At 40.9% G+C, this 72,089-nt stretch overlaps 1 protein-coding gene across 5 annotated transcripts; it reads left to right on the top strand.

The window, feature by feature from the left end:
• The first annotated feature begins 33,339 nt into the window (after positions 1-33,339).
• TANK (TRAF family member associated NFKB activator) lies at positions 33,340-69,892 on the top strand. Of its 5 annotated transcripts, none has more exons than XM_030580375.1 (9): positions 33,369-33,453; positions 42,281-42,430; positions 45,762-45,870; positions 47,028-47,158; positions 55,955-56,134; positions 57,246-57,322; positions 60,370-60,488; positions 62,726-63,312; positions 68,256-69,892. In XM_030580375.1, exons 2-9 carry the CDS (start codon positions 42,329-42,331, stop codon positions 68,418-68,420), a joined length of 1,470 nt encoding a protein of 489 aa, XP_030436235.1. In that variant the 5' UTR covers positions 33,369-33,453; positions 42,281-42,328; the 3' UTR covers positions 68,421-69,892. The 5 variants fall into 5 exon arrangements, with proteins under 5 accessions (XP_030436236.1, XP_030436235.1, XP_030436233.1 ...); XM_030580373.1 differs by having other exon boundaries at positions 33,369-33,457; XM_030580374.1 differs by lacking the exon at positions 33,369-33,453 and adding an exon at positions 33,495-33,826.
• Positions 69,893-72,089: the final 2,197 nt, after the last annotated feature.

Genomic DNA, 72,089 nt, shown 5'->3' with positions numbered 1-72,089 from the left:
GAGCTTAGTACAGAGGCCTTTGGTAGCCTTTGGCACAGTGGTAAATTTTACCCTGTAAATGAGTTCCACTGAGGTTAAACTACAGATATGGGACCTGATTCTCATTTAATACGCAGTTGTATTCAGGACAGTGGGGAATTAAGCCACCTGCATGTTTCCCAGATCTGCTCAAACTTACACTTGGCTTTCCATGGACTACTGCACACTAGCCACCACTCTGAAATGCCCCCTTCCCGCCCAGACCCTAAACTGGAGGCTGGCATCAGGGCCAGCATAGAGCCAGGCTGTTCACTGACCCCAGAGGCCTGCTACACAGGTGACTTATCAGGGGGCTGTCTATGCCCACTTTGAAGACCTTTTATGCTGTCAAAACAGTGTAAAGTGGCCTTAGCATAACTGAGAACCAGGCCTTCTGTGAATGCAAGGTGTAATCCAATTCTCATTTTGAAACTTGCAGAGGAAATTCAGGTTACGGGCATGTCACACAGAATTTGTTAAAATATCAGTGCTTTCAGAATTGCCATTGTATTTCCACAAGCATGTGTGGATGAAATTACAACTTAGTTCAGAACTCCAGCAACATTGAAAGGGTGTTTCAGGGTATGTTTATAAGTAAGCATGCCAAATGCTATACTAAAGAAAAACATGCTAATTACTGAGTAAAGATACAGAACTGCTTCAGATCCATTGAACAAATGAGCTGTCTACTTTCTGTGCTATGGGAATAATTCTTCTTAGTCCAGAAACTAAAATCTCTTCAGATGCTTAAGCTCTGAACTCAGAAACAAACAAAGCAACAAATTAGGGTTTAAATAACTAACAATAAGGACAAGATCAGTAGATGTTCGTGATATCTGAGTTCTATAGTTCTACAGCGTCCTATATTTTTTTAATTTGCTATTTATTAAGGCCAAAAAATGTGCTTTGTGCTGTACACAACACAAAATAAAATAGTTCCTGCTCCCCAAAGAGTTTATAATCTAATCAAGATAGACAACAAATAATGTCCTACTAACTGGAATAGTAGGACGTTCAGAGGCAGAACAAGATCATGCTAAGTATCAGGGATCTAATCCTGAAGTCCTCAGTTAGGCAAAACTCAACTTGAGATCAGTGGGAGTTTTACTTATGTAAGGATTATAGATTCAGGGCCTTAGTCTTGTCGTTATGATTGATTACTATTATTTCTATTGTGGGAGCATACAGATGCCCCCATTGGTTCCAGGGCTCATTGTGCCACATGCTGTATAAACACACAGGAAAACATGGTCTCTGCAATTTAACTTGAAATTTGCAATGAGAGCAGAGAAGGACAAGGATGTGTTTATATAGGTTAGCTGTTGTACAACTTCATGGTTCAAAAGTTCCTGAATATTTTTTAAAGCAAATTATATAGATCACCTGTCCCCAGCTGATGCTCAGCCTTGCACTTATTGGTTGGTTGCTGGCTTGTAACCAACACAAAAGTGGGTTTTGAGCAAAGAATTTTAGGAGGAAGGAAAAGCTTTAATGGATTAGTTTTCTCCTCTCTTCAGATAGCTGTTCGCCCAATATTTTCCCCCCTCAATTCCTATCTGATGCTTCCCTTTGGTAATTTATACGACTCAGTCTCTGGTTGGAGAAGATATTCAGTCTTTCACTATCTTACATTTCCTAAACACCTAGGGAAACCCTGACTCATTGCGGATTTCGTATTCAAGCATGTAGGTTACACATACCATAGTGGGATTTCTGTGCTTGTGTGTATAAGGGCTGCAGAATCAGGTGTCTGTTTTGGGGTGGTCATAACCTCCCTTGAAAATATATTTCTGTTTCTGGCATTGTCTGTACAACTGACTTCTTGGGAAGGAAATATATAGAATTAGTTGATTGATGTTTTGTGTAATTTTTTTTTGCTTCAACTGTTATGTCTTAAGTATTATAATGATTTATGTAGTAGTTATGATTGTTCTCTGGGTACTGCATCTTTCCATTTCTAAATGTCTGTGGTGGAGTGCCAGGACAGTGAGAGAAAGTTAATGCAGCATGTTACAAAGGAGACGTGTGCTGGGGCTCTCTGAGGGTTACTTTTGTTCTGTGTTTTACTTTAGATTCGTTATTTCTCTGGAAGAGATTCAGGCTGAAAGTTTATGGTTGCTGCCAGAAGTGTTTATTTCCATTGATCATCATAGTAGTTCCCTTAACTGTTTATTACACAATCAGTTTAATAATCAGACTGTTCCACTTCTGCCACCAAAGTTTTTTGGCCTTCAGTTTTTTACCTTCCCCATTCCCCCATCCACTCTAGAAAATCTGCTTTAAAATGTTATACTGATAATATTTCCTTTAACACCTCTCATACTGGCTCCAAAAGCACTTTAGAAGCTATGTGCATACAGTACCTCTGCAAAGCAACTACTTCCAATAAGCAGGACAGTAACCTACTGCAGTACAGCATGAGAGCCATGGGAGCAGAAATCCTACCCTTACAAAAAAGGTAGAAACAGCATTTAAAAGAACAGTTCATCTACCTTTTTGCCACTGTCCTAAGTCCTGTTGATTTTATGCTGGAAGCCCATTGATGACATCACAACAAATCTCTCACCGCTGATAGACACCAATCTACAGTGACTCTGTATTGGATTCTCTTGCTAGATAACATAGGGCCACGCCATCCCGTGCCCAGGTTATTTCCATGTAGGAAATTCCATCTGCACTGGTGGAATTTCTGATGCAGTCTTTCATTGAAGTTCAGGGGCTTCCCCTTCTCCCTGGGGAAGTGGCCAGAGGTTTCTCTCCTGCAAACCAACAGATTCTGGACGATTCATGAGGCTAAAACCATCTGTATTGGTTACTCATCCCTCTGTGGCCCTTTGTAGTCAGTGGCTTCTCTCCTGGCTGCCAAAGAAAGTTTTACAGTAAAGAGGAGGGACAGAGATTATGGTAGAATAAGCATTAACTTCCTCACAAAAGTCTTGTAGGCTTGGAAGTGGGGGTGGAGGCAATACTGTTGAGAGTAACTGTTCCCTGTGGCTCTGTCCCAGCCCCTACAGCTGCAGAGCCTGAACCCCACTGAGCACTCATGGATGGGCTCCATGAAGTCATAGATACAATGCTATAGAGATAGCACTCCCATCCCCATACATGGCCACTCCTCACTCTTCTGGACAGATTCACCTGTTTTAGCCCTTCTGCCTGCAGAGACAATACATACCCGACTGTTGGAGCTGTCATTTTTATTCCCTGATTCAATTTCCATGACCCACAGAAGATTTGATGTGAGGCTGATAATTCCCTGCAAATTCTGTTACTGCAGTACTGTGCAGGACATATCCATAAGAAATGTATGAGTTGTGGGAGTGGGTTTTAGCAGAAGAAAAATATTTCCATTTGTTTTGAAGAGGTAAAGGAAAAGAAAACATTTTGATGTAAGTTTTGTAAATGTGTTAAATGATAAATTGCTAATTGAGGTCATGAGATTATTAAAAAACATTTTGAAATGCATGAATATAGAAAAGTGTGTGGGGGGAGGAATTAGTTGCTACTGCCATCTGGCAAGTAAAATAAAGAGGTCAAGGACATCTATGGACTGTAAAGATGTAAATGAACAAATCAGATAAGCAGATACTGCTCTTTCAAATGCTATTGTATTTCACAGACAAGTTACAGAAACGTGTTACTGATTGTTGTATTATTGATCATTTCTTATAATTGTAAGCAAGACTGAACAGGGAACATTCTGAAATTTAGCAGTTTCTAAACAGGGAATATAATTAAGGATTTGAAATCTGATATTTAGTACCATGAAGTTAACATGTAATATCACAGAGGTGAGCAGCTTCATGTCTGTAATAAATTCTATCCAGACTTCTACAGTCTTGGGAGAATATGAATACTTTGAGAGAACGAATATTGTTCATTCTGCAAGATACATATGTTCTGGAAAGAATAACAGGCTTCTAAACTACTTGGATGATCATCAGTGGAAAGAGTCACAGAGAGGAACTACATTAACAAGAACTAACAGAAAACCTACAGAAGGTGACTGGAACTTTAAATCTATGTTGATTAACGGCCATCGGAGCCCTTGTGTAAATAATTACTATTAACTCTCACTCCCCTATTCCTGCCACTCTCCATGGGCAGCCAGCTTTCCTAGCCATCTACTGGCCACAATCACTATTGGGGGGCATTTCTTTGAGAGTTGCCTCAGATGAGTGCTATGGGACAGGTATTGTGTTCTCAGCTGCCTCTCACAAGAGGTCAGAACAGAAGGCTGTCTTCTCCTCTTCAGGGATGCACTGAAGTGACTTTACTTCAAAACAATCTAAGACTCAGATGGTCTCAAAACAATATTTGTTAAGGAGAGAGAGAAAAACTTGGATTAAAAAGAAAGGGATATTCATAGGATGCCTAGTATGAAACTCTGCAAAAGCTATTCTAGACAGGTCCCCTTCATGTCATTACAGGAGAACAAGCAGTATGTTACAGCCCAGTAGACCATGTATTCTTTATTTCCTACCAGTCTTTGTCAGGCAGCATCTCTCCCACAGGCACACACACCAGTCTCTTCTGGTATCTTGGATCATCTTCCACTCTTAAGAGTCTTGGTCCCCCTTCCACCACAGTTACAGACGATGATCCTTTTAATGCTCAAGATGTTAGCCTGTATTCCTAGTCATAGCATGTGAGCAAAAGTATTTATATACATGCCCTTTCTGAGGGAATAGGACAGTTTCTTATGAAAATCCACTATATATTTTGAAGTTACTCCCTATTTTTATTAATCAATCTTTGGGTAAAGATGTTTGGGTTCCTGTTTTTCTTTCTGTTGCACTTATTTCTCCAAATGTTCCTTTGAAGGTGTATCCACAAAGTCACTGACTCTCAGCACCCAGTTGTATTCATCTACCTTCCACATAATTGGTGCTGAAAAAAAGGTCCTTTTGAGATTCTCATTAAACATCCATTCAGAGGTTTACTGGCACTGACCAAAGGTTTTAATCTTGATGATAACTCATGGTCTGCCTGATATTTGATTTGATGTTTTATATCTTTCCTTACCTGTATTTCTACTCTGTATCGGACATGAATTATTGACAAATAAAGTCAGTCTGTCTTTTACTAAATTCAGATCTGCAACCACTGCCTCTAAAAACCCCCAGTGCTTTCAGTCTTATGACCAATAAAAATAAATCGCCCATTAACCATTTATATCACAGTTTCCCAAACTGTGATCTGTCGCGAGCAGGTTGGTCACATGGTGTTGCTTCTGTTTATTTCCAGCTGTCAAAGTCACATGAGAAGCTAACTAAAATACATTCATCTCTCCTCTAATATTTCTTTTTCATGTGAAAGACTGTACATCCCGGCAGTAATGACAGCAATCAGAAACAGGAGGAGATTTACATGAGCTGAACAATTGCTAATGAGAGTAGTGGTCTGTACTAAGATGTGGTCTAAACTAATCCCCCTCCCTGATTCAGATCATGCAAATGTGATTGTAAATCATCTCCTGCTGACACTATAATATATGGGATGCCCCCAAAAGTTCAATTCACTGAAACTGAGGAAAAAAAATATACGAAATTTAGAAAGTTATAAGCAGAATATGGCAAATGCCAGATGAGGTGTGAGAGAATGAATGCCATATGTTATATGTTCCACATGCTTTTCTATGCTAACTTTTTATTATAGGACTATACATTTATGTATTGTTCACAGCTTTTTAAATGTTATATCTTTTCTCCTATAGGACTCTCACATGAGTATGAATGACTCACCTGAGTAAGGGTCACAGGATACAGCCCTTTAGTACATCTGGCCCTCTTCCTATCTTCATTAATGCCACCACCCATGTCTTTTTTCAATTACTGGTCTCTCTAAAAGAGTACATAGCAGCAACAGCCGAGGTGATATAATGAATAATCATTAAGCAGCCCTTCTTATGATCTGTTTGGAAAGATATTCTCCAGTACTGAAGAAAGTAAGAAAAAATGTCTCTCAAACATCTAAATCAAATTTTATATGCCCCACATTCCTGTTATGCCTGCTATCCAAGGATTTCAAATTGTTTCTCAAACATAAATGTTTGCAATAACTTTGAGGTAAGTATTACTATTCTCATTTAACACAGGAGGAGTCTGAGGGTGGGCAGGGACACTGGAACAATTTTTATAGTGAGGGTGGAGAAAGCCACTGAAAAACTGTAAATCCTGTCTATGATGGAAGCCATACATTCAGTTGCTGTTAGTAGTCCAAGCTGAGGATGCTGATGCACTTCCAGCAACCCTACTTCCAGCAACCCTGAAGGTGAGGGAAAACAAGGGTTGCAGTTGCCTAAATGATTAACCCAGATCACTAAGAGGTTGACTGCATTAGGGATCCCCCTTCCCCCAGAAACTCCCAACCTTGCTATCAGCTGTCCTGGTGTGAAGACACACCTCTTTTGACTTTGGCAGCTGTTTTCACCACCCTGCCAATTAGACTTGTTCTCACCAAGTTTCACTGACACAAAGCTGAAAATAGCTGCCAGAGCCAGGCTGCACTCGTCCTCCCAATATTGCTAACATTGATGCAGCTCAACTGGTGAGAGCAATGGTGGGAGTTTGTGGTAAAAACTCCCTAGTTTAGACAAGTCTGGACGGCAATAGCAAAGCTGGGAATAAAAGTGAAATTTCCTGAGTTCCTGTTTTGAGGCTGAACAGTAGAAACTCCTTCCTCTCTCCCAACTCTACCCAGACAATATTTAAAACAATGGTTTATTAAATGCATCACATGGAATATTTGGCCGCAGCAAGAAAAGCAAAGCAAAGCGCACACTGAGATACATAGCAGGATATAGTACAAAGTGGAGATTATTAAGACCCTATCTGAAGAGAGAAACCAGAAGGATTGTAACTGCGCACAGTTTGGCCTTGCATTACAAAAATACTAAGAATAGGAAAAGGTACAGAGGGGAAGAAAAAGGGATGAGACAGTATTGTGTTAATTATGGAAAGAGGTGAGGAAAAGTAAGTTTTAAAGCACTACAAAAGATCAGGATATTGTTATATTGGAAAGTGTTAGTGGATACCATCAGGAGTGTATTTGATCTATGGGAAATCACAAAGCTTATCAGAGCAGATGGGCATGCTACCCACCCTTCATTCAGGCTAAAGGGAAGAAGCAATTAAGTATGGAGTAAAATAGCTGGAGAGAAAGGAAGCCACCACCCAAGGTACTAGACTGTATGCAGAGCCAAGAGCTTTCCCTGGTGCATTTCTCAAATGTAGCCACCATGGCTCATGTGGCCACCAAGGCTTTTCTTGCAGCCACAGCCTCTTGGGTGGTGATTGGGGGGCAAAGCAGTGAACCCTCTCCCAGGACTCCCACCAGGAGTTGTGCCCTACCCTCCTCTGGAGACACAAACGCTGATGAGTAGGCAGTCACTGAATTCCCCACCTTCCCAGAGGCAGTGGGATCAGACTTCAGCCCTGAGATGGCGGGCAGCAGTCTCCAGCAGCAGGTCTCCAGCCTCCAGCTGCAGGGCACTGGGCTCCATCCCCCAGGCTTACCTCCCTCCATCATCCCTGGCCCCTGCTGCCTCACCACCACCTCCCTATCCAAGGCTTAATTTGTCCCCAGGCTTACCAGGGCTAAGTAAATCTGCTGTGAAAAGTGATATCTGTATGTTAATGTCACTTTTCACAGCAGACTTAGTAGCTAGCTGGCATGCTGTGAAAAGTGATATCAACATACAAGTATCACTTATCACAGCAGCAGACTTACTAGCCAGCAAATCTAAAAAAAAAAAAAAAAAAAAAGCACAAAAGCAGCAAAAGAAACAACAACAACAAAGACAAGATCGTGCAAAGCACCTTTATCTCTGTTCTATTCTGTTTAGGTCCAGTAAAGAATAGAGACAACTGTACATTATTTTTATTACTGAGTCAGAAAAAACTCTACATAAATAAATTACAGTGATTTGGACATGCGTATGTTCATATTTATTTGTTTTTCCTAAAGTATTTTAGGAAAATTGTTAGAGCGGCCACCAGCAAGAGTTGGTGGCCACACTCTGAGGTCACCAAAACAGACCTCCTGAGGTCCCTTCCAACCCTAATAGTCTATGATTCTATTTGTTGTAAGAACCCCTGGGCTAGGGCATTGGCTGATTGGAACTGTGTGTATCAGAGGCAGAAAGACAGAACATAAAAAACATAAGAACGGTCATACTGGGTCCAACCAATGGTCAGTCTAGCCCAGTAACCTGTCTTCTGACAGGGGCCAATCCGGCTGCCTCAGAGAGAATGAACAGATAATCAAGTGATCCATTTTCTGTCGCCCATTCCCAGCTTCTGGCAATCAGAAACTAGGGACGCCACCTCTGCCCATCCTGGCTAATAGCCATTGATGCAGTCAGGGAAGCAGTCATAAGTGGGGCCCTGTGAGGGAGCAGAGACAGAGCTCTGTGGGTTAGTCACCAGATGTCCCGATTTTATAGGGACAGTCCCGATTTTTGGGTCTTTTTCTTATATAGACTCCTATTACCCCCCACCCCCATCCCGATTTTTCACATTTGCTGTCTGGTCACCCTATCTGTGAGGCACAGGACTGACTAGAAACCCAGCTTGGAAATTCTGAGTAAGGAAACTGCCTGCTGTTGTTTGTTCCTACTGTGTTCAGGGAAACAGAAGTTTGTGCACATTCTTTGTAAATAAACAGAATTGCACAACAAAATACCTGACTCAGATCAATTTCTCCTCCTAACAGTACAACCAGGCAAGGCTTCAACAAGCAACAATATTACTGATGTGTCAAAGTGTTCTGTGGCACTTTATAGACTAACAAACGTATTGGAGCATGAGCTTTCGGATCCGACAATGTGGGTATTCACCCACGAAAGATCATGCTCCAATACGTCTGTTAGTCTATAAGGTGCCACAGAACTCTTTGCCGCTTTTACAGATCCAGACTAACATGGCTACCCCTCTGATAATTGATATGTGTGTCATTCTGAGGGCTATCGGGAAGGTAGAAATCACAAATGTGCTTGAGAGGCAATCAGGTAAAAATAAAAAGATGCATGGGTTCACTGAGAAGTACAACTCCAACCTCAGCTGCCCCCAGGCAACTGTGGGGCTGTAGAAGGACCCCACAAAGAATTGCCATAAAAAGAACCAAACTGAAGCTCCTGCTTCTATTTCACTTACTGTCTGTGACTGACTAGCTGAGGGGAAGAAGAACCCAGGAAAAGGGGATAGGGAATCAGAGTGCCATTGCTACATGGCAGGGAAGAAACTAGTTGTCAGTTCCTTTGAACTCTACTATCCGAACATACATAAGAATGGCCATACTGGGTCAGACCAAAGGTCCATACAGCCCAGTATCCTGTCTACCAACCGTGACCAATGCCAATCCTCTAGCCCCTTCACTCCTGCTTCCACTGTGGCCCATTTTGGAGCCAGCTATGGAAGCAACACACCTGAGAACACACATGCTCTCTCTCCACAGTTAAGCAGATATGGGGCAGGGCCATTCACCTAGGCCAGAGGTCGGCAACCTTTCAGAAGTGGTGTGCCGAGTCTTCATTTATTCACTCTAATTTAAGATTTCGTGTGCCAGTCACACATTTTAACATTTTTAGAAGGTCTTTCTATAAGTCTATAATATATAACTAAACTATTGTTGTATGTAAAGTAAATATGTTTTTTTAAATATTTAAGAAGCTTCATTTAAAATTAAATTAAAATCACAGAGTCCCCTTGATCGGTGGCCAGGACCTGGGCAGTGTGAGTGCCACTGAAAATCAGCTCGCGTGCCGCCTTCGGCACATGTACCATAGGTTGCCTACCCCTGACCTAGGCATACTCATCAGCTCCACTAAGCCACCATTAGAACAGTTAAGTGTAGCTTTCAAAGGGAACAGCCACTAAAGGAAGGAGACAAGAGTGTCGGTGAAGGAGATGGAAGCCAATGGAAAAAAGGGAGACAGGATAGTGGCAGATGTAGCAGGAAGCAGCTACCAAGGGATGGGTTGAGTTTTGGTGGTGGTAATAGCGGAGGAGGCGGATGAAGAGGTAGCCATCAGGGAAAAGGGGCAATGTTTGTGGTTTTTGTGGGGGTGGGGAGATAAGCATGAGAAATGACTCATGAAAGCTTTTTAGGGGAAAACCACTTTGAATTTGTGCCTGTGGCTTATTTACATTTGCTCTGTCCTGGGGCAGGCCAAACTGTCTAGGGCAAATACAACATACCTGAGACCAAGCAGTAAAGGGATTTTTGTGAACCTCTGTGACCAAAAGATGAAGGTTGTTTGGACCTAGAGAGAGAGCTATGGCTTATGGAAGGATCCAATCAAGGGATGAAGGAGTGATTTTGGTTCTGTTGGACTTTCCTTATCACAGAGGGAAAGGACTTTTTTGGAGAGAGGCTAAAAATCTCTGAAAGCCATAAGGAGGCTACCAACTGGAGGGGACAATGAGGCAAAGCTATGCTGTGAGCATGAGGAGTAAGTGGTGTCTTTGTCAGAGTGCTCAAATTTGTAAATTTTTATCAGAACTTTTCAAGTCATATGCAAATAATGTGCATGCATTAAACTCCATGACTTTTTATCTACCTTGACAAAACACTGAGTAAACTGTATCAATACACTTTTAATTTAAAAACCTCAAGTTTCAGGTTGTGAGAATAACTTTTTTGTTCAGTTGGTTGAGAGGCTGAACAAAGAAAGAAAGAAAGAAAGAAAGAGAACAGGGGAGGGGAGGAGGAAATTGAATATGACCTGAACTGAGAGTTCCATTTAGTTTTCAGGATATTTTTAAGCTTTTTTTTTTTTTTTTTGAAGAATCAATAAAATTCAAATGAAAGCTTGTTTAAGATCAAAACCTTTCATTTTGAAAATGTTGACATGAAACATTTCAATTGTTTCAGACTCATTTTCCCTTTTTTTTTTAATTCGCACAATTTGACAAAATTGACCGAAATCTGCTGATTGTTTTGGTTGACCCAAATCTTCATTATTCAGTTAAAAAAAAAGTGTTTCACAAAAGATTTTGATTGGCTCTATACTCTACTCAAGTTATTTCAAACCTGATGCTTAAGCTGTGGTCATGGGCAATGAGTGATTTGTAGAGAAGACTTGGCTGGTCAGATGGGGCTAACTCTTTTCCTTGTTTCCAGATGCTAAATCACTTTTTTTAAAAAAATGAATATACATGAAATATTTTCCCAATATTAAAAATGCACGGAAGCAAATGTAGTTGCCACAGGGATGTTAAGTGATTGTGCCTGGTAAGGGTAGTACTTTACATGAGTGTGAATGGAGGGGGAGACATCTGTGAAACAATTGCTGTATTAAGATGTGATCTAAGCTATGAAAGCTAAAAATGCTTGCACCTAGCTTTGCGTATATCACATATATGGCTTAACAAATTGGCCTTAAAATAATCCTGAGTTTCTTCTGCTCACCTGTAAAGTCCAAATGTGATCAAAACTCAGTTATACAGTCCTGCATTCCATCAAGCTACTTTGGTGAATTATCAGGGAACTATAGCCTAAACCTGAAATTTTATGAGCAATCAGGGAACACCATCTGTAATGTTCTGCTCAAAGTGTACCATTAAAAAAATGCTGAGAAGGAAGTTCTCCATTCTGATTTCCAGTATTCAAAAATATACAGTAAACGCAGATGCCAAAATATGTATTTAATGAATCATGCAATTTTATTGCCCACATATAAAAAGGAATATGAAATTGAAGGATATGAGAAGCCAGAATTTTGAACAGATGTCCCAAAATACCTTTTGTATTTGACAGCACTTCAAATCTTCCCAGTGCTTTTTTTACTCTCCAGTAACTTATTTTTCTTCTTTGTATTATTGAAGCTATTACCATCTGAGATATGCTACCTAGCAAATATATACATTCTCATCTTCTCAAGGGTTAACAAATAGAAAAGAAAAAAATTAATAATGGGGAGGAGGTTGGTATGTGCAGGATGGATGGTCTTGAAAAGCTAAAGTAAGAATCTCATTTAATTAAAAAAAATGTTCAAGTCAGTTCTTGTTTTCTCGGAAGCAGTTCCCTCATCTTCAGCCAAGTTATCTTCATTTTGCCTAATGCCAAACTCACACAAATGCCAAAAAGGAGCAGAGGGGAAAGAGAAAAAAAAAGTGTCTGAGGAAAGAAACAAGTCCACTAATGTGTGTGTATATATGGTCTCCACTCTGCCAACCTGGTGTTTTGAGGATGTTTTTGTATCACAAGCATGGAGTTAGAAAAATGTTAGTTTTTAATTCAGTTGCCTTTGAAAAGACGTGAGTTTAAACAACAAGAACAACAAGCCCCATTTAATACATTCTCTGATGGCTGGGTGGATTCATAAATAAGGGTCCAATGGGCAAATTAACTGAAGGCCCCCAATGTGAGATTTGGGGAGGGGATGAGCTGGAGTGGTTAAATAGGCAGGTGGGAATATAGAATCCTGAAGTTGCTCAAGAGATAAGTAGGACTAGCACAGATTAGAACCACTGCTGTCCTTCCTTTCACTTCTCCCATCTGTCATAGAGATTGCTTCACCAGCCTTCCCCCTTCACTTTCCAAGGACCAGTGTCTTCAGTTATGTTTCTCACACACTAAGAGAAAACCTGTATTTTCAGCCTGAATTAATTTAAAATTTAAAAGTAAGGAAAACAAGAAAGAACAAAAATAAAGTCTGCACAAGCAGCAGCTGACACGAACTACCTCAAAGCAAATCCCTCCCCCACATTGAACCAGGGCCCAGCAAAACTCCTTCCATTTAAAGCTGTACTACACAGAAAATTAGATTCAGCCTGTCACAGTTTCAGGGTATCGGCACTTACATTCCCTCTCCATGGTTCAAGGGCACACTGTTAAAGATTTCTGGTTCCCAGCCAGCACATCTTTTAGGTAAACATCCGCATCTCACTCACTTCTGACCAGGGGATTTAAGGCTGCAAAGCTCCCTACTGTGATATACCCAGCAAACCAGACTGCCTAAACAGTCCAGTGCTTGTGCTATTTTCTCTCTCTGAAGGCTATGACCAGCGTATTGCCTAGTTACAAGTCACCACACAACTCCTCCTAAGCAAGCACATTTATTCTTCAGCTAAAAGCATTACAGAAAACAAAAAAGTTCCTATACACATTCTAAAAGCTTACCAGGGATCACCATAAATCTCTGTATGGCCCTCGTAGGTCAAACCTTTCCAAATTGCAGCCAGGATTGGGGCCTCCCCTTGGACAGAAGGTCCTGTCCATTTGCTGGATCAGAAAGAAGGGCCTGAGTCAGTTTAAACTCAGGCTATTTAACCAATCCTTTCTTTGTCTGGCCTCTGGAGAATCAGGTTTATGTGAGCTTCCCCAGGAAGTGGTACCTCTTGTGAGTGAGGTGGGTTACAACCTGGCTGATTTGCCTTCATCACCACCCACTGTTTTTAGTTCAGTGAGGAGCAGTGGTAACCCTTCTCCATGGAGTAGAACACAATCTTCCATAAACCATTCATTTAAAACAATGGATCCAAGGTCCATATCTGTTGCACATCCATCTACTTAAGTCTTACAGTGATGTAACCACATGCATCACGTTTCAGAATGATCTCATTGTGCACCTGTGCTTCTCTCTCCTCAGGAATGTCTCCCACTCCCTATGCCTCAATCTATTGTCCTCCGTTCTGGACACCTCCTTAACTGCATAAATCCCCATCTCTATGCCTCTGACCATAAGCAGTGGGTAGAAGAAGAAGCCAGGATATAGCAGCACCTCAATCTGGAGGCATGCTGGCTCACTGCCTTTGGGGTGCCGCCACCAAAAGGACACCTGAGCCATAGCCCCACCTGCACTCCATCCCAAAGCCTTGCTCCCACTCATCCTTTTGCCTCATGGCCCCACCCACATTGGTCCTCTTCCTGTCGCCACTCCACCTATTCCCCCTGAGGTCCTGTCCTTGCTCCACCTCTTCCCTCCCCAGGATCCCTCCGCTTGCCATTCATGCCTCTCTGCCCCGTCCCCTGAGAACCCTCACCATCTGCCAATGAGCGGCAGATGGGGGGGCCTCAGGGGAAGCAGTGAAGAGGCATGAATGTAGGTAGGGGAGGGGGCCAAGTAGGGGGCAGGTTCTTGGGTGGAGAAGGGGGTGGGGCTGCAGTCCAGGCACTGGTGGTCCCTCCCACTTCTAGGGAGCTTCTGGCGCTCATGCCTAGCCTCTCCAGTGCAGGACTCACACGCCACCCAGGCCTGTGACTGCCTCACATTTCACTACTGAAATGTTGGTGCAAGGAAAAGAGAAATCTTCCCCCTTCTCACCTGAAGCATTGTGGGAGGTTTTGCTATACTGCCAGCCTCTTGTGCATGGTGCTGATGAGGTGTTTATAAAGTACACATCCAACTGGGATACATATCTTACACCTTACACAAGGCAGCATGAGGAGACAGGTTTGCTGGGGAGGGAGAGACTAGGGATGGGAGGTGTTGGGGAGCAGAGACTGGTGGTGGGACTTGAAGGTGGGGAGCTCTGGTGAGAGGGAGGCAAAGACTGAGGAAGAACAGATGAGTGGGAAGGAGATGATAGGTCTGGGAAAAGGCAGCTGAGACTGAGGATTTTGGGGAATCTTGCAGATACAAAGACAGAGAGAACTGGAGAGACCGTAGAGGATTCTGGGAGAAGCAGCACAAACAGGAAGGACAATTTAACCTGAAAGACAGAAACAGAATGTCTGGGTGAAAGAAGGGAAGATTTGCTTCTAGGAGCCTCATGAAGTGACCCTCAACTTTCTGGGCAAAAAATTACTCAACTGCATATCATTATGCCTGAGAAATTTCATGTACTACAGTTAGTTTGGCAAAGATAGGGGGAGGGGTCAAAACTGGACTTACTTCATCCATAACAGTGGTGGTATCTTGGCTCTCTCCATAAGTAACCTTTTTTATTGTACTGACCACCACTCAATATTTTGTTAACCATTGTTTTCTTTTCTGCAACTCTGAAGATGGTGCTCTCATTTCTTTTATATTAAAGGGGCCATGTGATTTATTATCACTGTTTATGCTCATTATTCCTATGAGTCACTGAGATACTGCCTAAGGCAATTTACTGTATGTCTGTTACAGCCTGCAAATAGGGATTTGATACACGCTCCTGTTTAGACGTTGAGTAAACCCAGCGGAGTTGTGCTTAATAAGTCTTATGTTGTTCTGTCAAAAGAAGTTACTTATTACTAATGAGATGTGCCGTGTTATTCAAAATGCCCAAATAAGAGTATATTTTCCAGGCATGCATGCCCTGGGCCACCAGTCTGATAAACGTTTGAGGAGGCAACATGCTGTCCAAAGAGACAGTGATGAACAGAGACTAGCCACATGCATCAATCTGTTCATACTATTGCTCCCATGTACTAAAATATTGGTCATGCTGTACTCATGTATCAGGAATGGATCTGGCTCTAAGTCCAAAAGAAGAGTCACAATGTTATGTAAGCTAGATTGCTGCAAGACACTGCTGAATGAAGCCCCACAGGTCTCAGCCTTTGGATTTAAGTGCTTGCCTCTCTGTAAGGCCACAGGGCTAGAAGCAGAGTTTTGCTCTTTTACCACAATGCTACAGCTCCCCCAGTGGCACCTGAAACTTCTGACTCCTCCAGTGGGAGTTAAAATGAAGAAGGTGAGTTAATGCTGAACCTGTCATGACAGTGTGCATGTAGATTGTCTGTTCCCTAGTTCCAACTCCTTTTCTGATGGGCTATGTCCTTGAATTCACACAGAATTCTGTTCACACATTATTGACACAGAGGACTCCCCAGAAGCTCCATAGCAAGGAAGGGAGCATAGTGGCCTTTGCTCTCTACATGTCTCCCAATGCCATAGCCTAAATCTGTCTGTCAAAGAGAGTGAGTGGTATCCAATTCAGGCAGTTGGTCTCAGGGCTTCAATGAGACTGGCAGGGAGTAAAGTAACACTCCTTACAAATAAGTGTGGCAGAATCAGCCTTTTTGTGATTAACAGAAATTTGCTTCCTTCTTCTCCACACAACTTGTTTACTTCAGTGTGCTTATTTTGATATTAGGATATTTACATACTATCTTAAGACAATGTAGCACTATACCTGTATATATTTATACACTTAATGTTTCATTATATTGTATTTTATTTTAAAGTACTTCCTTATAAAAGTCATATAGAATTTAGTAGAACTACATCTCTGCTAGGACAGCTAAAAAAAATTCTTGACAAACAGAAATTCTCTCTATTCATTTCTATAAAACTCTAGATTAATTTTGCATTGAAACAATCCTTATTTATTAAATGTGACTTTCTCACACAAGTCTGTAGTTTAAGTTTTCCCTTCCTTCCTTCCTCTGTTTTCTGACTGCTTACAAACCAGTGGAATATGTCTCCATATGATTGCTATATTATGATTATATTATAAAATTAATAAAGAATTAATTTTACATTTAAAAAGACATCATTCCGGTAGTATGTGACTGTCTTAAGTTTTCTTTCTTCACCATATCAATAAATAAAGTTAAGCCATTCAGTAATCAGAAATGGTTGGCATCTCACTTGGTGTAATTGTTAGATAGAAACAAAATAATGATACATTCAACAAAAGGCTTACAATTTAATAGCCAATATTTTGTCTTTAAGTGGCTTTATAATGGAACAAACATGTTTAAGGCTCAAGAAAGAGAAATATAATGATGTTGTAACTACCTTGGTATTCCCCAGACACAAGAAGGAGCTCTTTTTGGAATGCAAGCAGAAAAAGCAGTCTGGTGTTGCTGGGCAGAAGATAAATACTAGTGAGAAAAGGAGCAAGGAACAGGTTGTGCCTGTTTGTTGCTTCTTTTCTTGTTCCCAAATAAATGAATGTTAATTGAAAAGGAGTGTGGCTACATATTTTATGATACTTTGGGTACATGCTCTGAAATCTCAGGAGGACTGTTTTAAATTCAAGCTAATGCTAAACTATACTTAATTAGTGTTGCTGTAGTTGATTTCACTTTTTCCTGTTAAAGAAGAATGTTACAGTTTTGCTGTTTTAAAATGTTAAAATATATGATGGAGGTAAAGAAATGATTTGGTAGCCGAATGACTTCCCGGCGGGAGAGAATCTAACAGGATGGCATTTTACTAATTAAGAAGAGTGATGGACTAGCCAAATGGGAAGAATACATACTGGAATTAAAAAAACAAATAACAAAACAATGTAGAAAAATCCTATCAAGGATGGTGAAGAGTATGTAGCCACTTGAGACACACTGGTAAAAAAGGCAATTTGTTAGAATAAAAGAAACCTATGGATGCTGGATTATAACCAAATAAAAGTGCTGATGTGACATGGTAAATAAGAGAAACCACAGACCATTGGTGTAAGCATAGAATTGAGAGCTAGAAACTCCTGTGCTCCAATGCCAGCTCTCCCAAGACTTGCAGTGTGGCCTTTGGCAAACTACTTAGCCTCTCGGTGCTTCAATTTCTTATTTGTAAAGTTGGAATACTTAGCTTGGTCAGGTATTCTGAGAATTAACTAATGTCTGTGAAGTGCTTTATAAGTGCTACAAAGTATTATTAATCAGTACTTAGATGATAGTGCCTCTTTTAAGACTGACTGTAGCAGACTAGTGTTGGTAGCAGGCAACAATCAATCAAATGGTTTCCTCTCCTGAAAAGTTTCCAGTCATTGATTGTAGCTAACCATTGATCTGTTCCTGATATGCTACAGAAGCTTTGTCAGTGTGGCTACATGCACATGCAAGGTGCACATGTGGAATGGGAGCAGTACCAGACACCCAGAATTTCCATGCAGATAACCCCACCTTCCCACTGATCCTGCAGGATGTGTGTACGTTCATGGGGATTTACCAGATCTTGCAAGCAGGGCCCACAGCCATGTGTGTAAATCCCTGGCCTCCAATGGAAAGAATGAGAATTTCTCAATGAGAGCAACCAACTGGTAGTTTCCTCCTCTTTAGTCTCCTCTTTGAATTTTCCTACAGTAGGGTATGATCAGGCACAAACTCATGACTTGCTACTCTTCTCTCATCCTATCCCATTGCACTTTTCACCTCATAGTCATCCTATGTTTTCTGTTAGGCATCATCACTACTTCCTTACTACTATTCTCTTGTCTTTCCTGCCATTATCCCTACTCTGATACATCGCTTTCATCTAGGCTCCTTTGACCTGCTCTTCCACCTGCAACACAGGCTGCAGTTCAGTAAGTCTGTGTTGCTGGGCTCTACCTCTAAGCTCTCCCTGCCCTTCTCAGACCAGGAGATGTGGTGGACATGTAGTTTATAACTGCAGAGGGCTATTGGGAAGTGTGCAGCAATATTGGCCAAACCAGGATAAACTGGACTGTATTTTCTAATGGTCTCAGCATGGTATCAGGAGAATAAATGTGAGAGCATGCCAGTTAGCACATATACTACTACTCACACATTGAATGAGCTATAGCTGTGGACACAACTAAAGGGAATCAGCAGTTAATATGGCTACAGCCCCATTAAATAGCTCTATCATGACAGCTCTCTGATGCAAGTCAAAATGCTCTAACATTTCATGCTTACAGAGAGCCAACAATAAACGGGTACAATACTGAAGGAACAGGTGTGTTTTCACTTGGAGAAAGCAGCAAGGGATATGAAAATGACTTAGCAGCTGGTGAATAAGAAGACTGAAGTTGTGCCAGACGAAGCGTGTGCATGTTTTTTGTGCTTGTTTCCCCCACCCCAACTAAATATGCAAAATCTCTAATTCCATTGATCGTATTGTTCTCTTCCTTCTTCATCTAAAGAATAAATACAAGTTGTGTGACAACTTTCAGGAAGTTAAAATTATTACCAATGACTTGTGTGAATAAGAGCTGGGAAACCAGTCTGATGAATTATTTTGCCATTCTTTTTAACACTTGCAAGTACAGCTATGGAAAGACAGTGGCTTTGGTTTGCAAGGTGTTAGTCTGTATTGTTTCATCTAGCTTAGTTCTTACAGAGGTTTGGATTCAAATGAAAACAAAATGTCAAAGCAAAATCACCAACTAGCATATAGCTTAAAACACAACTGATAATCCTCTATACCTCAGGGGAGGAAGGAGATCAGCCCTAAATCCATCCCATGATTGTTCAAAATTAAGCTTCTTTCTCCTGAAACTTCTTTTGAAAGTACATGGACCTCAGCAAACATTAAGGCAAACCTGGGGAGAGGTACAGGCTTTTGCTGAAAACAAGTGAATTTCATCTGGCTCTGAGCTTTGTTACAGAAGTTTCATAAAGCTCTCATGCAGGGCCCTACCTAGTTCTCTGAGTAATTTAGAGCAGCCTCAGGACTGCTGTAATTCACTCTGCTTTCATAGTCCTGGGAAGCAGAGAATAGCCATTCTGCAGTCTACTCTAGCAACACCCTATATCCATTGTCTATGCCAATGATGACAAGAGGGTTGATATACAGCTCTAATAATTAGTTTTACAGAGGGGGCTATTTCCATCCACTTTACCCTGTCAGAATAGAATAAAAGGGCCTTAATATAATTCATGAACTGGCTCATTGACTTGTTTGGTAACATTGAATTGAAAGTGTTTCAAATAAATGCTAAAATAAGAATATAAAGGCTTTATAGCAGCTACAGCCAAGACAGAACATGTTTTTCCTTTTTGAATTTGGGATACAAATGAATCTGTCCATACAATTAGCATTTTGTCAGTTATAGAGTTTTCCCTGTATTAATTAAAATGTAGCCAAAGTGTCTGTCACACATGTAACTCCACTAGCAGTTGCATGTATTCAATATACAGACCAAATTCTGATCTTACTACAGACAGTGTCTATAGATACTGGGGTAAATTCTGCTCACCTGCCTGGGGCTGAGGGATGGCTGGATGCAGTTGATACACGTATGATTTCCCTGCATAGGGGCTGGGGGGCAAGATTTCTGGAACCCATCATTTCTCTGGGATCCATGAGGTGTTTTCTATTGGGCCTTCCTATGCCCTAATGAGAAGGGAGGAGAAGCTACAATTAGCAGGCTGAGGTCAGGAGGAACTATGCAGATTATTGCAATCAATGGGGAGAATTTCTTCCCTTGCAGACCCTACAGCTACTGCAGCTGACTGATCTAGCAGCCAAATATTCAGTAAGGGTATGCTACACTACGAAATTAGGTCAATTTTATAGAAGTCGATTTTTTAGAAATTGATTTTATACAGTCCATTGCATGTGTCCCCACTAAGCGCATTAAGTTGGAGTGCATCCACATTACCGAGGCTAGCGTTGACTTTCAGAGCATTGCACTGTGAGTAGCTCCCACAGTTTCTGCAGTCTCTGCTGCCCATTGGAATTCTGGGTTGAGCTCCCAATGCCTGATGGGGCAAAAATATTGTTGTGGGTGGTTTTGGATACATGTCATCAGGCCCCCCTTCCCTCCATGAAAGGAATGGCAGACAATTGTTTCTTGCCTTTTTATCTAGGTTACCCATGCAGACGACATACTACGACAAGCACAGAGCCCACTCAACTCACCGTATGTCTCCTGGGTGCTGCTGGCAGACGTGGTACTGCATTGCTACACAGCAGCAGCTCCTTGCCTTCGTGGCAGCAGATGGTGCAGTATGACTGCTAGCTGTCATCTCCTGGGTGCTCCTGGCCAACCTCAGTGAGGTCAGTCAGGGGCACCTGGACATAAATGGGAGTGACTCTAGGTCATTCTCTTCTTTAAGTTTTGTCTCATGGAGATTCAGTCCTGCCTGGAATATCATGCGAGCTGGAGGCTTCTGCCTCAGGCTGCTCTCCCAGCCTACTGCACCGCATGGGTGCACCTACCCCAGCCTGCCCCTTGCTCCCATGGCTCAAGGAGCCTGGACAGTAGTAAGGAGCAGTTCAATTATAGGCTGAGCAAGTGCAGAATGGTGGTAGAATGTGCATTTGGCTGTTTAAAAGCTCACTGGTGCAGTTTACTGACTGTTAGACCTCAGTGAAACCAATATTCCCATTGTTATTACTGCTTGCTGTGTGCTCCACAATATCTGTGAGAGTAAGGGGGAAGACATTTAGGATGGCATGGGAGGTTAAGGCAAATCGCCTGGCCGCTGATTACGTGCAGTCAGATACCAGGGTGGTTAGAAGTGCACAGCAGGGTACACTGTGCATCAGAGAAGCTTTGAAAACCAGTTTAAAGACTGGCCAGGCTACAGTGTGAAAGTTCTGTCTGTTTCTCCTTGATGAAAACCCACTCCCTTGGTTCACTCTACTTCTCTGTAAACCAACCACCGTCCCCGCCCGCCTTCAATCACCACTTACAGAGGCAATAGAGTCATTGTTTCAAATTCATGCATTCTTTATTAATTTGTCACACAAATGGGAGGATAACTGCCAAGGTAGCCTGGGAGGGCTGCAGGAGGAGGGACACACCGGGTGGAGTAGGGAAGGACAAGGCCACACTGCACTTCAAAAAACTTATTGAATGCCAGCTTTCTGTTGCTTTGGCAGTCCTCAGGGGTGGAGTGGAGTTCTGATAGCACAGGTTCCTCTCCTCATACAGAGATCAGATCCACTACCTCCCATTCTGTCCATGCTGGAGTTCTTTTGCAATTCTGGGACTACATGATCACCTCTGCTGATGAGATCTGCACTGTCACCTTTGAGCTTGCCATGCTGGCCAAACAGGAAATGAAATTCAAAAGTTCGTGGGACTTTTCCTGTCTACCTGGCTGGTGCATTTGAGTTGAGAGTGCTGTCCAGAGTGGTCATAATGGAGCATTCTGGGATAGCTCCCAGAGGCCAATACTGTCGAATTGCATCCACACTACCCCAAATTCGACCCAGCAAGGTAGATTTCAGTGCTAATCCTCTCTTTGTGGAGGAGTACAGAAATAGCTTTTAAGAGCCCTTTAAGTCGACAAAAATGGCTTTGTTGTGTGGACGGGAGCGGGGTTAAAATTGATCTAATGCTGCTATATTCAATCTAAACTCATTGTGTAGACCAGGGCTAAGAGGGAGCCATTGCTTCTCCTGCCTACAGAGGGAGGCTGTGTGAGAGCCACTCCCCAAAATCAGCTAGAGTCAGAGGAAGTCCATAGCATTAAAAAGCCTAGTACTGTATCACAATACTCAGAAAGTTCTAGTGCCCTTAAGATGGGACAACTGAGTGTAATTAAAAGAAAATCAGAAAAGTGGCAAAAGTACTTTGTAGGGGAACTCCCCCTCTCATTAGACTCCTTAGAGAAGATAATAAGAACTAAAGGTAAACACTTGAGTCTTACAAAAGGTTGTATAAGAGACCAACCATATACAGCGGCTGATTGCTTTTATAAATACTATCAGCAGCTAAGGAGCCATGAAAGTTATTTCACCATTTTCACCAATACAAGCCTTAAAGAGGACAATTGAGGATGGAAATCACCAGTCCTTCAAGAACAATCCTGAAAAGCCCTGTGCTGTGACTCAGGTTTCCTGACCCCAGCATTTTCAAAGTAATACAGATTTCTTTTTGACCATCTGCCAACATAAACAATTGCCAGTAAGCTTGATGTCTTGGTTGCAGTCAAATAGAGAACAAGAAGCAGTAAGCACTCAGATTCTAAGGAAATAGATTTTTCATGTTAAGATAGTTTTTAAAAGGACTGAGGAAATGAATGATTCAGAAGAGATACTAATACTCATATGTAGAGAAGTAGCATTATCTGACTTTCAGATACACCTCTACCACGATATAACACAGATTCGGATATAACACGATAAAGCAGTGCTTGGAGCGGGGCGGGGGGTTGTGCACTCCAGTGGATCAACGCCAGTTCAATATAACATGGTTTCACCTATAACACGGTAAGGTTTTTTGGCTCTTGAGGACAGCGTTGTATCGAGGTACAGGTGTATCACTATAAATGTTTAGTCTAATAACCCCCAGGAAAGTATATCCAAACCAATGAAATCAGGAAGAGTATGTATTAGGGCTGTCAATCAATAAAAAAAATCATGATTAATTACACTGTTAAACAATAGAATACCATTTATTTAAATATTTGTGAATGTTTTCTATATTTTTAAATATATTGATTTCAATTACAACACAGAATAAAAAGTATACACTGCTCACTTTATTAAAAATATTTGTACTGTAAAAAAGAAATAGTATTTTCAATTCACTCATACAAGTCCTGTAGTGCAATCTCTTGATCATTAAAAGTTGAACGTACAAATGTTGACTTATGTAAAAAAATAACTGAAAACTTTAGCACCTACAAGTCCACTCAGTCCTACTTCAGCCAATTGCTCAAACAAACAAGTTTGTTTATATTTGCAGGAGATAATGCTGCCTGCTTCTTGTTTAAAATGTCACCTGAAAGTGAGAACAGGTGTTGGCATGGCACTGTTGTAACTGGCATCGCAAGATATTTAGGTGCCAGATGTACTAAAGATTTATACGTCCCTTCATGTGTCAACCACCATTCCAGAGGATATGCATCCATACTGATAGGCTCTGCTCAATAACGATCCAAAACAGCAGATCGATGCATGTTCATTTTCATCATCTGAGTCCATGGGCACCAACTTCTCCTGGCGCTGGTGGGTGCTCGACCCCCGTCACCCCGACTCCACCCCCATTCCAACCCCTTCCCCAAATCCCCACCCCGGTCCTGCCTCTTTCCCACCTCCTGCCCTGAGCGTGCCGTGTTCCTGCTCCTCCCTACTCCCTCCCAGAGTGTGTAGCGCCATGAAACAGCTGGTTTTTGGCAGAAAGCGCTGGGAGGAGAAGCAGGGATGTGGCACACTCAGGGGAGGAGGCAAGTGGAGGTGAGCTGGGGCAGGCAGGTGGGTCAGGGAGATAATTTAGCACCCATGGAGTTAGCCCCTATGTCTGAGTCAGATGCCACAAGCAGAAGGTTGATTTTCTTTTTTGGTGGTTCGGGGTCTGTAGTTTCTGCTCTTTTAAGACTTCTGAAAGCATGCTTCATACCTCGTCCCTCTCAGATTTTGGATAGCACTATAGATTCTTAAGCATTGGATTGAGTGTTCTAGCTATTTTTAGGAATCTCACATTGGTACCTTCTTTGCATTTTGTCAGATCTACGGTGTTCGTAAATCAAACATGTGCTGGGTCATCATCCGAGACGGCTATAACATGAACTATATGGCAGAATGCAGGTAAAACAGAGCAGGGAACATACAATTCTCTCCCAAGGAGTTCAGTCACAAATTTAATTAATGCACTTTAAAAAAAAAAAACATCATCAGCATGGAAGGATGTCCTCAGGAATGGTGGCAGAAGTATGAAGGGGCATATGAAGGTTTAGCATATCTGGGACGTGAATACCTTGCAATGCAGTTTACAAAAGTGCCATGCAAACACCTGTTCTCACTTTCAGGTGACATTGTAAATAAGAAGCAGACAGCAGTATCTCCTACAAATGTAAACAAACTTGTTTGTCTTAGCGATTGGCTGAACAAGAAGTAGGACTGAGTGGACTTGTAGGCTCCAAAGTTGTACATGGTTTTGTTTTTGAGTGCAGTTACGTAACAAAAAAAAAATCTACATTTGTAAGTTCCATTTTCACAATAGAGATTGCACTACAGTACTTGTATGCAGTGAATTGAAAGATACTATTTCTTCAATCATTTTTACAGTGCAAATATTTGTAATAAATACAGTAATAAAGTGAGCACTGTACACTTTATTCTGTGTTGTAATAGAAATTAATATATTTGAAAGTGGAGAAAAACATCCAAAAATATTGAATAAATTTCAATTGGTATTCTATTGTTTAACAGTGCAATTAATCTTTTCAATGGCAGTTAATTTTTTTGAGTTAATCGTGTGAGTTAACTGTGTTTAATCGACAGTATGTACAAATATTTTCAGCTGATGTTTCCTCTTGGGTTGCTTTAAAGAAAAATGTTTAGAGAAGGGGGGACAGTACTTTTTTCTTTTTAAATTCTCCTCTGAATCAAATGGCTGAAGGGTTTTTGTTTATTTGTTTGTTTTTTTAAAGTTTTTCCAAATAGTTTACCTTTGGGAAGAAGCCAACCCCGAAAAACGACAGCATTTTTCATACAGTCAGAAGCATATGAAAAAAAAACATGGGTGACAATGGAAAATGGGTTGGATTCCTAACTGAAGCAATTTAAAGTGCTACCAGGATGACATTCAATTCCTAGCAGCAGGCCACTCCAAAGCCTTTGCAGGTAAATCCCATTTAATCTGCTGTGTGGTTTTATCAGTCAAGGAATGGAAATAAAGCTCCAGCCCCCTCACTATTGTAAGGCCTTTTCCTCAAGGCTTGATTATTATCCACCAAACAATCACAAATACAAATCAAATAAAAAACACAAGGCAATAATTTCCCCAAAGACCTCCCTCTTCCCCTTTGATTCACCGTAGTGGCCAGGTATCCAGCTGGGACTTTGTAGTCTTTACAGACTGCAGCATCTTTACCTTCTCACACCTGATTGTGAAGTTTTAAATGGCACATAAGCCTTGTGCAGGCCCTTTGCATGGGGTGAAATTCACCACACACAATTGATTTATTGTCACCCACTTTAAGCCTTGTCTACACTACGGAATGTACCTGTTGTTGACAATGTTTGTCATGCTTTGGCACCCATGAAAAGTCATCCTTCAAGCAGAAATTAGAGAACTTCCTGACTCAGAAGTTCCTACATATATTAAAAACTCTATGCTGCTAGCATGTATGTCACATTGCTGTTTCTTTATAGTTCCTTGCATTGTCACTTTTGCTAGCAAGAGATCTGAGCCTAACTGAAGTTATGCTGATAAATTGGTGGCTCCTGTTGGCATAAGAGGAGACAAAAGGTACAGCTGAGTCAGTGCTGACTATAGTGTAATTGCAAGAGTAACAAAGGACAAACTGTTCAACATCATTTCAGAAACCATGGTTACAAACTTCTAATTTCCTTCCATTAATTGGGCAGAAAGTTTGCTTTTCTAAACTCATGGATATCCTAAGGAGTTGAAGACTGCATTGCTACCTGCCCCTACTCCTCCTCCATCATACGGCTTCTACAGGAGGTTATCATATGTAGGGAAATTCTTGGAAGTCTGCATCAATATGACATCATTAAGAGTACCCTGCATCAGAAGGATGTGATAAGAGAATATGCCTCTGCTCCTCCAGGAGGGAAGCAGGGGAGTTTTTCCCAGACAGATGCTCTCCTCCATATTCTAATATCAAAACTCAGTTTATAAATTTCACTACACATTTTTTGGGGCGGGAGAGAAGAATTTTCACTAGAGATAAAATTCACCCAAGCCCAAAGTCTGCACCACTTAAGTCTCTTTAGAACAGTGGTTCCCAAATTTTAACAACCTGTGAACCCCTTTCACTAAAATGTCAAGTCTCGCAAACCCCCTCCTAAAAATGAATATTTCCAGGGATTTTCTTGTTTACCTGAGTATAAATTATAAAAGCAGTGATCTTGGAAATATAAAATTTGTTTCTATGACATACTTATTACATATTATTAATTACTATAATATTTTATTACATTATGAAAACAGCAACACTCTGCCAAAAATCTCACTTTTGTAGCACGTATCATTTTGAATAAGCCTGTTATAAGACAAGGCTCCTATGTTTCATCAAGGAGTATCAGATGTGAAACAGCATGAAGGTATTTAAGAAGCCAATTCAAAGAGTTCCTCCTACACAAGCATTCAGGTCTTGAGCAGTCCAGGCAAACAACACATGTTACAAAGTTTAAACTTGTTCTTCATAATAATTTTAAAAACAATACTAGCTGCCTATTTAATTTTAAAAACAGCATTTTTCCATTTCTTAGAAGGAGTCTTGAAGTTTAAATCTTTTCACTGTGAGATATGCTTGCTTTGATCTGCTTAGCCCTTGGAAGTCCAAGGGCTCCGGGCTGCTGGCCCTGTGCTGCCTGGGGTTCCTAGGGACAGCTCTGTTCACCATTAGGGACTTCTCCCCTCCCCTCTCCCCCCGTAACATTTCACAAACCCCAGCTTGGGAAACCACTGCTTTAGAGCTTAAATGAGATGTAAGTGGTGCCTAGGTTTTGCTCAGGCTATCTGCAGAGTGATGAATTACACCCTGTATTTACGTACCATATTTCTCTAATCTCTATACATTTTATCTAGGTATATACAATGTTGTTGCTATTTACTATCGGCATTGTCAGTGACACAGACTTACTGTGAATTTTGGCACCAAGGTTTAGCAAAATATTAATTTATTTTCTCCTATCAAGATGTAAAAAACTAGTTGCAAATGGAATAGTTACATTAGCTCTGAAGAAGCAGCTGTTTAAATGAATAGGGCCTGATTCTGTTACCCTTACTCACAGAGTAGCATTTACTCATGCAAGTGGTACCATTAAAATAATTGGAACTACTCAGACTAAGGACTGCAGGATCAGGCGCATAGCTGGTTTACAGATTGTCTTCTGCTAAAAGTCTCTGTTGCTGATATTGTGTCTTAATGATTGGTTGCTTGCAGCTGCATACAGTACAAGGAAGTTCTCAAGTTGGGGATTTCCCAGTGGAAGTTCCCAGCTATCGTCAGTCATAACCAATATAGGAGACTGAGCTGCATTTCAAAATCCTGTTGATAAAGCTTCCAGACTACATAAAAATTGCCTATCTTGTTACTGAAGAAAGTGACTGAAGAAAAATATTCTTAAAGAGATTACTTACAAGGTAATCAAATACTTTAGCTGCTATAGCTTCTAGGCAAAAGATTGCATGCAGTCAAACTGAAATAATTAAAACAATGTCAGATTATGATTCTCCTATCTTTATCATCTTACTGTATTGCTATAGTAAAGTTGCAAGAGGAGATATAAATACTGTAATTGTATTTACATTTGCCTTAACATTATTATAGATTACATCAATTTTTTTCTAAAACCGCATTTAAAGATAATTGTTTAGCTAGTCTCTGGAACTCAAGCTTTCTGTGCATTTCTGTCTGCTATGAAAATATTCCATGCAAAAAACAAACCAAATTTATGTTACATATAGCTAAAGTTTACAGATTACTACTTTCTCAGAAAAAAAGTTAGTCTCCTGTACAGATTCATTTACATTGCTCCACAAATCTCTCTCCTTCTCCAACCCAGAGGTGATACTCTTCATCTGCATCAACATACTGTAGATCCTTTCTTTAATTCTGACATGTTAATTCTGTGACCAAACTTTAGATTCAGTCTCCTCTCTTAGTCTGATAATTACCTTTCTGTGAATATCCCAAGTGACACCAACTTCTCAATTCATAATGCCAAAAGCTGTGTCTGTGCCTCACAACCTACTGTGCTTTCCCTGTAAAAGTTAATGATTCTGGGGAAAAAATTAAACATCTGATGTGGGCCACCTAGTGTTTGAAAATGTGGATACATAAAGAAGCTTGGAGAAACATTTTAACCTTTCAGCTTCTGAAAGCTGATTTGTAGAGGCCAATTCATATATGAGCAATAACACATCATGAAGGATCATCCTTAAACTAATACTTAAATGTAGTCTTCCTGAAGCTATATTGCATTGCAAATAGTAAGTTCTACCCCACACTTTGTTGCTACTTGATTTATAATGGCAGTAGTCTGACTGATGTTATCTACAATATGTTTTGTACATTGACACCAGCGTGAAGGATTTGTATCTTTTGTTAAACTGTCCTTTATGGCAGAGGTGTCAAACACCCAGGCTGAGGCTAGCTGCCTCCCACTTGAAGTAGTTATGTGGCCTGTCTGACCTATTCAGTTTGTGCAGAATGTGAGCCACAAAGAACAACTTCCAAACATAGACCAAGTATAACCAATAAGTGTGCAGGCAGCCTGGAACACCACTTCAGAAATGTGAACTCCTCCACCCCCACTAATCTCATTATGATGATAATACAAAAATGATGCCACTTGAATATCATTAATGTGAGCGTCAAATACTGATGTGGGAGTGAAACCCATAGTTAGTGGGAGTTGCTGCAGGGAAGGATGTACAGAGGGAAGAGAAGAGGAGACACAAATACAGTGAAGAAGAGAAAAAGGAAGTGAGATGGGGAAAAGAAACAAAGGGCAGAAATGTCAGTGATCCTACAAGGGAATATATTCTTCCACTGAGTGATGCTAAATCTGAGATAAGGTTGTAGTGGGTCTACTTCCTCCAATGTAGGTTGTAGGTCACAGTACAGGCAGCCTGCCTCAGTATTCCATCTTAGACTGTTCAAGAAACTCAATCCATTCCCATCCCTTCTCAGGTTGTTTAACTTTATTAAGTTAACAAACATTCAAACTAAAGTTTTCAAGCCCATCCAAAAGTCCACACAAATATTTCTCTTTTCTGTCCCAGCCCTTCCTGTTTTGGCAGGCTACATCCAGGCCCTACCTCCCTGGTGCCTCAATCTTAACTCCTAAAAGGCCAAGTTCTACTTTTATATCCCAGCCTATGGGCCATAATGAAAAATAGAACTTGGCCTTCTCCACCAAAATATTTTCACACCCCTGGTTTCCAGTAATCCTGTTAAGGTATGGCTACACTTGCAACTGTACAGCGCTGGGAGTTAAACCTGTCTTCGTACAGCTGAGTAGGGAAAGCGCAGCAGTCTGTCCACACTGACAGCTACCAGCGCACTGTCGTGGTCACATTTGCAGCATCTGCAGCAGCATTGGGAACAGTGCATTATGGGCAGCTATCCTAGCGTTCAAGTGGCTGCAATGTGCTTTTCAAAAGAGGGGGGTGGGGTGGAGTGTGACCAGGGCCAGCGCTTCCATTTAGGCGACCTAGGCGGTCACCTAGGACACCAGGATTTGGGAGGGTGGCATTTTGCCGCCCTCAGCGGCAATTCGGCAGCAGGAGGGGGGGTGTCACTCGCTCCGGGATCTGCCGCCGAAGTGCCCCGAAGACCAGGAGCATGGAAGGACCCCCCCTGCAGCAGAATTGCCGCCAATGACCGGGAGCACGGAAAGATCCCCGCCTAGAGCGCCAAAAACCCTGGCACCGCTTCTGAATGTGACAGGGAGTGTGAGAGAGAGAGTGAGTGGATTTGAGGAGCCGACACTGTGTCAGCTCCCTGCCTTGCAAATTCTGACCCCCTCCCTCACCCCTCTCTCAGTCACTGAAAGCAAAAAGCAGCTGTTTATTCTTTTCTCTCACAGACCAGATAAGCAGCCTCCCCTAAATGGACTCCCTCCAATCCCGAGCGCCGTGCTGCTTCTCTCCTCAAGCAAACACCATCTGTGGGCGTTCCAAAGGGAGCCCCCTGCCTGCCTCTGCTCATTCACAGCAAACAGTAGCTGTGTTTGGTTTTCTGATAAGCAGCTTTGGGAGCCCAGAGTTCACAACAAAATAAGGAGAGGCATCACAACAAAACAAAGAGAGTAATCTTTACTTAAAAGGATTATGGGAAGCCTCTGGTGGTAAGTCACAGCGTACTAAGATTATTCCCTGTTTACACTGGCACCCCAGTGCTGCAGCAGCAGCGCTATATTCTTTATTCCTTTCATGGAGGTGGAGTACAAGCAGTGCTGTAGCCAGGGAGATACAGCGCTGTACATGCCTTGCCAGTGTGGACAGGGAGTGAGTTACAGCACTATAAAGCCACCAACCGCGCTGTAACTCTCAAGTGCAACCAAGGCCTTAGAGTGTATAGATTTTACACTGTGATTTTAGAGAGAGAGAGAGAGAGAGTTACTTTTCTTTTTAGAAAGGCTATAGAACTAGATTTTTGCGTAAGAAGTTGAAGATTTCTGAGGAAAATTAGGATAGGCCTTTGTACAGCATGTATCACCTTATATATCAAATCGTACTTTGGGAAAGAGAAAAATAATGCTAAATATTGATCAGGAAGGAAAGACTAGCTTTCCTCATGCCGTATCACAAAATATTACTGACAAGGTGCTAAACAGAAGAATAATGTACATATATTTGGTGTCCCAAGTCTCTGTTTGCCAGAAACTGGGAATGGGCAACAGGGGATGGATCACTTGATGATTACCTGTTCAGTTCATTCCCTCTGGGGCACCTGGCATTGACCACTGTCAGAGGACAGGATACTGGGCTAGATAGACCTTTGGTCTGACCCAGTATGGCCGTTCTTATGAATTGAAAAAAATTCTAAATGGCTGTCATTAAAGCTGCCAGACCAAAAAATAAGTTAACATGGAACTTGTACTGAGTGTATTAGAGTTTGATCAGAGAACTTCTGTTTCTTGTAAAACCATCAGCACATACCCTGAGGAAGCTGTTCATCTGGTATAAACTGTCATAGCTCCACTGACATCTATAGCACTATGACAATTTATACCAGCTGAATACATACCAGATTATCTTCACTGTTGTCAGATAACATTATTTGATTTATGACACGCTTAGCCTGTTTTTAATGTGGCTTAAATTGTACTAAATTTAGCATAACTTGAATTGAATATAGCAGCTCAGGAGTTCTGTTATTTCAGCTACTTATTGGGGTCATCCACATGAGCAGACAAATTGGAGTTGAAGAGCAGAATGCTGAAGTACAGATGTAGATGGCAGGAATGGATCAGTACAAAAGAAATCTTGTAAAGTAGAAAAAAACCCATAAAAAGCTTTATCTGCCAAAAAAAAATTAATTGCATGAGAATTTGAGCCTTCTGTGTCTGCTGATGGTTAAAGCCCCAGTGGAGGAAATGGAGGGCCTAGTTCCCCCTTTCTTAAAGATGTCCAGGGGGCTGTAACAGGAGAACACCTTTAGCAGGCTGTGACAGTTCACACCCCTAGGGTCAGGGCAGCATGGCCCATCAGTCACAGTCTATAGGGCCATCCTTTGATGCAGGGCAGCGGGGCCTAACAGCCAGAGTCTATAGCATTGGGGCACCCCTTATGGAGTGTGGCAGCCCCAGGCCCACTCAACTCCACAAGGCCCCAACCCAGGGCCCTAACTGTGGCACAGCAACTTGCCACTGACTCAGGGGTGGGGGGGATGTCCTACCAAAACACACTGAGTTTCCGGGAGGGGGGTACACTCCATCACCCTCTCTGGGTCATTTTCTACTAGGGTCAGTGTTGGGTTTTTAGGGGCGGGCGGGCGGGTGGGCTGACTGAAACTCCCACACCCTCTTTCTCTTTTCCCAGGCAGGTCCTTCCCCTGCTGCCTCCAGCCCAGAATGAGCTGGGCTCCCTCCCTTTATACTACTAGAGCACTTGGCACATGCCCAGTCTTGCCAGGGAGGCAGGACTTCTGCTGTCAATAACATGGGGTTAACCCTGTCTGGGCTAGTTTGGGGTAAGCGGACCCCATCACAGAGGGTCATGAGGGCCTCACCTGAGGAGGACTGAAAGACTACTTAGGTTCCTTGTGGCTGTCTTCACAACCATAGTAGACTACTCAGCACTAAATGGTCCAAAACAGAGTTGTCAGCCTCTTATCAGTAAAAATCATTTTATCAGGGACTAACTAACCTTGTGGGAAACTGAGGGTTGGCCTCAATGAGCCTCCCAAGGCTCAGAGGGGCAGCGGATGGTGTGGGTCAGAGTGGCCCTTAATACACCTCAGCGGGTAGCTATCCCATGATAAGCCTTAGCTTCCCAGGAAGAAAATGTATGGGACCCAAAGATCTTCCTGAGGCTTACCAGGGGGTATCCTCCCCTCCTGGTGACATCGGGAGGGCCAGAGGAAGGAGAATGGGGGATGACCCTGATCTAGTCTCCTCCCACCTCCCCCCCCCCGTCCTAAAAGAGATCTGCATGAGCTGGAGAGAGCAGTGTATGGAGCAGAGACAACACAAGGTTATAATGAGAACTTAGTTGCAACCTTAGCTCTGGAGTGATTACTGTTCACCCATAATAAACATATATATGAAATGATTGATTAGCTTATTTTCTAATGTTATTTTCAAAAAGAGAGTGCAGTGCAGCTAAGAGAAACAGAATTATTTGCCCAAATTAAGCATGTAGCCAAGTTTAGTATCACTCTAAACCAATATACAGGATCAAAAGATACTTTCAAATACTTGGATGAAAGGCACTCTCTGGAATTGCAATGTACTATAATCTCATACATTTATCACACATATGCAACTTTACAAAAGACATGAACAGAGGAATCACTTCATCCGGCATGAAAGTGCAGCCACTTTGGTGGGGAGAAGGGTGGGGGAAAACAAACAGGCAGAAAATTGGCACATAATGTCACACAAACGTGAATAGAGGAGATGGCCAAAGGCGCTGAAACAATCTTTCTCCTGTTCTTAAGGAAAGTGCTACTGGGGATCTTTTAACGTCCACGTTGCAATGCAAAATGTGTGTTTACTACAGTTATTAACATTTAGTCATGTCTTGTTTAACCATCCAGCAGCTGGTAACCCCTAACCCTGGGGGAAAGGGCAGAGCTACACACTGTCACATGGGCTGGGGCGGATGTGGGACACAACAGGAAGTAAATGCTGGTTCTTGGGTTAAAGAGAGTGAGGCTGGGGAAGAGCAATCAGCTCCTGCATAGCTCCAGGGAGAGGCGCTGTCTGAGCCCTGAAGAGTTAGTAAGTTTAACTCACTTGTAAACGGTTGTCTTTCCCTTGCTGGGCAGAGCGGCCTTAATATCGCAGCTGAAGTTATGGCTCAGACCTTAGCGGACTAGCCACACGCCCCTTGAACCCATTCAGCGAGTTGCTCCTCGGTCGGTCGCTTCTCTTGGTTTTATTCGTGCATTTACAGTCAGCTTGCTTCTCCTTCACCCCCCCTTCCCAGGATTTGGGGCAACTCATCCCCCCCTGCTCAGTAGCTCGTTCACACGTAACCAGGGCAGGAGACTCGCAGGCTGCACAGGGTGAGCTCTGCAGTCACCATGCAGATCCTGCCAGAAAGGCGGAAGTGAAGCGCCTGCCTGGGGATGGGGACTCGGGGTGCTGGTGAGTCACGCCAGGGCCCGGTTTTGAGTTTGCAAGGGGCCCGGAGAACGAAGGGCGGGCTGCTTGGCTTGTTTGGGGCAGCAGAGGGAGGCGTTGTTCTGGGGGGGCTGACAGGTGAGGGCTGTGTTTAGAGGCAGCTGCAGAGGTCCCAGGGCAGGGAGGGTTTGGTCACTGCTCGGTGAGCCAGTGTGTGTCAGTCATGTGGGAAAATGATCCCCCTCTCCGGTGGCTTCCGAAGAAGGTTTTATTCTGCAGGGGCTGAGCATAGGTGGCTGGGACAGGATGAAGGAATGGGAGACTTTTCAGATCATGAGGGGAAAATTCTATTGAAAGAAATATGGGGGAGGGATTTTCTTCACACGACTGTTTTCTGGACCTGAACTGGGGGCCTTCCTTGTGATTTCTTTGCTCAATTAATTTTTTTTTGAAAGAACCTATCATAAAATTAATCGACAGTAACAATCTGTATTTATATGACCTAAGAACAGAAGTCCTCACCCTTGCTCACAAGGCAGAGTCATGGCACTAGAGGCTTTGGATGTGATTCTGCTCTCACTAGCGGTGGTGTAAAATCAGACATTGTTGGGTACTTTTGGAGAAAAGAGCCCAACTACAGTGACAACCCTTCAACTATTTATGAATGGTTACTTCAGCTGTTTCACCAGTTCTCAGTGGTAGTCTGGTTGTGGCAAAGAAGTTTTTAAAAAATATGCCCATATGAAGAAAACTGCATAGAAAAGCAGATGAAATGTAGAGAATGCTTGCTGCTGGAACAGCACCAATATTCTGATGTGAACCTTTTAGCATTAAGGGGGTGTGTATATATACACACACACTCAATTTGATACATTTTGTTTTTAAACATTTAAGAAGGCTTTTGAGGAGTTGCTGGCAAGGACACTCATGGTGTACATTTTCATTATCAGTATGGTGGAGTATGAAGTAAAATATATATATATAGTGACAAACTAAGTTGTTACTTCTGCTTCTTTACAATATGCTGAATGGTTGTCTGTGTAATGGTACTATTAATGGAACAGCATAGCACAGCATTAAGCAACATGCTGCTTTCAACAACTGAAATCAGTCGGCGTCTCATATGTGCAGATGGCCATAGGCTCTTGTATCTTTTGTTTCCTCTCTCATGTATAATGTCTGGCTCTGTGCCTATCATATTGGTATGTGATCACCGTCCAATGTTTTGTTAAAACTATAACTTACTAGTCCTGATATCTTATTGTAATACATCTTGCATGATATTGTACCATCCTGTAGCAGAGCAGTGTCAGCAGACCTACATAAACATGGCTGTGTATTTCAACAGGAAATACTTACTAAGGCCCAGTTGGGACTCCATGTAGGTGCAGCAGTTTACCTGCAAAGATTGGACTGTGTGGATGTCACGTAGACCTTAACTCCACACACATACCCCTTCTGCATATGCATTTCAATAAATATTTAATTACACAATCACAGCATTTGTACAGGGATATAAAAATGCTACTTAACACTGTTAGATGATACTGTTTGGCAAATGCAATATAACAGTAGATGTATATGGTTTATGTAGCATTTTGTATTGCTCCCTCTGTGCTGTGATTATATTGTAATTAGGGAGGGGGTACAAACTCAAAGTTTGGAGGGTCAGACAAGTATCCAGAACTGTGCGTGCTTGTTCTAAATCTTTGAGGGCCCTGTTCATGACTTGTTCTCCTTGTGTCATTGCCTCTGACACCTCCTGCTAACACTATCTGGGGGAAGGGTTGATAGTAAAGTTGGTCTGGGATATATATATATATATATATTTTTACAATTTTTTTTGTTGGAAAAAATGCCAGTTTGTTGAAACTGACCAGTCTCCTGACTCAAGCTTTTTGAAATGCATCAACGTTGTCAAAATGTTTTGTTTTGACATTTTCAGAATGAACGTTTCCAGTTCAAAACTGCTTTTTATTTAGAACTTTAAGTCAATTACACTAAAATATGCTTGTTTTTTGTTTTTTTTTAAAGGAAAATTTGAGTTTGACTCAGATTCAGGATGAGAAATCTTCTCTCAAAAATATGGATGGAACATAAACTGTGTCCTGCCTAGCTCTACTTGGCAGCCTTTCCCTTCATGCTTTGAGACTAGAATGAGTCTTCAAGGGAGATTTCTCAGTCCTCCCCCAGCAGCAGGTGTCTGTGTTGGTAAAGTGATGCCTCAGAATGCCTGGATTTCTGAGGTGATGGGCTTTTTCTAGGGTTCATTAAGTGCTGTCTCGTCCTCTGACCTGAGTGATTAGTTAAATATTAAACAGTACATAAGGAGCCTGACTTCAGCTGGTGTAAATCACTGTAGGTCTCTTGACTTCAGTGGTGTTAGTTTGATTTACATCAGTGGCTGATCTGGCCGCCTACCTTCAGTACTTTGTCCTGAATGGTAGGTCTCAGTACTTAACATCTCTAGCCATTATGTGACTGCCTCAGAGAATCAGAGGAACTACACTGCCCCAGTGCAAGAGACTAGCCTAAAGGTATTTTTGAAACAATCTAAAGGTCTTCATTTTTGTACAGAATGTGGGTCATCTAAAGCTACAAACCATATCTTCCTGTACTTAGAATTGTGAACAGAAGAAATCTTTCAAACTCCACTACATCCAGTTGTCAACTATTTTTGTTAGTACAAGACATAACTCACAACAGTTTGCCTGTCAACCTGTTAGGTGACTTGAGGGAATTTACAAAAAGGTATAAAAACAGTTTCATTGTCCTGTGCCAGCCTTTCGGGAACATAAGAGCACACTTTCAGTAATTCTGATTTTTAACAATGCTTTTCCTTTTTCACTTCCTATAAGTTATGTAGCTAATTGCCTGCCTATCTATAGACTATAGTGAGGAATATTCCGTTTAGAGGAAGACCGCCAATCTTTGGGAAGAGGAAGAAATAATGTACATTACACAAGATGCCTTGAGGCAGTATGCATTGCCCTTATGTTGCATTGGTGAAGGAAAATGATGCCCATCGTAGCCCACAATCACACCTAGCTACTTATATTGTAATAATCTTACATCCACGTGGTGCCTTTTAATCTTAAATATCCTCCAGTACTTCAGAACCTAGTATATAGAAATAGCTTCACCTGCTACAAAAGTGCAGTCACTTCTGGGCTGAAATTCATTCAGTTCAATAGCACTCAGAAGTACTCCACAACAGTGAGAGAAGAGTTGCATTATTCAACTGCATGTACAGTGGGAAATTTAGGTAGGCAGAATGTAATTACACACAGAGACATGTGGCACAGTCACTGGTGCTGTCACCCTTCATTCTTGTGAAAAATACTTTTGAGATTTAATGATCGGATAGTGTTGTTGTGTTTCTCCCAATACCTTTATAGACACAAACTGTGTTTTTATATCTAGAAAACAAGAATAATAGTGAGGTCCCAGCAGGAGAGCATCCAGTGAGTCTCTCCTCTTTGGTGTGCTGCATTTGATCACAAAATAGCTACAGCCTCTACAGCAGAGAAGAGATCTTCTCTCCATTTAAAAGAACAGTTGAAATAAAACAAATTATAACAGATACAAGATAAGGCTTCTGGTTTACAATTCAGCTGAAAGATGACCCTTGAAGCAGTTTGAGGTCTTGTCCACACACCCACCCGCCCACCCCCTGGTGTGAACACAACTATATCAGTGTAAAATTATTTTATTCTCCATATGGGAAGGAGAAAAAGCTATATTAGTATAAGACACTTTATACTTGCATACCTATGTCAACAGGAGGGATTACACTGAGAACTGTTTCAGTAAAAGACCACACCCCTGAATTAAGTAATTATATCAATACAAAAATTGTGTAACATCTGACTACCACACTGGGGGAATGGTTAATTTACTGACTCAGGAGCAGTAGTGCCACCTTCTGAATCACCAACACTATTTCCTGCAGCACCTGGGTTTTTCCTGTCTTTTATGTAAGTACTGACCTACCTTGACCTTATAGTAGCTGAAGCAACCACAACCATAGGTGATACTGTAATGTGAAGAGAGAGCTATCATAAATGTTATGTAATGTGTATCAGAAAAAGGAAATACCAACACATACATTGTCTTTTGTACCTGTTAGCATATTTGTAATGAAATGTTATTTACATACATTGTTAGAGTAACTCTCAGAGCCGATAGGACATAAATACGACTGTCTTAAAAACACTGAGCCAAGTTCTTTGGCTGGTGTAAATCACTGTGTGGTTCTTCTTAAGTTAATGGAGCTCTGCCAATTTACACCAACTGAGGACTTAGCTTATATGGCCAGAATTTTTATAAGGGCTCAACACCCACAATTGTGCCAGTCTTAAAGCATTCAAAACCCAGCATGTCTTATTAAGAACAAGGAGACCGGATGATTGCTTTTGAAAGTTTGGCCACTTTACTTAGTTATCTAATGGGGAGCTGAGCTTTTTTTTGAAAATCTGGTCCACTTGTATGTGCTCAGCCCTTTTGGAAAATTTGGTCCCATTAAGTACATCTCCTTGTACTTAATTTCTTTCTTGGTAAGTCTACTAGCATTCCCCCATAAAGGACTGCAGCACTAATTAAATGTCCACTTTGTTGCTGATAGCTCACCAAGGAATACCCACAATTCTGTGATTATCTCCTTATCACAGTCACATTCATGTTGGACTGTCCCTTTTCTGCTTCCCTGTTCAGGTCTTGTATATAAACACAAGAATATAGATGGGGAAAGCATATGTCTCCTTTTCAGCCTGCTAACGTGTACAGTTTTAAACTAGTGTGACGTTCCATTTATTTAAATATATTGTTTTCTTTGCCCGGTAGCATAGCTTTAAATATGGACCTGAAGTCATACGTCACTAAAAATTCCCATACTGACACCTTCCTCTTATCTGTAAAGGCAGACTTTTCTATTCTTTTATTAAGAAGATAAGGAACTTGATTATTTTTTCCTAATAAAAGCCTTATATAAAGCATAAATTGTGTTTGAAACATTTCTAGTATGAAAGATTACCTTGTGTATTCTGCCTTATCTCCCCATGAATCTCCTTGCTTTGAAGCTTACCAGGAGCATAATTGCTTTGATGTAGCAGGGATTGTGATCAACGATAATATTTTTGCTTCTGCGTTACTGAAGTTTCATTTAAGGTTTGCCTAAGCTCACTCTTCAGTACTCTTCTAACATTCTTTTTAGATGTTATAGTGGCAAAAACACTGTTAAATCGTGGTCATGCTGAATGTGGCCTACTGTGCTGCTCAGATAGTCTTATGCAAACCACTGCCTCTAAAACCACCACCCCCTAATAAGGTCCTACTGCATGGAGGGCATATCACAGGAGAAACCCCAAAAAAACACTAACGCCACTTCAAGGTGCAGTTTTTGGTGGATTCCCACCAAAGGTCCAGCGGTGGGAAGATGCACATCCCTGTTCCCCTTTTCCTGGTTCACCCTCTCTAGGACTACATCCAGATTCCTCCACAGGCTGCAGGAGCATAAGTTTTCCTTTGATGGTAGTGTTTAAGCAGAAGACTTATCGCATTTTGTTTCATTCTGTTTGAAATAGAAGTCTGTCATAGTTGTATCCTGGGGACTGTTGTGTTTGGGGGAGGAGGGGGGTCACTGATTTCCAGCTCTAAGAATTGGAACCGGACATGTTCATTACATACAATACATAGGCATCCTGTAACAAAATTGGGTGCCTCCAGAGTACCCCTTTATGGCCAGAGGTCACTCTGTAGTACCCTGCCTCTGTTGTCCCCTCTTCATGGTCCATTACATACACTTCTATGGTCAAAATGTTCCTCCTGGGAGTGTGGGTTAGGATTAGCTACCAAACATACATTTCTGTTACTCCTCCCAGGCCTTTTCTGATTTGGTAGGCCACTATGAAGCCCTACCTGGAGTCCTAGTCCCAATCTGCTGTTTGCACCTGCTCACTCCTAGCAGTCTCTCATCCCTGAACAAACTGCAGCCTCCAGCTACTGTTTGTAGAGGAAATCACTTGATTCCTCTCAGGTGGGCCTCTTTAAAGTGATCAGAGTTGTCTAACCCCCAACCCTTTGGCCCGTACTGTTAACACATCCCAATATATGGAGAAAGGTCTGTTGTGGCAATTGGTCTATCTTTTGCCTGTTTAGGAATTTACCATGGAAAGTAGATGGTTATTTTCAATAAAGAATGATTAAAAACAGGTGCAAGAAGACTGACAGGGAAAACTAGATTAGATTAGTGCAAACAACAAAGCTTAATAATAAAGTCAGACTGTTAAACAAGTCAGATTTAGTAAGCAAGGAAATACAAGTCTGGACATTAATAAGCTAAAACTGCTGTGTCATATTAGACCTAAGTGGTAGACATATGAGGAGATGGGCTATTCCACCCATCACATCCTTTTTAAGCCCTTAAATAAAATGGGGCAGGGAAGGCAAATGGAGGCTACTGGAACAAGTTTCCCCATCCTGGTAGCAGTTACTACTCCCTTCCCTTCTCCCCACCCCCCATCACCTGGGATCTCAGACCTCCTTTATCTTAATCTGAGGGATGTCATGACCAGCTCCAGCTGAACCCCAAACACCACCTGAAATGAAACAGGATTGGATTTTAGCAGTCACAGCTCCAGCTTATGCCAACTAACTTCCCTTTTACCCAAAGAGACAATTAATACAATCTTTAATACCTTCTAAAAGACTGTGAAACAAGGGACTCTTTTCTTCTAACACTCTCTCCAGCTAAAGAGAACACAAATGTTGTTAAAATGGAAGCCTTAATATTTTACACTTCAAATGCTTTAACTGTCTTTACTTTTCTGTATCTTTTAATAAATGGTTTTAAAAAAGGTCAATATTTTTGTCATGGCATTAAGCAGACTGAGATCTCTGTACACCAAACCCCAGCCCTCATTTAACACTGTTGAATGTTATCACCTCTGACCCACTTATTCTATCTAAATTAATACAGCAGGTCCTAGGTTTTTGCTAGTTTTCACTGGTTGGTATTGTAAACCTGTAGATAAAAGGTGTTCTGAAATTCATGGTAGTGTTTCTTATATTGGCATTCTTAGATATGACAGGAAAGAGATGTGTCCATGTGATATTGTTTACTTGGTGATCTTTATTTATTTAATTTTTTTGTTCCATAATAGAAAACTTGAATAATCATTAAACTCAACACTTGTGTGTTCAAATTAGAAAGCTGATGATATACAAACAATCAGACTCAGTCTTGCAAACACTTTAAACATGCATAACACGGTGGAACTGTGCATGTATAGCTTGAACCAAAGCCAAACTGACTTCATTAAGCTTTGATTCAGGCCCTAAACATTTGCATGGGCAGGACCATAGTACATAACACTAGGTGATTTTGATAATTTGCCCCATTTACTTGATTGTTTTAAGTGTCTGATATTGATGCAAGTTATGTGACATGATAAAATTACAAATTTACCTTTGTATGAAGTGTTGGTTGTAGCAGTATTGGTCCCAGGATATTACAGTGATAAGGTGAGTGGGGTAATAACTTTTATTGCATTAACTTCTGTGGATGAGAGAGACCAGCTTTCAAGCTACACAGAGCTCTTCTTCAGGTCTGGGAAAGGTACTATGGGTGTCAGTTTAATAATACAAGGTGGAACAAATTGATTAGCATAAGTAGTTGGACCACTCTCCACCTTGAATATGTGCTGTTAACACCTGTGCAGTGATGGGACAACAGGGGAAAGGGGGCTAGTCTAATAAACCATAAATTCAGTGTCTTTGTTAGTACCTAGCAGAGTTAGTAATTTAAGCTCCTAGGCTTGTCTTTTGAACATGTTGTGCAGGTTTCCTTTGGGATGAGGACTGATAGGTCAGATACAGAGTGATGGCTTTGTGAAAAGTGTTCACCCACAGGTGATACCATTTTTTTTCATTTTTCTGTTAGTTCATTTGAGAGCGTAGTGATTGTCACACAGGAAAATAAGACACAAACACCCCATCACCTGTGGGTGAACACTTTTCACAAAGAAGTCAGATATAAAGTGATCTATGAGTCTTCATCCTCAAACCTGCACAACACTTTTAAAAGATGAGCCTGGGAGTTTAAATTCATAACTCTGCTAGGCACTAAAAATCATGGACTGAACAGAGACACTGGATTTATGGTTTATTACACCAATCTGTAACCCTGTAGCCACACCTCCTTTTTTTGTCTATCACTGCAGAGGTGTTAACGGGCCACTCCACCTTGCATGGTACCTTATTGGAATATGTGCTAACTACCTATGTTAAACAATCTGTTCCACCTTGTCTTTAGCTGTGACAGTACCTTTTCTAGGCCTGAAAAACAGCTCTGTGTAGCTCGACAGCTTGTCTCTTTCACCAACAGAAGTTGATCCAATAAAAGATATTACCCTCACCCATCTTGTCTCTCAAATTTACCTTTGTTCATTAACTATCCTTTTCTTTCTGATCACTTTTCAGGTCTGTTAATTTGTCCATCTTTTCAGTGATGAGACAGCGCTGGGAAGTATGGATAAAAATAATATTGGAGAGCAGCTTAATAAAGCTTATGAAGCCTTTCGACAGGCATGCATGGATAGAGACCATGCTGTGAAAGAACTGCAGCAAAAAGTATGTGTTGGTTTTTGTTTTTTGAAGCTATCCCTTCTGTTGAGAATCACAGTAAATGTGGACACTTCAGTTTTGTTTTACTTCAGCAACTGAAGTTTCAGTGCATCTTCTTAAAGATAGAAATTGCAGTTTAAAAAAACGAACTACTCAAAGAATAGCACATTATGGTTTGTGTGAGGGGGGGCTCCCAATATGCATGTGTATCATCTGGCAGTCTTTAATCTTTTATTCATTTGTAATTTGAGGTGGTTTTAGGTGTGGGAAAGGTGTTGTCTATGGAGGATAATCAGGGAGCTCTTTAAAAAGTAAATGTATCTTTGCTGTCTACGACATACCCATCTTTCATGGAAAACATTAAATCTAATTTATCTTGCTTATTTTACAGCAAATTGATAGGGAAATCTGAAGGTCTTTCAGACAGTTATTTATATTGTTACTTACCTGACCCAAAGATGTGTCTTATAAGTTATTAATAATTAGTTATATTGGGGTTTTTGAGCACTGTGCTAGATGCTGTACAAGCACATAGAAACTGCATCTTTCTGTCATAAGTTATTTTAATTAACTTATCTAAATTTCAAGCTGTTTCAGTATTAACACTTATTTAAAAATACAGGAGTCAAACTGTATACTTGTGTCATTCTATCCAACGATGAAGCAGTGAAGAGAGCGGTTCAAGGAAGATTCTAAACAGTTTGGAGAACTTTGGGTTTTTGAGGTTTTTGGAATGATGCAAACAAGCATTTACAAGGATAGATTGCGACCGTCATGTTGGACATAACAACATTTCCATGAATTGTCTGGAGCTGCTAGTCGCACATACAGTCCAATACTCTGCAAAAACAGCAGTTTGTGGCTTTGTGATACTGCCTAACACACAGTGGTCACTAGAGCATTTCAAATCCTGCTCTTCAGTGGAGTCTCTCATTCTTCATCAGTTCACACACAGTTCAGTGGAGGTGGCTATGGTGGGGTCTGTCTGGAGGAACATGGGTCCTAAACTGTTTTACGGTTCAGAGAGAGGAAGTAATGGAGTTGGGGGTAAGGGAATGTCTGCCAGAGCGCACACTTTATTCTGAAATCCAGGAACCCTGTGCCCCCCAAAAAGACCCACCGCAGAATAGCCTGGTGCTCAAGGCACTTACTTTGAACTGGAGGTCTCCCACATCCAGTGCACTCTCAGCCTAAGTCAAAGTCCAGACGCTTAACCCTGGGTCACCTATATCCTAGCTGAGTGCCTTACCCACAAGCTATTTGCTATTTTGGCTTGGGGCTCTGTCTCTCAACACAACTGAGACACTCCTAAACTCTAACTCTATGTTCTTTGAAATTAATGGCTAAATTATAAACTTAATTTTGTTCTCTTTGGATACATATGCTACACTCAAAACAAGAAAATAAATACATGCTTATGGAACAGCCTTTCTAAAGCTCAGTGGAAAATTAGAGCATAAGGAACAAATGGGTGAGAATGTGAGTATTCTGCAGTGATGGAAACAAACTTATATGGGATTGTGTTTGTGCATTTTTCTTTGCTTTAGAGACAAGCAATACACAGATCTTCCAAAAGTGTTCATAATAGCTTGTCTTTGCCCTACTCAACCTTCAGCAATCAGATTCTCTGACTGCAGAAAAGAACCATTAAAGGTAAAAGTATTTCCTAAGGGAAGTCAACCTATAGAAACTGTGGGGTTTTTACCAAACATGAGATTTTTATGGATGACCTACATATGTTGCTTGCTGTAATGTTTCCTTCCTCTTCCTCTATTCACTCAATGGCCTTAGCACTTTGTTGGCTTGTCCAGCATTCTGTTGTTAACAGTTTACTAAAGTTACTGGTAGGCCACTTGTTTTGCCAGTCTCTAGAGTTGGGAGCCATGTCAAAGACACAGAAGCCAGAGTCATCTTGGCCAGATGGTGTTTGATACAGATGGATAGTTGGTTGTCAGGCAGATCGTCTAGTTGGTAACTTGTTGCTGCCATCTGACTCAAAGAATAATTTGTGCACACTGGCTGTCAAAAGCATCTTCTCTTCTGTCTGTTTTAGCTGTCATGTCTGTGCTCTGTACAGAAGTGTTGACAAGACATTGCTGTTGTACATTTTCAATTTGGTTTTCAGTGATTCTTCTGCTTTCTGAGGTCTTGTATAGCTGCTGGAGTGTACTGCTCTGTGATCACTTTTTTAAAAATTTTTTTAAATGTGCTCATAGTGCAACAATTACTCAGCCTTTAGTCAGATTGTAGGTTTATTCTTACATGTTGTTGTATGGACAAGTGCATCTTTTCAATACTAAGTATTTTTAACTTAGTGAGGCTTACAATACAGATACAACACCAGTGAAGTAACTCATTTAAACACACTAATCTTGCCCCCACTCTTTCTATGCGGTAATGTAATGTGTATCATTTCAGAAAAAAATCAAATAATCCTCCTAAAATTTTCTTGTTGGAATTTCACAAGTTTTCTCCCATAACTTCAGCACTATTAGTGTTGTACCATCAGGAATGGGCTAGTGGAATCGTGTATATTTTAATATTCCTGTTATCAGCTACCTGAATGGTAGCTGATTGTTGTTCAGTTAACTGGCTGACTAATATTCATCTGCCTTGGAGTAGCTCAGTGCTCTTCTAGGTTCTAACAGGGCGGGTCAAGCTAGGGGAGGAGATCAGGCAAAGTTTAGACGAAGGAATAACACTGATCAGCTATTCTTTTCTTTGCTAGTTGGGCCTTCTCTCCATCCCTCTTCCAGGAGTCTTGGAAGGCAAATGTAGCAAAGACATGCAGTGTGATGTATTAAATATAGACATGTATATTTATTCCTTTTTTTAGTTAAACAGCAAACAGGTATGGGGAATGGAACTATAATGTTTCAAATTAAATTTGAAAAAATTAATATCTTTACTTAGACCTTTTGGATTTATTTCCTGAAAAGTTAAATTGATAGTGACCTTTGTGTAGATTATAACTGGGGTAACTAACCGACTGTGAAAAAATAAACAAATAACCAAATCCCAATTTTAAAACACAAATAATGTAATTTTGTGGTTACGACTGAAAATTGCCTCTTGTATAAATGTTATCCTGACATTTACTACCATGACTATTAACCAAGACTTACACTAATCTTCTTTTATCTAGTAGTTTACCTTTTTCCAATCAGTACAGATGTAAAATTAGACCTGTCACAGGTGACAACTGTCGAGTTTCTATGCACAAATTGTAGCCTCGGGCATCCCAAAAAGAGAGCTGATAAACTGTATCTGCTAAAACTGAAGCCCTTAATCAAAACAAAATAATACTAATGTTAATTAAATTAAATTGTATTTTCAGACAGAAAGCTATACTCAGCAAATATGTGAACAGCAGGAACAGATAGAGTTTCAGAAAAGTATGATTGCACAACTTAAATCACAGTTGGCTCCTGTGAATGCCAACAGAGGTACGTACTCTAATTTGTGTGCTTTATATATCTTTCCTTTTATCATGTATTATACTGCAAAATAGTTTCGACTTCATTATTGCTTCAGATTCTACAGTGTGTATCCACAAAAGGACGGAGGTAATGCTGTACACCTCTACCTCAATATAATGCTGTCCTCTGGAGCCAAAAAATCTTACTCCGTTGTAGGTGAAACCACGTTATATCGAACTTGCTTTGATCTGCTGGCACGCACAGCCCCATCCCCCCCAGAGCACTGCTTTACCACGTTATATCTAAATTCGTGTTATATCAGGTCGCGTTATATCAGGATAGAGGTGTATTTAATGGAAATAAGACTACTACTTGGAACAGAAAGTTAACATTTTTACATTTTTGAATTTTGTTTATAAAATGAAAAATCTTGGAAACCTTTGTTTTTTCTTAGAGAAGAAACAGTAAGAATTTTAAAAAAATATACAGCTTGCTCACATTGAAGTCAATGGACTTCAGGTTAGTAGAGTTGTTAATTGTAGTAACAAATTATCTGCAAACGAGATGATTTATTTTTATGAATATTGATCACAACTGTTTGACTAATTTGTGTGAACAAGTTTTAGCCTATAGTTTGGTTGAGAACTGGGGAAGTAGGTGTTTACTTTTTATGTTGTGTGACTGGTCAGCTAAGTTACATGGCACTCTTCTGTTAACTTATTGTGTTACTTAAGCTTTATAAACAGGAGTTTCTCTTTCTGTTCAAATTGTCAGAGAATATTCTTAATTAACTGAATTGATTCTACACATGATAGAAATGAACTTTTCAAAATAGCCATTAAAACTCTTTCAGTAAAAGAACTCTTGTGAATATTTATTTATTCACACTAGTCTAACGCTTTTCCTTTTCACAAATGCCAGCAAAGCTGATGGCTTTATTTTCAAGAATGTGTTTATTGCTGGATTTGCCCATCTGTCTGAGTATTAGAGGGCAGAATAGGGCCTCTGTTGGATTAGTACTAGGTCCAATAAAGGAAACTAAAAAAACTTTATGTATTTATAGTGATACTTGGCCCAGTGAAAATACCAAATTCATACAATGCGCTTTTTTTTTTTTTTAAATCTTAACGTGGTTAGAGGGTGGGAAATGCAGTGGTACTCAGAGAGCTGTTTTTATTTTACAGGTAGCGCATATGGCCATGTTCTGGTGCCTGAAGATACTGAAACATGGAGAAATTACACCTCCCCTAATCTAACTTTTGATCAGCTCCATGAAAAGCTGAAACTAGCAATGCAAAGAGAAAAACTTCTAAAGGTACAGTAGCCGGACTGTCTTTAAAAGCATAAATATAATCATGTTAGGTTCTAAATGGAGAAATGATCTTTCAGAGATGCCCAGAACTGCTCCCTTTCCAGGGTCTTATGGGCTTGATCCTCAGCTGATGTCAATTAGCATAGGTGCACCAAAGTTGATTTGAGCTGTGCTGATTTCCACCAGTTGAGGATAAGGCTCTGACTCTTCCCAGCTCTGTTGCTGTTTGGCCATGTGGATCATGGGAATAATGTTGACTCAGAAAAAGAAGGGCGGGGAGACCCTGTCGGCTCATTTATTTCTTCACCTCACGTGTGACAATCAAGAAGGGGCTCCCCTTTTCTGTAATGAGAATCTGTCACAATGCTGTTGTCAAGGTGGGGATGGGGACTTGGTAAGTCTGCACGGCGGCAAGTGATTGGGGTGAGAAGTGACTTTCTACCTAAACTGGCTGGATATATTCCTTTTCCCCCTATCTGCTGCTGGCTGAAGCCACACCAGGGTTTTCGTCATAGACCTACTGAAGTTGGCAGTGATGAGAATAGAGCAGCAGTGTTCAGGCGGGAGGAAGTGATTTACATGAGGCTCCCACACCCAGAGCAGACTTTGTGCACCAAGCTGATCCTTTCCCTGAACTGCTCGGCCTGCTGTGTTTTCTGGGGCTTGCACATCCCATAAGGCTGAATTGTCAGTCTGAGCATGACCCCACAGTGTTGTCTTAATAAACCTTGTAAAACCAAAAGCTCAGGCTAAAGAAGTTAATTTGGGGATTTGTTTGCTAAATCTGAGCTATGGACAAAGTGATCCTGCATTTCGGTGAACTAAGCACATTTTAATCAGACATGTTAACTTGAAAATCATTTTATCAGATTAGTGACAGTTGCTAATTATCTTGTAAATCTAATTTGAGACTTTTTTTTTTTTAAATAAGCATTTTCAGTTTATTGTTACTAAGGACATTTTGGAATGAAAGGAGGATCTAAGAATCTCATTTGGTCTCCACTTCTGGGTTAGCACTTGTAACTCCACAATATAATTTCCTTGGTAGTTTTTCGTATTTAATTAGAAAATGAGAGTAGAATTTAGTTTTAGAGTTAACTCCTTGTCAAAACATCTTTGCAGGTTTTTCCATTTCTCTGTACTGAATTTCATCATCATCATTATTACTGTGTGTATTCCAGTAGAGCCTATAGGTCCAGCCATGATTGGGGTCTCATTGTAATCTGTATTGTACAAACACATATTAAGATACAGCCCCTAACTTGAGGAGTTTACAATCTATCTAAATAAGACAGAAAAGGAGTGAGAGAAAGGAAGCTGAATTATCCCAATTTTACAGATAAGGACCTGACACAAAGATTGTCATGGGAAGTCTATGGCAGAGTTGGGAAATGAACTTTGATCTTCTGAATTCTAGGCCAGTGTCTTAACCACAAGACTGACTGTCTTTGCGGCACAAACTACCTAATGGTGCCTGCTTCTAGACTATTCAGGTATCTCTCTCTGATTTACAAAATGTTGTGCATGAGTAAGAGGTGTATCAGTTGTAAATTTAATCACTTACTTAATATGGCTCTTTGGTATATATTGAACAAAATTGATCCTCCTAGTATTTCATTTGTCACCCTGCCCAGTCTAAATTGCTTTCTCTTGTAAACGCTGTCTTCGGTAGAAGACTCGGTTCTTTATCAACCCAAATATGGTAGTTAGCTTACAATTTCTATTTGTTTGTTTGTTTGTGAGAGGGGAGGGAAATGCTCTGTCAAATATTTTGCCACAAACCAGGTAGACTATATCTACAGCCATTGTCCTCCACCACATGAACTCCTTTCTGCTACATCCCTAGCAAAACTGTTTCATTCTCTAGCTGTATAAATTCAGTATGGGTAAATCCATGGTGGTGGGATTTTAAACTAAAATAGTTTTGTGTCTCCTCTTTCTGTTTCTGGTTAGTGTTTAGATTTACAGTAGTTCTGAAACCACAGGTCAGGACCCCAAAGTGGGTCACAATCCTGTTTTAATGGGGTCACTAGGGCTGGCTTAGACTTGCTTGAGCCCAGGGCCAAAGCCCAAACCGAAAGCTTCAGTCCTGGGCGGTAGGGCTCAGGTTACAGGCCCCCTGCCTGGGGCTGAGCTCTTGAGCTTTTGGCTTTGGCCCCTCGGCCTAGGGAGGTGGGACTTGGTTTCGCCTCCCCCTTTTCCCTGGGGTGATGGGGCTTAGGACCGCAGAAGGGGACCAAAGCCTGACTCTGCCTATCCTAATTTTTGTTGTCAGAAGGAGGTCGCTGTGCAATGAAGTTTGAGAACCCTTGGTTTAGAACATACCCTCAGGCAATTACACAATTGGGGAATGGCTACACTTAGAGCTGCACAGCACTGCCGCGGGAGCACTCTCATGGCAGCACTTTGAAGTGTGAATGTGGTCGCAACGCCAGCGCTGGGAGAGAGCTCTCCCAGCGCTGCACGTACTCCACCTCCCTGTGGGGATTAGCTTACAGTGCTGGGAGCCCTGCTCACACTGGCACATTGCAGCGCTGTAACTTGCTGCACTCAGGTAGTGGGGTGGTGTTTTTTCACACCCCTGAGTGAGAAAGTTGCAGCGCTGTAAAGCCCCAGTGTAGCCAGGCCCTGAGTCTTCCCTAGAGCTTCTCTTAAATATGCAAATTGTCTTCACTTGTGTCTACTGGAATCTTTGTGTTGGCTCAATCCTGCACCTACTGAAGTTGATGGGAATGTTGTCATTGACTTTAATGGGTACAGAATCAATTCCTAATTTCTAGCTGTTCAAAATTATTTGCTTAGATGTTCAGAGATAGACAGACAGATGCACCATCCATCTCAGTGGTTCTCAACCTTTCCAGACTACTGTATCCCTTTCAGGAGTCTGATTTGTCTCACCTACCTCCAAGGTAGCAAATACACCTCATTTAAAAGCTTACACAATCAGACATGCAAATACAAAAGTGTCACATCACACTGTTGTTGAAAAATTCCTTACTTTCTCACTTTTACCATATAGACTCATGAACTTCAGGGTCAGAAGGGACCATTATGATCGTCTAGTCTGACTTCCTGCACAATGTAGGCCACAGAATCTCACCCACCCACTCCTGTAATAAACCCCTAACCTATGTCTGAGCTATTGAAAGCCTCAAATCATGGTTTAAAGACTTCAAGGTGCAGAGAATCCTTCAGCAAGTGACCCCGTGACCCACGCTGCAGAGGAAGGCGAAAAACCCCCAGGGCCTCTGCCAGTCTGCCCTGGAGGAAAATTCCTTCCCGACCCCAAATATGGCAATCAGCTAAACCATGAGCATGTGGGCAAGACTCACTAGACAGACACCCAGGAAAGAATTCTCTATAGTAACTCAGATCTCACCCCATCTAACATCCCATCACAAGCCATTTGGCATATTTACAGCTAATAGTCAATATCAATTAATTGCCAAAATTAGGCTATCCCATCATACCATCCCCTTCATAAACTTATCAAGCGTAGTCTTGAAGCCAGATCTGTCTTTATAAAATAATTTATATCATTATAAAATAAATCAATTGGCATATAAATATTGTACTTACATTTCAGTATATAGCATTTAGAGTAGTATAAACAAATCATTATCTGTATGAAATTTTAACTTGTACTGTCTTTGCTAGTGCTTTTTATGTAGTCTGTTGTAAAACTAGTCCAATATCTGAATGAGTTAATGTACCCCCTGGAAGACCTCTGTGTACCCTTAGGGGTACATGTACCCCTAGTTGAGAACCACTGCTCTATTTCATCTGCATTCTGTTGACATTGTAACCCAAACACATTTCCCAGATTGGCATTCTTACACATAGATCAAGAGAGGTGACAGAATAATTCCTATACAGCCATACCTGAGAGTGCTCTTGGAACATATGAGCATTGCTCAACATATCCCTCTGGATCATCTTGCAGAGGAAAAACCATAGCCTTTCAAGAGAAACTTTGTCTTCTCTGCTGGAATCTGCAGGTGTCAGAAGGCTGACTATGAGGTACAGCTCAGCCATTAAGTACTTAGTTCTTTTAGACCTAGCAACTAAAAATACATCATGCATATGATCTTCATACATCCCAAAAGGGGATTGACCAAAGAGACTAGTGCAGTCTCTGTACCATACCCAGGCTCAAACTAGAATGAAATCATGGAAATCTGTGGACTTCTTTTTATCCAGAATTGTCTCACCACAGCCTTCTCAACAGTCTTCCCTCAGAAAAGGAGATTAGAGAGGGTGATAACTGGCAAAATTGTGAGGACCCAGAGACAGTAAAGAATGACTAAAAGGGACTAAGTTTTTTGTCAATGCTTTTCTTTAGGAGACCAAGGGGTCAACATCCCATTCCCTTCTAGGAATGGTCCTGAATACTTCCCAGTTAGATCTTATCAACTAGGAAGAATTTGGGTCCAGTTTTCATGTCACCAACGTCCTCACCATAGCCATGACCTTTGCAGGCAAAACTACATAAAACCTAAGCAAAGAAGACCTTGCATTTCTCTCCTCTAAACACAGCTCTCCCCACAAAGGTAAACAGTGCCATATGAATCAGTGTAAATTTATCTGTGAAGCTTGAATACTTGACTCCACATCCAAGACAAAACACCCATATTTACCATGCTTTTCACACTCCTCCCAGAAATATTCTAGGACTTAAAATGCTATAGCAGAGGGGAAGAAATGCTTCTACATCTCGGCACAGACAGGGCATCAGATCTCAAAAATAATTTATGCTGCAATAAGTTACTTAGTGGTCTAGGTTCTGAGCTATTCAGAGCATAAGCAGAGTGGTGAGAATTGTGCTATAAGTCACCTTCCTGTGCCCCTGATCCTAGAGCTGAAATGCCACCCCCCTCTCCCCCATATAACTTAAAGCAGCCTGAGAGGCTACTCAAAGAAATGCTAGCTGGGGCAGTCCTCTAGTGTGCTGTGTTCCAGCCCCTCCCACCCCATTATGCCTCCTCCATACCACCTACCTCTGAGATGAGGGAGCAGGTAATGGAAAGCTGATACACTGGATTTATACCAGCTGCGGACCCTCCTGCACCTGCCTGTCTGAAACAACTTTAAGCTTCCTTTGTGCACCACTGGAGTGATGAAAAGCAGAATTAGCCAGGTGACCTTTGAAGCTGAATGGGACATTTAGTTGTAAACTTATCAATAGTAAGACAAAAGATGGTTAATGTTCTGTAAGGCCATTGATAGCAATTTGTCACCTGAACAGCATTTTTCCTTAGAGCCATCTGAAATTTTTAGCTTCCTAGGACAGACCATTAAAATAGGTTGCCACACCCTTACAGGAAAGATATGTCATAATGGAGAGCTCCATGACACAGATGTAATTTCTATCCCTGCTGCCAATCCCACTACATAAGATTCAGAACATGGCCAGATACCACTGGACAGTACCATAGCTGTCATGGGATTGAGATATAAGATATATGAAATATCATGAGTTCATAAACTAGCCTAGGAGAGTTATCATATTGATGTTGAACCACTCAGACCCAGTCAGTCTTGGTGACTCTAGTTCTTAAAGGTTGAATTGTCACTGTTCTAGTGTCTGTAAGATATGGTAAAGGCAATATAATGACTTGGATGGATAACCAAATAGTCAGAGACCCAAAACGTATCCTGCTGTGATGTCACGACAGCGCAAAGTGATGCTGACTTTCATCAGTATGTGATGAATAGCTTCTTCACAGCAACATGCATGTTTTAGTACACAGACAGGCTGTTATGCTGATATGTAGTGACTCTCCCACGGAATTTATCTTCTCTCTGCCTTCCTTGTGCCCCATTGCCTTTGTTCCCCTACCAGAGGAAGAGCATAGCAACTCCCACACTGCTTCAGGTGTTTGCCTTGTGTTTCAGGGGGCACTCCTGTAATCTGTGCTCCTCTTGCTTTGCCTGACTTTTGGCCAGAGCAAAAAGAGCCCAATCCTATTTAGATTGCAACAGCTGTGTGCAGGGACTGAAGGAGCCATGAGCTACAGTGTTGTTGCACATTTGCCTGTTTCTAATGTATGTACTTGATACATTTCATGGTTAACCCTGCTTTGCAGTTGTTACACTTTTATTCTTAACGTTACTGTGTAATGTTTTTCAGACCTCCTTATGCTTTATAACCTTTACTCTTACAGCCCTTTCCTCACTCTTTAAGTACTTCAACCTTATCCAACTCCTGGCTCCACCATAACTTCCTTCAACTTCAGCACATTCAAAAATGGCAAGAATACCTTAATCCAAAAACACCACCACCTCCATCTTGTTTTCACACAAATGGTCAGGAACCTGTGTATTAAACTTGAGCAAAGTTCTTACTTGCTTCCCAACTCAGTAAATGTTTATCCCCTCCTAACCTGTGGGACATCAAATATTACCTTGACTACAGAAACTTATGCCTTCTTCACATCTCACTTTTGTGATTTCCTTTGCTTTCCCTAAGTCAAATTCAAATTTAGCTGTCATATTTTGAATAATCTCATACCCTTCTGGAAGTTGGGAACACATGACCTTTAGCCTAAAATCTTCAGACTTCCTATCCATTTCAGAACTGAGTACAACAATCTCCTCCTGCCTAGTCTTCATGTCCCATCAAGACTAACCCTTCTCTTGCTGCATCATTTTTCTTCATCCCATTCCGTGGACTCTAGACTTCTTTCTACTCCATGTAATGAGATGTGTAGATCCTAACCTGGACAAGGACAGAAAGGGGTTAATGGCCTGTCCTGGAAACAGGTACTGAAATCTGTCCCACAGTACCTGCCAGAAGCATCAAACCTGAAAGTAGGGTCCTCCAGTGTAGGAAGTAATCAGGAGGGTAACAGCATATATAGGTGTAGGAGGATGGCTTTGGAAATGGTTGTCCTGCCAATTGAGAGCATCAGGGGAACTTGGTTTGCTAGGACTTCAGCCAGCCAGTGAGATGAGGGGTTTCCCTGTGGTGGAGAGAACTCATTTTAAAGGCTTTTGAGAAAAGGGAAGGCCTACTATGGAGTAGGTAACTTGGGGGGCAGGGTGAGAGGACTCTGTTGGTTAACTGGCTTAAATTGTGAAATTTAAATATAGAAACGTCTTCTCTAAACTTCATTCCAGAATGCATATATATTTTTGACTCTTACAGCAGCATCTTTGGGGCTCCGCTCATGGGTTATCTGAATACACTCCCCTCCTTGTATCACCACATCTGGGCCTGGATCCTTCTCCACTGCCTCCATCTGCCCCCATCCCATGTACACATTGTACTTCTAGTACATTGTATTTGCATGTACAAGCTTCATAAAACATTGGAGGGGGGTGGGAGGTGTTTTTTTGGTTGTTGAACAGGGTATACCTTGGGCCTAATTCTCTGTTCGGTTACTTATATTTTATCCTGTTAGAGCCAGGTACCCGACTTAACGTGATTCATTCCTTGAGCATTCTTTATCTGTCTTCCCATTGACCTTGTTTTTAAACTAATTATTTTTCCAGATGGTGTGACTTGCATTTTGGCACATTATTTATCTTGACATTGCATGCGACTTTTCTAGCCCTGGGTCAAAGTCACAGTGTTTCTATTTAACCATTTTGATCCTTTAGATCAATACACTTATAAACAAACATTTAATTTTAGTGGGAAAATAAGTCTTGGGAATGAAACAGCTGAATTACTCTGTTATTTGGGTGACTTGCAAAGCAATGAGAAATGTGTTTCAGAGAGAGACTTTTGTACCCAATTTCAAAATTACAAGAGCAGAATATTTCTAGTGTATTTGGCTGCTTCTGGACAAATATAATAAAACTAATTTGAATCAAGTGAATGTCTCTCCTATTTGCATTGTGGCATTTTAAAAATATAGTTCAGTCATCCATATTCAAATAGTTCTCTGCCTTTTCTTATTTGACTGCCACAGTGCTTCCTGAATCCCTCCAAAAATAACTGCCAAAATTCCCTTTCTTACTCTCCCTTCTTAAATGTGTTTTATACCTGTAACTGGATAAATGGTCACTACTGCTTCTATTGTCCTCTTCAAACTTTCTAGAAATCCTCTACTTCCATTAGTACAGAAACTTTGGCTACAGACATTTTCCACAGCTTTCAAGGAAAGAAGGCTTGTTAGCTATTGTAACTGTGTCTCTGTGCCTCTAGCCATATATTTTTTTACTCAAAAATAATCCAAGGATTGCCTCCTTATACATTTAAAAAAAAAACAACCGTACATTTTTTCCTTTGGTGACCTGCTAGATTTTCTCCTTTATATAATTTCTACAAAATTCTGGTTGAATAATTGGGGGAGGACCTACACTTAAAATGTCTAATTCCTTATCTTTTCAGTATTGCATGCACCTTGGGTCTTTGGAAATCTAAAACACCTAAGTGATAAAGAGCTACATTTCTAACTGCTCCAGAAATTAACTCTGAAGACTTGTCACCTTCTTTAAAATTGCTGTAACTTGATTTTAGCATTCTATGAAACTAATTAAATGTCACTGCACACAGTGTATATAAATGAAGTAAGACAATGTCTTCCACTTTTTTAAAACGCTAAGGTGAACATCTGCTGGGTTGGCTTTTATAAACTCAAAACAGCACACAATTGTTTTGAGTAATTGTCCATGATTGACATATCTGTAGATAGCACTAAATGGTCTTTAATTATTTGAACACAAACATGTTAGTGAGTAGATAAGATTCATTTCATTTAGGTTGCCAAGACTTAGTTTAGTCTATCTCAGGCTGTTGCATAATGATATTCTTCCTGTTCTGGAAATATTAACCAATTGTGCTATTTTTAGGAACAGTTGGAAACAGGGAGTATTAAACTGAAGAAAACTGAGGAAGAAAATATTCTGAAGGAAAATAAACTTGTATCTATTATTGCTGTTAAAGAAGAAGAAATAAGGTTTTTAAAAAACAGATTAGAAGAAAAAAGTGAAGCACAGGATTGCATACAGATGCCAATGTATGAAATGGAGGTAAGTAAATAAAATGAGACACCACACCTTTGCAAATAATTATGCTTATTTTAGATGTTGTTGTTGTTTATACAAATTATTCTGGTTAACAGATTTTAGATTACAACTGTATTTAAGTTGCTAAGAAAATTGTTAAAATACGTACAGTAACACTAGCTGTAATGTTCCTTCAGTTAAACCATAAAATACTTGAATCTTATTTTGTGCAACTTAACTATTCATCTTATTTTTATTTTAAATTTTTATAAAAATAACTATTGATGGAAAAACGTAACAGCTGTATTATAGTGGGTCTTTACAATTCAGACTCAGATTGAAGCTAGGTATAATATTCAATCTTCCATTTTTATCCCACTCTTTTGGTCAGATTGGGTGTTTCCTTATCAGGAAAAACATCCAGGGTAGAGCAGTGGTTTTCAACCTGTGACCCATGGATCTCTGCTGGACTGAAGACTATGTCTAAGATTTCCAAAGGAGTCTGCACCTCCATTTGCAACATTTTAGGGGTCCATAACTGAAAAAAGGTTGAAAACTACAAGGGTAGCCTATATTTAGTGAAGAGTTTACAGTCCATGTAATATGAGTCTAATCCACAAGATGGTAGTCAAAGGTAACAACTTGTTTAAAAGCATGATAGAATACATATCAGCCTTTAATCTGCTTGTTGAAAATTTTAGATGATTTTTGGACTAAAATATGTCAGTTCATTAGAAATGAGCCTATGATCTGATACGTGATTAAAACTGAATCATAATACACTACAACTTCTGTGCATTAGCTTCCTTACCTATAAAGAGGAGGATAATGTTTACCCACATATTAAAGTCCTGTGAGAGTCTCAAATGAAAACGTCTGTATAAGGGCAATATAGCAGAATTACTAAATTTGTACTAGAAGGGGTTTTAAATCAAAGAATGAAGAATGAGATTTCTTGTACTTGTGTTTTGTTTTCTAAATGGCTTCTTGGGCTACATGCAAGATCAGTTGATTCTGCTGATGTTGAAGAATGTTGAGACATTTGTTAGTCTACCTTTGTGTTAAATCCATGTAAATGTAAGAATTGAAATTAGTACACCAAAACAAACTCCCTAATCCCATGTTTTACTTTAAGATTAAACATACGAAGATTGCTCCAGCTAGACAGGATTTATCTCCAGGGATCCCTGGTATTTTAACTGTGCATGAAAGGTAAATAATTTTGCAGCATTTTTGTAAACAATTTTTAATGTTCACATTTGCTAAAAAGTAATAAGGTCAGCTGCTTCCCTCCCTTTTCATAATACAGAAAGAACAAAAAAGGGCCCAGAAGCCAGTGTAGGGAGGGGAGCAGAGCGAGTGTGGCATGTGGACACATAGCTGGTGTTCAGTGGGTATTCAGGGATATATTAGGAGGAAGAAAAAACAGCCACTTGATGCAGCAGGGGTTTAAGCTCCATAGGAAATAGCTATGGATGTTAGTGCTGGTTATTGTATGAGCTTTAACTTCTTTTGGGGGAATGTGCAGCCATGCTGGAATAACTAGTGGCAGCACAGGAGGGCAGTGCTGCCAGGAGAGGGCTCAACAGTTTGTACAAGGGACTAATCCTTCTATTTTAGGGTTCCAAATCTGAGTGTTCAGGGCCAGGTTTAGCTATGGAGCCTCTGCCCACAATGCAGAGGAAGCCTTGTGATCCCTGTATAATCAAGAGAAGGGCATCACAGAGGTGTATGACACTGAACCTCACTGTATTTAATGAGCGAGTATTGCCCTTCTGTATGTTTTATGGTGAAGGGAATTGACTAGAGCCTTTAGTAGTAGGTCTTCACTTTTCACAGGAGACTACGCCAGGTTTTTACCAGCCTTTGCTGAATGATTATTTAGAGGGAGATTCTTAAAGGTGTCACATGAGATGAAAAAAATGGGATTGTGGGTTTTTTTTGTTTGCTACTTTATTTTTTCCTGAAGCTCATCTGAAGTGCCTTTTTTTTTTTTTTTTTAAAATTATTCCCTCTTCCCTACCCTCCAAATTTTTTATTTATTTATTTTTTTTTAACATTAAAATTCAGCTCTTGTATGCCCAGTTCTTCTTGCAAGGCTATGCATGACTGGAGAACTTGCAGGATCATGATATGGCATTGGAGAGAAGCAAGTGAAATCTGATTGAATAAAATATCAGTGGTATCAGACTATTTAAAGCTTTTGAGTGGGGTTTTGGTGTGTTTAACTACTAACAAACTGAAACACCTGAGAAACCTTTGGAACATATACTAAAACCACTCTCATCAGCTGTCCTCATTCTTCTGAGTGAGTTCCTAATCCACATCTTTGGGGCCTCCAAAGGACACCTCCAGCAAAATGAGGAAGGCAGTACTTAATAGACCAAACTGTTACAGGATGAATAAACACACTGAAAGAAAAACCTTTTTACAAAAGCAACAACAAAACCCTGTGGCATAAAGGAGCAAAATAAGGCATGAGTCCTGTGTCTCTCTCCCCTACCCCACCCCAAATCTTCAGTTCACCTTTAACTAAGGCCATGGCTACACTTACAGTTCTGCAGCGCTGGTAGTTACAGCTGTGTTTGTACAGCTGTGTAGGGCCAGCGCTGCAGTGTGGTCACACTGACGGCTACCAGCGCTGCAGTGTGGCCACATTTGCAGCGCTGTTGGGAGTGGTGCATTGTGGGCAGCTATCCCAGCATTCAAGTGGCTGCAACGTGCTTTTCAAAAGAGGGGGGTGGGGTGGAATGTGACAGGGAGCGTGGAGGAGACAGACAGAATGGATTTTTGGAGTTGACACTGTTCTCAGCTCCCTGCCTTGCAAGTTCTAAGGACTGGAAGACACACAGTGCCTACCTTCAATCATTTTAAAAGTTCTGACCCCTTCGCCCACCCCTCTCTCATTCACTAAATGCAAATTATGTACTCCTAAATAGCCGTCAGACCAGATAAGCATCTGCTCAACATGGACTTCCCCCTCCCCCTCTGCCGTGTGAGCGTGCTGTTTCTCTCTTCAAGCAAACAGCTGTGAACATTCCAAAGTAATTCCCCTGCCTGCCTCCGCTCGCTCAGCAAATAGGAGCTGTGTTTGTTTTTTAAATAAGCAGTTAGTCTGAACTCCGAGCTCTCCCTTTCTTCCGGTTTGTTGTGGACAGGAATTCTGGGATACCTCCTTATACCAGGGAGTTGCAGCGCTGGCCGTGCTTTGCAACTGTGGCCACATCCTAAGTTGCAGCGCTGTAACCCCCTCACCAGCGTTGCAACTCTCTAGTGTAGCCATGGCCTAAAAATCATTTTTGCAAGATCTAAGAACTTATGCTTTATTGGTCTGTGTGGTCTAATGTGCCTCAAATCAAGTATTTGTGATTCATAAGTAAGCAGAATAATGTACCATTTTTTCAAGAAGCCAAAAACTGCACTTGTATGAAGAGCTATTTTTCCCATTCTTAGTGTGATTTACTAAGTATTTGACAGCCATTTAGGAACCTGTGAAAGGTCCTTAGGGAAACAAAGCAAGAGGGGAAAAAAGCTAGGATTTGGATTATGCAGAAGGGAATAGCAGCTGAGGCTATGTCTAAGCTACACAGCTTTTAGTGGCATGGCTGTGTCGCTACAGCTATACCGCTAAAAGTCATGCTGTGTAGCCGCTGTTTGTCGGGTCTCTTGCCAACAAAAAACTTCCACCCCCAACAAGCAGTGCTTGCATTGTAGGCAGGAGCAATGCGCTGTTCACAGTGGTGCTTGTCGCCAGCAAAATTTTGTCTTTTAAGCGTTTTCAAGGGAACAGCTGCTTTTGCATAGCATATATCCTTTCCTGCATGGACTAAAGTCCACAGCAAAAATGGGAAATAATGTATGTTCGCAACAGCATTTGCTAATTTCTCTGGACTGGCCATCACATGAACACAGAAGCACTATACTTGCCTAGGATATGTTGGAGAGAATTCAGTGAAACATGAAAGGTCTGTGGCTCAGATTTCCTTTCAATCTCTGGCCTATAAAAGTTTATTGCTCCATTCCATCATTTCCATGCAGGGGGCCTATGCATGTGATATATGACCAAATAGCTACATATTTCATCATGTTTGACTCCTTTATTCTCTTCCATTTGCTTTTGCAAAGTTGAATGTGTGTGTGCATGCCTTAAGTAGAAGACTATCTCTCTGGCTTACAGTTGTAGAGTATTATTTTTTTAATTCAAGGTCATGAAAGAGCTGAACTCACTGACACTTTGATTTAAAATATTGAACTTTTAGGGAAGATCTAGAGATGGTTTTCCAGGAGATGAAGGAAGAGTGTCATCGAATATGCACATTAGCAAGAAAGCAAACAGACCAACTCAGTAAACTTAACATAAAGAGAGAACCTGTAAATGGTAACATATTACTTTAGCTCTTATTGTGATTCAACTGTTTGAAAGCTTTGCTTTATATTTGAAAATACTGTAAATTACACATACATTGAAAGTACTTCTACTGTTTACCATCTGCTTCTTTCAAGTCTGCTTGCATGGTGCTCTGCAGTTCACTAAGAAAATGCACCACGAGTTTTGGAATTGTATGAGGAACATTCCAAATTACATGGGTAAGAGGTAGTCACCATGTAACTGACTTTCAAGGTTCTTTTTTGTCCCTTGAAGTAGATCATTGGCTCTCACTCAGAGCATGCTGGGGCATCAGACTAAGTGACAGCATTTTTTGTTTTTTATTCAGCTCTGTTTATAAAAATGCCCATTATGAATATTTCCAGCCTCACATTTGACACACAAGGCTGCTGGATTGTGGAGCTGGCATGTGGAGAGGTAAAGGACTTTAAGACAAAGTGCCTTGTGCAGACTTTTGAAACACTTTTTTTTTTTTTTTTAAATTATACAGACTAAAAGTTCAACTCTCACCGAAATCAATGGAAAAACCTGATTTCAGTGAGAACTGGACTAGGTCCTACGAGCCTGATCCTGCTAACACTTATATTGGATATAGTGCATAATACTAGAAGTAGTTTCATTAGTTTTTACATGCTAATAAGACAGCAGGATCAGGTTCTGATATGGTTTTATAGACCACTTTTCAAACCCTCACATCCCTGCAGATGTCTCCAGTACATATTGGTAAACTATATGTTACAACTTCACATGAAGTAATGGACCACTACCTCTTATTTCAAGTGATTAAAGGGGAAAAAAGGGTAGATGAGAGTTGATCTTTTATGATGTGCCAGATGTGCCCCTCTTATCTCTGATTTGTGGCACTCAGCAAGTTATTCCAAAGTTGATGTTTTGTCTTTTCTTAGGGCAAGTACAATGAAGTGCTTGCTGATCATGACTGTGATATATTAATAACATGACTTGTAGTCCTAATAAGATGTACACTGGACTCTCTTAAAACTTGTATTCACTAACTGTTAAATGGTAACCATGTTGGTGGTGGTTTCCCATAAACAATTGAAAAGATAAAATTTTAATAGTACCCACTTGTGGCTGTACTCAGCTGAATTCAATATGTACAAGTATCTACTTAGTTTAGCTAAATCTGGACATCAAATACTGAAAAGAAAATACTGAATGAGTCTAAAGTTTTATGCTCCTAAATCCATATTTTAATACATAAATAAGGGACCTGATATTACAGAGTTCTGGATATCTGTCAAGCTGCTTCTAGTTAATTAATTAGTGCCTGTAAAATTGATTTATGTGGTGTTTTTTGACACTACATTATTATTGTGTATTGTTTATTCTATACAAACAATACTATGTCCCTTTTTCGCATGAAAAGATTCTCTGCCTCATTCAAGAAGAGACCAGGTGGGTGAGGTAATTTCTTTTATTGGACCAACTCTGTTGGTGAGAGAGACAAGCTTTTGACTACACTGAGCTCTTCCCCAGACCTGAAGAAGAGCTCTGAGGAGCCGAAAAGCAGAAGTTGGCCTCATAAAAAGATATTACCTCACCCACTTTCTCTCTCTCTCATATCCTGGGACCAACATGACTACAACTAGTTTAGAAGGGGCAAATTCACCATGAGATTGGAGTGATTTCAGGAGAAATTTGCATACATGAAATACATAGTAAAACTATTCCCCAGTTTGATTAGAAGTAATATGTAGATTGCAGTTTGAGAACTACAAATAATATTGAGAGCTCTCAAACACAGAGGAAGACAATCCCTACTGTGAAGATCTATTCACTTCAAATGCTTTGGGACTACAGTGCCTAGCACACTGTTGGCACTCCATAAAACAATATCTTGAATTGCAGCTTCTATTTGTGCCAGAACACTTTAATAAATGTACGTGAATGTGTGTTGAAAATATGGGGCAAATAAGTTTTTTTGTTTGTTTGTTTGTTGGTTTTTTTTTAACAAAACCTAAGAGGGATAGAATTGTTAGAATAAGTTAATCAAGCTCTGTTATTTCACATCCTGTTTTTTTGCACTGGGGCTATCATTCTTGAATGGGGGGAGCATCCCTCAAATTATTGACTTCAGGAAAATACTCTAAAAAAGAATCAAGAAAAATAACTGATCCACACATTTTGTGCTTTAACAATTCTTTGAACTATTATTTTCATAGATGTCATCTGACAGTTTCCTTTCCCCCCTCCCCTCCTTTTTACAGAAATTCCATTTTCCATGCCTATTCAGTGTACTGATAAAACTGATGAACAAGCAGAAGAACTTTTAAAACCTCGGGTTAAAACAGATATAAATAGAGGTGTATCATGCATAACATCTATCACAGCAAGAGGAGTGGGCCAAGATGAGGAAGACAACTCTGTGGAATCACTTTCTAAATTTAGTGTCAAGTTTCCACCTACAGACAATGACTCTACTTTCTTACAGAGCACTCCAGATAAACCAACAGTTCCTTGTACTGCAATAGCTGAAAATATGCCTCCAGATCATCATTTTTACATGGATCCAGAAGACCATATTATGAACCTGAGTAAATTGGAATGTAACTCATTAGAAACTCATGGAGTTGACCACATAACCTCAGCTATGCAAAACCTAACTCCACTTGACAAAACAAAACCCCCAAGCCATACAGCCATGCTCAAACAGAATACTCAGGACAAAACACCATATTTGAAAACAGCAGACATTGGTACCAAACTTGTACATCCATACACAAATCAAGATGATACTGAAGTAAATTTTCTCTCTTCAGAGGCCATTGGGAGGGCTATCAGAGGACCTCAGCAGGTATCTTTATATTGATATTGTATGTTTTAAAGATTAGTATTTCATTTAAACAGGTGCTATGCAAAGGTCTTTCAGGCAGGAATGAAACCTATATGAATCACGCCATTTTTATGGTGAACATTTGATTTTATGTAGATCTGCTTTCTGACACTGAATTTGCATATATTAACTACATTTTCAGTGAAATAATGGAGGGATTTAAATTTAGATGCTTGCACAAATTTCACTTCAGGAAGATTTAAGTAACTGTTTCTGTATCCATTGCAAAAGTGATTTTAATCACAACTATCCAAAAAATATTTTTACCCAAGTATTTATTCCATAGAATCAAATATAATGTGCATCACTGTAATTTTTTAAAATGTACAACTGCACATGTGGGCATATGTGCTCTTTTTAAAAATACCAGATAATTCAGTGTACTTCCTGGTGGGGAGGGGCAGAAATCTATCTTTAGATCTAATAAGGGACAAACACAGAACAACTTAAAAGGGATAAATTATTTTAAAAGTACTTGTAGAATAGGAAAATATGTATTTCCACAAATAGTCATAAATGGAAACCTAAAGAAATACAGGTAAATGTATATCTACTTTAAGTAGACACTTGGTTTGATTTTCAGTATCTCTGAAAATAAGGCCCTTTAGCCAAATTCAGCAAAACAATTATGTGCATAAGTCCCATTGAGTGTTCTGCTGAATCAACCTTTGGGTAACATCCTGGCCTCATTGAAGTCAATGGCAAAACTTCCATTGACTTTAATAGGGCCAGGATTTCACTTTTTTGTCTGTCTTTGTCATTGGAGGGAGCATCATCCAAAGGCTAGAGCAGATATTGATATTTAGGATTTTTGTATTTTCTTCTTAGCTCTTCCAGTTACTCCCTTAGACTTTGGGCAAATTGCCTTAACTGCCCTGTGACTCAACTTTGCCTTTAAAATAAGGAAGAGAGGAGCTATGAGGCTAAAATAACATTTATCTTGCATCTGAAGATCTCTAGAGCTACAGGTGAATTATTATTAAAACTGACCCAGACTAGTTCTGCTGTCTACCTTAGTATTAAATTTAATGTTCTGACAATTTTTGGCAGAGAATCTGAGATTTGTAGTCTGCTTTACATAATTTTATTTTTTTAAATTACCATAGATTCATTGTTATATTTTAGAGAGATTGCTTGTGCTATGGTGATTTTAATTTTATCCTGAATTATTAATTACGTGCTCTTTTTATTGTACTTTATTTTCATCCAAATTCTCAGTTATAGTTGTGACTGAGTAAAAGCAATTAAACAACTTATTTTATTACAAGTAGACTTCCTGTGGATCTATGAAACATTCATTCTGTTACTTGTTACTTTTTTTTCCTTTTTCTCTATTATCTCTCCTGCTTGTTCTTTTACTAGCCAGTCTATGAATTCATTTTTCAATAGATGGCACCCTGCATTATATATTACAGCAAGTGAAACAGCTGGTATGTGATTACATGTTGATAGGGAAGTATGCAGCTTTAAGAAATGCAGGAGAGTTGGTGGACAAGAGCAAAGGGTTAGATAATTGATATTTGTACAAAATAAGGAAATGACTTTAGTTTGAGGGTATCATTTTAGAATGTAAATGACCAGTACTACAGCTCTATGGGGAGATTTTAATATTGAATGCTACATTTCAAAAGAGAACTGGCAATAGAAAATAGTTTCAATATTTATAAGTCATATCCATGTAGCAAAATAGAACATAAGGACAGTGATTAAAATGTTGCATCTTATCCAGAAGTTTATTTGACAGAAGCCAATATTACTTTAGGATCCATTAAATATACATCTATGTATATTTACGTAATCTACATCACCTTTATTTAACTGCTTCCAAAATGTTTTCATGTGTTTTTTTGTTTTGGGTGAATTGAATTGATTGGTTGTCTTTTTACTGATTTATAGGGTCAAAGATTTGCTCTTAGCCGAGTTCAAGTGCTGAAGTATCATCCACTTAGATGAATACAACTCCTTTACGCTGTATTCACATTGGTAAAACTTGGACATGTAATTCTCTCCACTGGGTGTAGCTGCAGCAGTTGTGCTCTAGTTTAGTTTAGACAGTCCCAGAGCTCTTTTACCATCTTGTCACATAGGGACTAGTAATAAAAATCCAAGCCCTGTTGATACTTATTCCCTTTCGTTACCCATTCCCGTGCCCTATCTATAGTTGCTATTGGTGGAGCTCCAACAGTGGTGAATTACAGGATGGATTTTTTTCTCCTAGTGTAGACTAGGACTTTGTCATATTTACTACATATGTTAACTTATAAGATGGAACAACCCCTTAAAATACAATATATTTGGTGACAATGAACCTTTGGAGCTGCTGCACTCAGTTTAGGTGGTAAATTTTAGCTCTTTCCTGCTTTGTGAATATTAAACAGAAAACTCAGTGCTGTTTCCTTAGGATACAGGGCTGCACAGAGATTTTTGGAGGCCTGGGACAAAAATCTGAAACAGTCGTCCCCCTCCCCCCCAAAAAAGGGAGGTGCAAAAACACTGAGAGGAGGCTGCAGGGGTTGGGTGTGGAGAGTGAGCCTACTCCACACTTACTGCATGGCAGTGACTCCTGTCCTGCGGGGCTGGGCCAAGCTAACCACTCTGGGCATTGTGAGCTGCTACACAGGGTCACAGCGCCAAACCTGAATGGCACTGCAACCCCATGCACCTGGTCACAATGTCACTCGGTTTAGGGGCTCCCTGCAAACAGACCCTTTTCCTTTCCTCTCCTCTCCTCTCTTCCCTTTTCTCCATCTGGGTGGCCATGTTAGGATATAGTACCTCTTTGAAAACAATGTGAATGAAACATGTAGCTTATTAAAATAAACATGCATCTTACTGGAATGAAGACTTTACTGATTTATAGTTAACTGTACATATGTGCACACATTTACAACTATAAGGTTTGATTCTGAAAATATTAATTATTGATGCAGTGCTTTATTTAGTGGAACTGTCAACCCTAGTGTGGCCGCAATTCAGAAAACCATTTAAAATGCATAACTTTAAGCACATGAATAGTCCATTGACTGTAATGGCACTACTGTTGCTTGAAGATAGTTAGACAGGAGCTTAGGGTCCCAATTCAGCACAATGCTGAAGCATCTCCTTAAATCTGTCCCTATTCAGGGAAGCACATACATAAGTCCCCAAGAAGTCTGTGGTATTTAAGGGTTTTGAGGGACTGATACCTAAGTCTAGTAGTTACAGTTTGTAAGATTAGAACCTTACTTTGTCCCCAGTACATTTCAGCAAATTTTACAAGAACCTTTTTGGTCTCTTTAAATATCAGGCCTCTTTATATGGTTATTTTAAAATGCCAGTTTATTCAAGGTGGTTGCAAGTCAGTAACCACAAACACACACTTCTGTAGGAATGTTTACAAGTATGTTAGTGTCTAGACAGATTTCATATACAATTTACATCAGCTGCCCACTATCTACAATCAGTAGATTGTATTGCAGAAGGAAGTGATGTAATTACACTTAATTATTAATGAACAAGAGCCCCCTGAAATGCTAAACATTGTTTAGGAAGGGAATTAACTCCTAAAAGAAACTGCATCTGGTTTAGAAATAAGAATTAACCACTGTGCCCACGTCCAGACTAACCCGCGGCATCGGCGGGTTAAAATCAATTGCTCGGGGATCGATATATCGCGTCTAGTCTGGACGCGATGTATCGATCCCCGAGCGCGCTTACATCGATTCCGGAACTCCATCAACCCGAACGGAGTTCCGGAATCGACACGGAGAGCCGTGGACATCGATGCCGCGCAGTCCAGACTGGTGAGTACCTCGATTTTAGAAATTCGACTTCAGCTACGTTATTCACGTAGCTGAAGTTGCGTATCTAAAATCGATTTTAATACCCTAGTCTGGACGTGGCCTGTGAAAGCCAGGTTGGTAGAACAGTTTGTTGCCACTTGGAGGGTTAAGCACCTGCTTTTTAGCCTGGCAAAGTTTGGGAACATGAGAATTGAAGCTCCTTTTATGGGGATGGACAGCAAGAGACTTAACTTCAAGGGAAACTGCTTGCCTTTCTACTGCCAAAATACTCTTTCCCTTCTGTGCATACGTGAGGTTATAGTGAAAAGGTCTGCTGAAAAGACTGTAGAGTTCTCTCCTGTGCTGGTTCCCCTCCTGCCTCTTACTTGCTGCCATTCAATTTGAGTGCACTTTGGCTTATAACTTGATGCCAAGTAGGAAAAAGAAGCAGAGACTTGAACACCTCAGGCCACGCATGGTCTTAGTGATGAAGAAATCAGGGTTGCAAAGGAAGGTTAAGGATTAATTTAATTACTGTAATATTAGCAACCAATACAGAGGTAAAATTATAAGATTGCTTTCTGATTAAATTGAAAACTAGATATGTACCAATAGGGGGAATGTAAAATAAAATTTGCCTCATGTTAGTCTTATATAGGAAACCTGTGCTGTACTCTAATGTAAAATGTATATTGCTGAAAAGGGCAATATTATTTGTGCAAGAATGTTTATACGGTATCTCAGTACAGAGACTACAAATGCCATGGTTTAGTTTCCTACAGTGAAATATTTGAGGAGTCCATAAAAAGCCTTAGTATTTATTACACTGACATTGTTGACAAAGGAAGCTTCAGTTGATTATCATGAGTGTTGTAAAATCTGACTTGTATTTGATGAAGTGTTTGCACATGTAAATGTATAAAAGTTTAGTTTCCTTCTGATTCTTTTACTTTGCTAAAATGTGAAGTCTTTTCTTGATTTTGATGTAATGAGAACCAGAAATGCCATTTTTGTTGTTGATATATCAAGTACATACATACTCTTAACTAGTGCAAAACAAATGCTGGTAACTTTTTATATTTAGAACTGTATTCATTTTAAGCACAAGTAGTAATAACTTTTTTTTTTTTTGCCTTTTTTCAGCTCTTCTGGAAGCCAAATCAAACTCAAGATAATAACTTACTGGCACAAGGTTATACAGACTCAGAACTGAAGCAGTCTGGAATATGTGAATTCTGTCAAAAAGTTTTCCCACCATCTACTACATCCAGGGGGGATTTTCTCAGGCATCTTAATTCACACTTTTAAAGAACAATCAATGTATCCAGAAGAAAGCTGAATAAGACTTTGCAGAGATACTGGGTTGCACTTGTGTATATTTCATTTTTAATTCAAGTCTTAATTCTGAAATTAACATACATACTATGTTCATAATGATGTAACTGAAACTGTATTTCAGTTAAGTTCATTTCAAATTTTTAAAATTACATTTAACATTTGTAATTTTACACATTTAAATTACCCAGTAGAAAACTGTAATGCAGTTTCACTTCTTCAGTATGTCATATTGCAATATGAGCTTTGGGCCTGATCCTACAAACCTTTTCTTACACAAGTTATCTTCACCGGAGTAGTCCCACAATAATTGACTACTTGTGTGAGGTAAGGACTACTTGCATGAGTAAATGTTTGCAGAACTGGACCTTTGATCTGAGGAGATAAAGTGTGAGCAATCCTGTCAATTTTCCTCAGTACCGTATGGCCTGATCCTACTCCCACTGTAGTAAATAGGAGCAGGAACAGGCCCTAAGAACATTTGAAGAGTTCGGGAGGAATCTCCAATTTTGACTTAAGACAGGTTCAGTGTTGTATTTATATTGTAGATAAGGTCCTTGTAAAATCACTAGAGCTGCCAAGTAATAGGTATGTCATACTTAAGAAACAAGACATAAATGTATCTTACATCATTGGCAGAGATCAGTGTAATCAACAGTAAAACTATTTTAGTAAACAGATTTGTCTCAGATACAAAACAATACTCACTCTCTGGCTAAAATGAAGATTGCAATGGTATGTATCTTTGGCAGAGGTACACCATTAAATTGTTCATGTATATTGTTAGCATTCATAACTCATGGAAAATACTTATTCCTCTATGGGAGCTGATATGTGCTTTATAGAGAGAAGATGAGATGAACCAGCTTACACTTTCCCCTAACGCTAAAAGTTCAAAAGATAATTTAGCATTTCTTGTGGTTCCCTACTGGATGTTACTTAAAGGCTAGGGATTTTTTTTAAAATTGAACACAAGTCTTCAGACCAAAATACATGTGTCTCAAACTAGAAATCACTCTTAAACTATAATTTAAATTTTGATGGCTGTGTGTGTATTTTATGAATGCTAGATCAGCTAACTTGCATTTTGTTTTTTAAACAGTTGATGTGCAATGATCTCTTCCAGGAGAGCCTTCTGCACTTTCACTGGACAGTTCCAGTCTAGACCTAAGTCGTTATTAGCATTAATATATTTTCTGTAGCTACAGGTAAGTATGGCGCTAACTTCTCTCTGTTCAAAGATTTATTGGGTGATGGTAACCATTTTACAAAGCTAAAGGGAAATATAAATCTTGCATCATTTTTAGAACAACTGGAGAATGCTCCTACACTAAACATTTTTCTACAACTGTTTACTGTAGTTTTAAGTGCCTGCTGTGTATGTGACTAGCTGTTGGCTGATAATGTACTGTAATAAAGTGCAGGGTCCAGTGCTTGTCTGTTAATGGGACCTGGGGAGTGCCTTTGTTACTATAATAGCGTTAAAACTCCTTTTCCTACATAGCCCTGTGGGCGGAAAGGTCTGAGGCAAGCATGTCTTTGGGCGCAATGGGGTGTGTGAAGTTCCCCTCCTCGCTAGCGCTGAGAGGTGAGCGCTGCTCAGAGTGATACTTGGTGTGTTTGGGGGGAGAGAGATAGGGAATCGCACTCCAAAAGAGCTCGACCCTCAGCTGCCTTGTCCTCTGACCCGTGAAAAGCAAAACCCGCAGCTCACAATGGCAAGAGCTGAGCAAACTGCGATTTACCTTTTTACTCCCTGCCACCTTTTTTGCGCGTGCCTGTGTTTTTCCCCTCCAGCTCACCTGCTCCGAGCCGAAGAGTCCGCCCAGGGGGCAGAGCTCTCCTCTTTGCACAATAAGGGTGGCAGACGTGGAAACGCCCCTTCCCTTTCCCCGGGAGCTTGGGGGAAGGGGGGGGAGCCAAAGATGGTGAGTCCAAACCCACCGTGCCCATCACCCTCAGGGACTGACGCCGACGAGAGTCTCTGCATTTCAAACACTCCTGCTTGGTTAGCGCCTGAGGGGGCGCCACGTCCAGGGCAGTTAGCTGTGCCCGGCCCACAGCAAGGGGCTGCAAGAATCTATTTAACTCCCCTCCCCCAAAGCACCCCCGGGCGAGCTGTGAGCCCCTTAGAGCAGTGGGAGGTGAGGGCGCCGCTCTCATGCTGCTTTCCTGGAGGAGGAGGCGGCTGTGCGGCGGCTCCCGGACATCTGCTTTACTACGCTCATCACCAGAGCAGGTTCAGTTGCAGCGATTTCTCCCCCCCCCCCACCTTCCAGCTTAAGGCAGCAGCGGAGGCTGAGTCCGCATGGGAAGTGCATTAAGAACCCATCACGGGTGGGAGGAAGGAAGCAGAATTAGGGCAGGAACAGCAGCTTCGTGCCAAGGCATTCGGCTGCTTTCTTCCCTCTCTCTACTCCCTCCCATCCTGCCCCCTCTCCTCTCCGACTAGTGACGTTAGCCGAGTCCCCGCCAGCTCTGGCGCTGCAGAGGTTTACAAGCCTCCACTGCTGTCTCGCTTGCAGTCCTCTGTCCCCCGTGAGGGCAGTAGGTGGCAACGAACGCACATGTTCAGAGCCAGCAGCCAGGGAATATCTTAGTGGATCTGACCTCCCACCAGACAGTGTCTGCCTAGGCCGAGCAGTCTCCCCTGGGGTAGTGTTGGTGTAGGGGGTGGCTCATCCTAAGGCCTGGTGCTGGCGTCCCGGTAGCACACATGTAGCTCCTCTGTCTGGCTGCTACCTCGACAGCCGCGTGTAGCTCCAGTAATTCGCCTGTCATGTCAGTGCTCGTTAGAGGAGAGGAAAACACTCCTGTGACAGATCCTACGAGTCCTCCTCTGTGTGGTTGCTAAGCGAGAGTCAGGGCATTAATTGAGGTCTCTTACCTCTCTGGAATCAGTCCCCTCTGCCATGCTCCAGTGGGAGCTGGCCCCCCTACGCCATGGATATATGTCAGCTCATTCGAGGAGTCTCAGATGAAGCTAAACTCTTTCCCCCTCCCAGCAGAAGAGAGTCTCCAAATGGCCATTGCACTTTTAAACTCCTCTCCCCGTACCCCAAGGGTAACTAAACTGCGGCAATGCAATTCCCCCGCCCCCCGAATGGAGCCGGTGTGGCACCCCAAGTACCCACACACACACAATACGGTGAATTGAGAAGAGGCTGGGGGAAGCTATTCCCTCAGTAGAAAAGGGCACTGGAGGCTCAAACGAAGCTATTCCTCTCTCCCACCCCTGGTGAGCTCAACAGCTGGGGCTCAGAGGAAGCTCGGTCTCCTTCCCTCCCTGCCGAACATCCTCCTTTCCCCCGCAGCCGCACAAGGTTAACTCGGCAGAGGCGTTTCAATCCAAATGGCAACTGGGATTGCATTAAAAAAAACTGGAAGAAGGGGGAGAGAAAAAAAATCAGAAATAGGGAAAGAAAAGAGAAAAAGCAGCAGGCTGATTACGAGGTGTCAAAACTGCCAGGAGCAAGAAGGTGATAGCAATCAGGGGTGAGAAGAGTGCGCCATTCGTGCGGGGCAGCTAATTATCCGTCTCATTTGAGAAGAGCAGCATTCGAGGCAGCAGCGTTCGCCTGCTGAACGGTGACAGATTGGCGCGGAGGAGAGGGGAGGTGTTAAAACAATGGAACCGGGCTC

This window comes from Gopherus evgoodei, chromosome 11 (assembly GCF_007399415.2).
Source record: "Gopherus evgoodei ecotype Sinaloan lineage chromosome 11, rGopEvg1_v1.p, whole genome shotgun sequence".
NCBI lineage: Eukaryota > Metazoa > Chordata > Testudines > Testudinidae > Gopherus > Gopherus evgoodei.
The sequence above is the reverse complement of the archived record's forward strand: the minus strand, read 5'-3'. Positions and strand labels throughout refer to the sequence as shown.

Excerpts from the sequence above, each read along its gene's own strand:
- TANK (XM_030580372.1), top strand. The coding sequence starts at position 43,937 with ATGGGATTGTGTTTGTGCATTTTTCTTTGCTTTAGAGACAAGCAATAC. Across the intron at positions 57,323-60,369 it reads ATTTTAACTGTGCATGAAAG|GGAAGATCTAGAGATGGTTT; the intron begins GTAAATAATTTT and ends TTGAACTTTTAG. Across the intron at positions 63,313-68,255 it reads CTATCAGAGGACCTCAGCAG|CTCTTCTGGAAGCCAAATCA; the intron begins GTATCTTTATAT and ends GCCTTTTTTCAG.